This window comes from Cygnus atratus, chromosome 3 (genome assembly GCF_013377495.2).
Source record: "Cygnus atratus isolate AKBS03 ecotype Queensland, Australia chromosome 3, CAtr_DNAZoo_HiC_assembly, whole genome shotgun sequence".
NCBI classification, from domain to species: Eukaryota; Metazoa; Chordata; class Aves; order Anseriformes; family Anatidae; genus Cygnus; species Cygnus atratus.
Genome location: NC_066364.1, coordinates 35,091,761 through 35,155,297, shown reverse-complemented (window position 1 = coordinate 35,155,297; position 63,537 = coordinate 35,091,761). Strand labels below are relative to the sequence as shown.

At 41.3% G+C, this 63,537-nt stretch overlaps 1 protein-coding gene and 1 non-coding gene across 5 annotated transcripts; both read left to right on the top strand.

The window, feature by feature from the left end:
* Window positions 1-19,677: 19,677 nt before the first annotated feature.
* LCA5 (lebercilin LCA5) lies at window positions 19,678-40,056 on the top strand. 4 transcript variants are annotated; one of them, XR_007708130.1, is made up of 9 exons: window positions 19,678-19,806; window positions 24,956-25,362; window positions 27,811-28,340; window positions 29,824-29,961; window positions 30,770-30,866; window positions 31,975-32,120; window positions 33,922-34,060; window positions 35,967-37,589; window positions 38,553-40,030. XR_007708130.1 is itself a non-coding variant. In XM_050710040.1 (9 exons), exons 3-9 carry the CDS (start codon window positions 25,164-25,166, stop codon window positions 36,764-36,766), a joined length of 2,049 nt encoding a protein of 682 aa, XP_050565997.1. In that variant the 5' UTR covers window positions 19,702-19,806; window positions 20,996-21,053; window positions 24,956-25,163; the 3' UTR covers window positions 36,767-40,030. The 4 variants fall into 4 exon arrangements, 3 of the variants coding, with proteins under 3 accessions (XP_035415345.1, XP_050565997.1, XP_050565998.1); XM_050710040.1 differs by adding an exon at window positions 20,996-21,053 and having other exon boundaries at window positions 19,702-19,806; window positions 35,967-40,030; XM_050710041.1 differs by adding an exon at window positions 20,996-21,058 and having other exon boundaries at window positions 19,737-19,806; window positions 35,967-40,030.
* On the top strand, window positions 38,364-38,436 carry TRNAN-GUU (transfer RNA asparagine (anticodon GUU)). The gene has a single exon. It is a non-coding gene; the product is annotated as a tRNA-Asn (tRNA).
* Window positions 40,057-63,537: the final 23,481 nt, after the last annotated feature.

The window sequence follows — 63,537 nt, the reverse complement described above, 5'->3', positions numbered from 1 at the left end:
CCTAAGAAGAAAACTATTACTTTGTGGAGTGTAAAACGTATTAGACATCACCACATGATATTTTACACTTTCAGATGGTGAATGGGTTAAGGCTGGCTGTCAGGGTTCTGCAGCTGCTGTTGATAAATGTCCTGAGGCCATAGCTCTAACTCCATTTCTACTGTACAATTCTAATGACTTGAAGACCAAATGGTACAAACATTTAGTTAATATAAGGAATGTGATAGATAAAAGACATCATTAAAATGATTTATGAGCAGTTTTTCATGTTTACAGGAGGTGCAGAAACACTGCATTCTAAGACCGGAGTTGAAAATGTGAATTTATGAGGGGGTGCAGTTTCTAAAGCTTGTATGGTAAGAATGATTCATTGTTATGCCAGATTTTTATGGAAGATTAAACAGAACTTTACTGCTACTAAGGTAGCAAACAACACACAAAACCAAGGATTGTGGATATGTGAAAGATATGATAAAAGATTATTTGTATAACAAGATGTAACAAGCATAGGAGAGAAATACTGGAGATACTGAGCATTATATTCAGGCCTAAATAAGGGGATAAGAGGGCTTCATCTCTCACTTGGAAGAAACAGTCTGTCTGGGACATTTTAGAAGTTTTCTGGTTTGTGGATTGTTGGTACTCATCATTTATTTCTGTGGGATCTATGAAAGGTTGTTAAAAATTAGTTCACATATGCTCTGCAATAATCCACATATTTGAAATTTCTAAAGAGGTCTTCAGCAGCTCTTAAAAATTCTAAGTATCACAATATATTGAAAATCACTGCTTTAGAGTGTCATTAAAAGCTTTGAGAATCCTGAGCAATCATCCTTGGTAGAAATGTGACCATCATACTAGGAAGCAGCCAAAGGAGAAGAGAAAGCAAAGTACTCCAGCTGCAATAGGGCTACAGAGTATCATTAGCGGATCTCACACTGCAAACCCCAAGAGAATGTGGATAACTTAAAGGCTCTAAAACATACAAAATGGCCAAGGGAATATGATGTAAGTACAGGATTGTTTCACTTGTCAAGTAACGGCAGTTAATGTGGTGGCTGATGGCCTCTAAATGTCCTGGCTAGACACAGCTCCAAAGCATATAAAATGATGTAGCTTGGAGCCAGATTCTGCGCATACTTCCTGGAAGCCACGGAATTTTTAAGGTATCAATTTAATCATATAATAAGTCTCCAGGGTACATTTTCTAAGTGGTGCATTAATGCCTGTAGTAGTGGATTGTGCATGATATTATGACTCTGCGTCTACATGTACAACAGGTCAAGCAATGCATAGTCAAGATCACCCTGTCCTTTGCAAAAATGGCTTTGTAGGTTTTGTAAATCACACCAAAGTCTCCCAACAGCAAACTCACACAGGACTCTGTGCTTTCCAGATCCTTAATCATGACCAGATGTTTACATTTGGAGCATTTCACAGCTTTATCCACAGTCATATTTTAGAGATAATGTCAACAGGATTAAACAGTGTCCCAAGATAATTTTTGTCTTCTTTTGGCTTGAATTACTCTGAAGCTGTTTTTATCATCTAAAGCTACTACAAGGTGCAGGTATTAAAGCAGGCACTTGAGAAGGGAGATAGAGCTGGAACAATTTTGAGAAAGGTTTCGATTCTCACTTTCACAAACTTGCGGCACGTTGAGGAAAGCAGAAAGGTATTGCTGTTCTGTTCTTGATTGTTTTTGTACCATCTCTTTATAACCTATAGCAAATAACAAAAACAAATCACATAGCTTAGTAAGTCTTCCTTCATGCCATTTAAATCTAAATATACCTAGATAATTCCAAAGGTAAGAGTCCATTCTTTTCAGCTGCTGCCCTTTAGTTAAAGCATTACTAGTTGTTAGTATCTGTGGCTGCTTTGACACTCTATGAATTCCTAATACTAAGGACCTTTGAAAACAAAACCATTTTCCTGTAAAGTCCATCATCCAGTGTAACTCAGTCATCTGACTTGCAATAACTGAACCAGAAGGTAAAAACTTCTTCCATACTCTCAAGGCATTAAATCATTCATCATTCCTTAACCTTACAGCTGCATTGCCTGAAATGTAAGAAATGCCAGAGTTCGTTTTGCACTCATGCCTTTAAAGATCCCACTGTTTCTGGAGCTGTTGTCTCTGACAAAGGAGCAGGAATCCAAGCAGGTGTCACTCAGCGTCCAGCCTTCCACTCCATAAACTCTTCCAGCCCAAGATATTGCAAACAAGTCAACAATTTCAAGCCAAACAGATTTTCAGTTCCTGGTGAAACCAAACTTTCTGAGCAGCTTTCTTTTTTTTCACAATTTAGCGAAAGGCTTTGTCATGATCTCTGCTAACCTGAATAACCTTCAGTAATCAACATTACTGCAGAGTGGTGAGGAATGAAAGCCCATACAAGTCTCGTTTCTTCATTTGCATTTCCTATAAAACTCAGCAAACACTCCAGGTGCAAAGTGCACTCAGGAAGCAGTCAGAGAGCATTACATTTCTGTGAGCCCTTTTCTGGAGGACCTTCTGCCAAGCTCTTGGAAAAGCTTTCTACCCCTACAGTCATTTTGTCGTTTTCTTCAGCTGCTTTTCCACAACTGTCCAGTTCCATTCTGTCAGGGCACTCTAGAAAATTCACTTCTTTCAGCATGCAGGAGAAGTGGGTCAGCAATAATATTTGTGTACCCAAGGACAAAGATTGAGTAATCTTGTGAAGAATAAGAAGCAACTGAAGACATGAATACTGGCAACTGTCCTAAAGTGTGTGCATGAAAGAAACTAAGAATAGTTATTATTTTTATAGTACTCAGGAGTTCTTTAGATACTTCACAAAATAGAGGGAAAAAATCCCTAACTTCAAAAGGAGGGATAAATTAGAGGATAAAGATTATGTGTGCACTGCATTTCAAGCATGGGTTCAAGCCTACAAGCGGAGCCGTGTTTGCCATCATGTTCACATCATGTGGGCATGAAACTGTTCAGGCACAGGTTTGAGGTGACCTTTGGGAACCAGCAGGGAAGAGTCTTAGGCCCACACTAATCATTAGCTCAGAGCCAAAGGCATCCTCATTTGAAGTGGGTGCACCAGGTTCTGGTGCAGCTGGGCACGCTGCAGATGTGTCCCATCTCTCTGGAGGCAATGTCGTGTGACTGGCAGAGATGTCGGGCTTTGTAAAGGCTGTGAATTTGACCCTAAAAGCAGTGCAGATGGCTGCAGCCCACCTATTGGCATCCTTCTGGACCCGGGGTGTGCTGCCCAGTTGGCATCACACATTTGGTGGCCTGGGACCGAGGAGAATGGTGATAGAGGCTGGGGTGGGATAGATAAAACCTGTGCAACTGATGTGCTGAGGAAAGGAGCAGATAGGAGGCAATGAGCCACACTAAACAGCAGCTAAAGAAATGAGAAATCATACAGCTTCTCAAATGATGTATATACAAATCATTGCCCTTCTGTGTATCTTATTCATCTCAAACCAGGCTCTTCTGTGCTGTGGACCTGCCTGTCAAAGCAGATATACTTTTTACGTTATTTGGCAAAGTAACCCTGCAAAATTTGTTGCTTCTATTTATTTCTTTCAGAGTTGTAGGTCTTCACTGCATAAAGTTTTTTTGTGTTCTGCATTTCCACACTGCTGTATCCCTGTCCTGGTTTTGCACTGCTTTCTGTTTTCTGTTTTCTGAGATCAGAATGTCAGCACAGCTGTTGTTAAGTCTCAGAGCTGTATGAAACGTATTTTGTACTGCCATAAAGGTACTGGGGAGGTAGTGGATAGCAAGTAGTGTCTTCCGTAGAGGAATAATTAACCTATACCTGTTGTTCAGTTCTAAAACCTGAAGTGGTGAAAATGCTAAGTGGCTTTTTAGCACTTCCCAAAAGATGGCTACAAAACTCAGTACAGTTACCCCTCGTCACATTTGACCTTACCTGCTCTTCTTTGCAGAAAAATAGACATGCTTTGTGTCCATGCTTTTCCACTGGGAGAGCTGCTGGTTGACACAATAAGTATGTATTACTTTTGTCAGTGAAGGCACAGCTTAGGACAGGTTCCAGACTATTTAGAGCACGACTTGGATAGCAAGAACAAAGAACTAATTCAACACTTTTTTTTTCCTTAATTAATTGGAAAAGGATGATGAAAGGAGCACAACTGGTCTTCATCGGAAAACTGTAAAACAAACATGGCAAGCCAAATGAGAAGTTATGAGAGGTTAGGTGAATTAATCTCACTGCAAGAAATATTATCCCTTGATTCATCATCATGCACAGGCCAGACTTCTCAGGATACATGCTTTTTCTGTTTCACTAAGCAACAGACACATCATGCAGCCAGCAGGGTTGAGTCTGCTCTTGTAATAATGACATGGCAAGAGTAAGCATGTCAAAGCTGGTATTGATTTTTTTTTTCTAAATGCAGCTGGACTGAACTAAAATTACTTTCAGAACAGCAGGTATAAAATAAGTCATAAAGTATGGACAAGCAAATATGTTACTAAACCCAGTAGCAAACTTTTGCTCTCAGATGCTTTCAGTGATGAGTTTGAGAGAAAAATCTGACCCTGGACTATATAAAAAATGCTAAAGATTGGATTAAAATTTAAGAGAGAAAATGATTAAGGAGGTTGGGTAGCAAATAGAAAGACATCTCAAATCTTGAAGTTTACAAGATGAATGCATGAAAACTAGCCTGTTTTAGAGAGCATACCTATCTGAATCATAACCTATTTTAGCCTATAAAGTAGCTATTAGCTATTAGCTATTTTAGCCCATAACCTATTCATCAGCATAGGCTGCTTCTAGATAACTCCTGAAAGAGAAGCTACCATTTTTAAAAGACCCATTAATAGTTTTTCTTAGTTGTATAAAGCTCTCTTTTAACCACAAATGGACAAATATGATACCACAGGTATTTCAGATCCTAAGTGGGTAAATATCTGTCATGCCCAATCTACTTTCTACACCTGAAAAACAAACAAACAAACAAACAAACAAAACACAACAACAACAACAACATGAGATAACTTTGACTCAATATTAACTTCTAACATCGATGACTGCAGTCTGGGAAAGTCTGAGGTATGTTGGTCTCACCACAGTGGTTATGTTGGTACCATAATCAGATGCAGCATTTCTTAAAGAAATCTAAATAAACTGCTGTAAAGTAGACCCTTTCTCAGAGATTTTGGAATTCAAAATCAGCTGCACTGGAGGCAAGTGTCAGGGGTCTGTGAGGTCACTAGTGGGTCAAAGACCAGCAAGGTCTGGCAAAGGCTTCACAGAAAGGAAGAATACTGTTTCATATGCCCACAGAGCCAGTTCAGCTTCTTCATTTCAGTTCACTTGCCAGCCTCCTCATATAATCGTTAAAGCCTGTATGTGCAGTCCTTACTCCCACTGAGTAGACCTGACTCGGGCACGTAGCATCCAGTGAAAAAAAATGGGACTGTCAATGTGAACATGTGATGCCCAGAAAGCTTGCAGATTCAGGCTGTGACATAGCAACTGTGAATGATATGAACTCAAACAGCAGACTTCTCTTTAGCATATGACTGGTGAGTGCCTTACAAACCTACGAACCAAGAAGCCTGTGGTGGTTCTGAGTTCTGCAGCTAACCTAGTGCGTAGCATCTTTCTAAAAGCATTTTCTAACAGTGTCTCTTTCAGTCATTCTTTTGGGATCTTTCCATTTTGCCACTCACTGGGATGCACTCATTAATCCTGACAAGCAGTAGGTAATTGTTAATCATGGTTTTCACACCTACATACATCTCTACCTTGCTCAGATTCTGCTTAACCTGAGGCATCTTCACAGTATCTCCACGTTGCTGTCACTTCCAAGCCTGCGTCGTCTCACCTGCTTATCTGAAAGCTGCTTCTAGATGTTGAACCAATGAGAATGATTTCTATGGGACTTGAATTTAATGAAGATCGTGGCTGAAGATTTAGTTTCTCTTGGAGGCTGGAATTTGTGTATTAAGAATAAACCCCTTTGGGATACAGAGCAAATTTCTTGCGAGGCTGATCAAAAACAGTGCCATGAACTTCCCCAGGAACTAGGGGCTATTTATACCTCTTGGTAAAACTTGCATTAGCAAATAAATAAAACCAAGTGAACTGGGTTGTATTTCTTCTATGTTTAGACTTCACAGAATTCCAACAGAGATAGGAACCTTTGTCAGTGAAGCAAATCTTTTTTGTCTTTCACATGGAAATTAATGTCTTGTGCTAATATGAGAAATTAAAGACTTCTCCCAAATGTTTTTAGTGCAACAGAGCTGGTCCTTGCACAAAAGCAACTCTCCTATATAAAAAAAATATTACTATGGACTTATTAAATTGGAATCACATCTGCCTACATAATACATTTTATGATATTTACATTCTCTAGGAATTTAGGAGACTAGAGGGGAGAACAAAAAGAACTTCATGCAGTCTTAATCTCAGCTCCCTACTTTTTGGTTCTTTCTCTGACCTTGTAGGTTTTTTTTTGTAGTATTGATTTATACCATTTCCTTACATACTATTTTTGGGGATTTGCTTTTGGTTTTGTTTTCCAAAAGGATTTGCTGTCCTGATTTTTGGAAACTATTTCATATTTGTTTATTTTAATGGGGAAAATAAAAAGATTTTTTTTTTTTTAGTTATAATAAATGATTCATAGCTTCTGGGGATCATCCAGGGATTCCATTCATAGTTAATTATTAAAATGCAGTAATAAAACATGCAATGTTTGAAAGCTAAAAGTGATGCCTCTGAAGGTAGATCTTTGACAGAAATTGCTGACAGCATCAGAAACCCTTCCTCTATAAATATACATTCAAACATTCTAATTTCTCTACTTATTTTTTCCCTTTTGCTTTCTCTCTCTTGCAGGTGTCTTCTATTTGTGCAATTTCGGGTCAATATTCCAGCAAGATGACAGTTTCTCTATAATTTAACATTTTTCTTAATTTACATTTTTACTCATTTTTAGCCTGCAGTGATTATTTGCATGGAAAGAAATTGTCTTCAAAGGATATATTTAGTCTGATATACTGGATTAGAAAATGTAAGCCAATCACGCAATGAGGTTAATTTTAAAACCTGTGGAAATTGTATAACTCTATTCAGTTCCTTCACACTGGCACCGATCTTGTTTGAAGTCATATAACCTTTAACTCCAATGTCAAATGTAATTTGCCATCAAAAGGAGTACAAGAACTCCCCTTAAAATAGACTTCTGTGACATTTTAGCATTTTTACAGAGAAGCCTGAGCAGATCTTTTTTAAAGCGGATGAGCTGAGAATTGTGGTTGTGTTTAAAAATATGCAAAAAATGAATAGAAAGTCAAGCCAGAAACGGAGAAACTTGTGCTTGTTCTCCTTTTCCTGCCACAAGCAGTATACACTAATTCTTACTTCAGGGTAAAACACCAATATTAGTAGAAGACCTGCATTTTAGCTGATGCTGTATTTATTTTATTTAGACAATGTTGATATATAATACTGTGTTTGAGTTTGTGTGTGCCTTAGCTGCTTCTTTCCACCTTAGTTTGTCCCCACTTCCCAAAGAAATTGGATTTTTTTTTTAAAAGAAATTTGTTGTTTTCTTGGCAGTGGCTGTCTAGGGATGACTATCACGTTCATTATCCACATCAAATCTATTTATATCTATTGGTTAAAATTCAGCTTGTGATTACTGAGCTGCAGATGGAGCTCCCTGAACAGCAAAAGGAGTCCACACATCCATGCCAGTAACAGTGGGAGCCATGGTGGAGAGGTAGCTTAGAGGATCTGTCATTACAGAGTCTTTATCCCTTCAACCTCAGAGAGGAGTCAGAAAGAGGCAGTGACTGCTACCTCACCTGTATATTAGCTGAGGCTTTGGGACTTTCAGCAGACTGAAGAGAAATCAAATTATTCAAGGTGCCATTAATTTTACTAGTCATTAAAGAGGGAGTATAGGGAGTAGATGCAATTGTCAAAATTCCAATGAACTATCAACAAAATACTAAAAGGATATATTTTTAAAGTATTGAAAATGACAAGGGTAGGAGTTCTTTTTAAAATATATTTTCCATCTGAACTCATTAAACAAGACATCAAGGCAGTTCTGTTATAACCTACAAACTTCTGGATGATTTGCTACAGGGATATTTTTGTTTTCTAGGGCATGGCCTCACCTGAATGTTTCATTTCTTATGTGCATGAACAGGAGCTGAAGAAAGTATTTTAGGCTAGAGTGAAGGACCAGGCAATTGGACAGTATATTCTCCTCCAAGGCCATGAGCCACATGGCAGTGTCCCCAAATCTGTACAGAGCTGTGCAGATTTCTAAAGGGTTCCAGATGGACAGCAGGGTGTCTCCTCATGGTGCCCCGCAGAATTAGGCTAAACTAAACATATTTAATATGTTTGTGAGCAGCTAAGCTGATTATCTCTGTGTGTCAGATAATACATCATACAGCTGAGTGGCTAATAGATTAAACAGAGAAAGGCTGATTGCAGGACATTTTCAGATGCTTTGGATTATATTCCCCCTGCAGGAATGATACTATGAACCTGGAAGGCACAGGAAAAAATGTGGTTTCTCTGGGTCTCCAATAAACCTGTATGTATGTAGTAAATACTGTCTTCCGTGCACAGAAAATCTTTATAGTCATCTTCTTCTATAAATCTTAATATGAAGGAACCTTAACACAGATGAGGGAATAAATAATTAGGTATATGTGTTATTACAGAAAATCTGTCAAACATTATAGGAACTGTTTACCATGGTTCTGAAATACAAGTCTTCAGTTTCATAAAGGGTTTTGAATCTCAAGTGTAAATGAAATACCACTACTAATAAAAAGTTATTTGCATAAAGGCGTAACAGTGTGCAAAAGCCTTCAGTGATACCTGTCCAATAAGTATCCTGAGAAGATTTCAGATTTGTAACTATTGCCGCAAATGAAATGAATGGAATGAACAAGGTAGCATTATTTGCATGAAAATAAAGCCGAGATTTTATTTTCCATATTTATATTTTATTTCTCTATTTTTGAAAACCGTGTTTATTCACTTAAACCAATCCAGAGTCCAGGAACTCAGTCTCCTTCACTCCTTCAATTTTAGCCATAGCCGGTGGCATGGCTTTCACCCTGGTCAGCTTGAACTCTCCCGAGCAATCCTTGCAGATAGTTTGGGAAGTAGCACAGGCTAGTACACTAGCAGTTTGGAAACAGCCACACAATTTTAGAACCACAGACTGACAGAGAATACAGTTTGGAGGGGATTTCTACAGGTCATTAGTCAAACTGGGTTTCAAGCAAGAACAACTGGACTGGGTTGCCCAGGACTGCATGAAGGCAAGTTTTGACCATCTCTGAGGACAAAGGTTCCACAATCTCTGGGGGCAGCCTTTTCCTGGATTTGACCACTGTTGGAAAGGAGCCACAAGGATCATAAGGTTCAACCCCTGGCTGTGCACAGAACCACCTGAAAATCAGACCATATGTCTGAGAGCATTTTGGGTGTACTCGTTGGGGCATACTTGTAAGATACATGGTTGAGATAGTCAAAATAGTTTAGAGAACTCATACACGTACATCTTCTGTTAAGAAGCAGCGCCATGAAAACATCCTCCTTGCTTACTGGCTGGTTGCTGTAAGTATACGAATTTTAGAAGATAAACAGCACCAGGCAAAAATTTTTCCTCATTAATCAAGACGAAATGGAAACAGCCCAGCAATAAATCCAGGTGGGAAAAAAAAAAAAAAAAAAAAAAAGGAATTGGATGAAAAGTACAAAGAAGAACTTAAAGATGGGGCAGAACTGGTTTAGATCCCTCCCCGTTGCCTTCAATGGCTGGTTTTCCTGCTGCAGTCCCGAGGAGGAGGAGGAAGAGAAGGAAAAGGAGGAAGATAAGAAAGAGGAGGAGGAGGCCATGCAAGTCTCCTGCTGGCTCCTGGCGTGCGGTGCCTCCGCCAGTGTTGAAGCTCCACCTAGAGCATCGGCGCGCTACTGCTGCTCGCCTGCTGTCCCTGCGTCTGTCCCTAGCACCCTGGTGTCCTCGGGAGGAAAATCGAGGTGTACAGGCCCGAAGGACACTGGCCCCAACGCTGGGCAGGTGCCCACGCAGGACAAGTGGGGAAGAGAGGCTTCATCTCACGCCAGCATTTGGGTTGGGCAGACCTGCGGCACCCCAGGGTGGGCAGCACCTCCATCGCCAAGCATTTCGGCAAAGATGTTTCGATGGCCTCCAAAGGAATGGAAAAGCAGCTGAGAAACCGCAAATGAAATATTCTGGGTGGGAATTCTGTGGTTCTGTTGTCGGGTCACTTGGCGGTTGTACATCAATAACTTAAACATCAGACTTTTCATAGAAAAAGTTAATGCTGAACCCGTATTTTAATACAATAAATGTAATTGTTTGGGTAGCTACAGGCAGCTTTAGCTAGCAAGTGATGTCAAGCAAACTAATAAAACTGCTGATATGGGATACTAATGAAAGAATTAACGGCTTATGGATTTATTAGTATCAGTTGACATGGTTTCCCAGGAACTCAGACTGTCAAAAAAATTTGATACTGTTTCAATGAGATTAAGCATTAAACTGATAATAATGAAGATTGTTGTTGAAATAGTGCTTTTACCAAACATATGATACAATCTTTAGTTAAAAAAAAAATCTAAACAAAAATGATGTTAACATATTTCATTATTGTTTAAAATTGATCAAATACCAGGTCATAATAATATTCTATAACTGAAGTGTTTTAATTCCAAGGGCTGCATATTTTGTGAGCTCCTAGAGGGATCTGTTTTAGCATGAATCTTCTCAGTATTTTTACCAGTGACCTTGATGAAAATATAGTATTACTGCACACAAGATTTGCATTATGACACATATTGATAATGTGAAAAATAACAAAGGCAATGTTTTTATTACCCAAACTGATCAGTCATTAGTTGAGATTTAAAAAAAATGTCCAGTTTTGTTAAAACAAATGTTAACCCAAATACAAGCTTATGCATCTAAGAAAAAAAAAATAAATCAAATTTCTAGATATGGGGCTGAGTGCTTAAATGCAGTAAGACATGGAGAAAGAATACCATCAGAAGAAATCCCAACAGGTTAATCAACAGCACTTGGGTGCTGATGCCACAGGGAAATGTCCTGATCAAAACATTGCATACATAAGATTCTTCATAGCTGAAATTCTTATTAGATCCACTGTCTTCAAAGATTGCTTCTCTCCTATGCAAGCACCTCACCCTATCACCCACAAACAAGGCTAACTATGACCCCCAGATTTCTTTTACAAAATATTGTCAGTTGCTGACTAACCTGTATCACTGGAAGGAATCATCATCCAGCAATGTAAATTGTCAGCCCCAGCACCCCTCGCATGTCATATACGTCCTGGTGTCACAGAATACACAGCATGGCTGAGGTAGGAAGGCACCTCAGGACATCAACCCCTCTGCCCAAGCAGGCTCAGCCAGAGCAAGGACCACGTTCAGTTAGGTTTTGAGTATCTTCAGGAATGGAGACTCCACAGCTTCCCCAGGCAAACTTCCTGTGTTTGACCGCCTGCGCAGTAAAATGCATTTTCTTAGTTTTAAATGGAACTTCCTGTATTTCAGAGTGCCCATTGCTTCTTGTCCTGTCACTGGGTGCTACTGAGAAGAGCCTGGTTCCATTTCTTTTATTTCCTCCATCAGCAAGCTACAGACATGGATGAGATCCCCCTGAGCCTCCTCTTCTCCAGGCTGAGCAGTCCCAGCCCTCAGCCTCTCCTCACAGCAGAGGTGCTCCAGTCCCTTCATTACCTTGGTGGCCCTTCGCTGGATTCTATCCAGCCTGTTCGTGTCTCTCTCATACTGGGGGTCCCAGACCTGGCCCCAGCACTCCAGGTGTGTCTCAGCAGTACTGAGCAGAGAGGGGAGGATCACCTCCCTCAGCCTGCATCCATCATTCCCCCTCCCACAGCACTGGATGCCATGGCTGCCTTTGCCAAAGTGGTGCACTGCTGGCTCATATTAATGCTTGTATATCATGCATGGTATACCCTACCATGAATTTTGTTATACGTTATGTTCAGCCAGTAAGTACCTAATTATCATCCTGGTATAGGTATATGACTATCTTTGCCACACAGAGGCTAGTCAGGCCTGGAAATGACCTTTGAGCTAGCATCCAGTTAAAATCTCAAGGTTATCTAGTTTCAGCATCCTGTTTTTGAGATCTACTCTAGCTTGTTTCATCATTGTTATCACCAAGTAACACTTAGTATCACCAAGTCAACTAGGACTTAGAGCTTGCCCTTACAGTGTTCTGACAACACAACCTCCCATTTCTGGCAAATAGTACTGTAGTGATTTAGCATGTTACCTTTCCCACTTCCTCAGAACACCAGCTTCCATCAGCAGTGCACGTGAGCCTGACTTGCTCTGAAGTACCTCAGATACAGCCCCACACCTCCTTCTGTAGGCTCCCTGGAGAGCAGTAACCAGCAGCAGCTGGGCAGAGCAGACAGCTGGGGGCAGTCACGACTTACAGCTCCGCACCTCTTCTGCTCACTTCGTCTGGGTAAAAGCACTTCCCAGTTAAAAATGTGCACTTTCTTACTTTGAATTAGCTCCAGCTTCTAACCACTAAGTTCCATTACGCCTTTTTACTGCTAGACTGAAAGCCATCTGCCATCAGAAACACCGTAACTCACTATCCAGTGACCTCTCAACCTTTCTTTTGTATTGAATCCTCTCTAAGGTGCTGTTCCATGTAGTGTGGAGTTTTATAGACCCCCAGTGGTTCTTGAAATGTGTTTGTGAAGCCTTTTTAGTTTTTCAACACCTTTCTTCAAGTGCAGACACCTGAAATGTATACATGGCATTTGAGTTCATGGGTACCACCTGTGGCACAGAAAGATGTGATGCCACTTTCCTCTCCAGATGGATATTTCCTGGTAGTAGCCAGGGAATAAACTAAACCAAATCCCCAATGAGCAATACTTTCTTATTCTTATTATTACTTTAACTAAAATGGACTTAAGGCCCTGGTTACAAATTCGCCCTTTCCCCAGCCCTAAAGCTGCTGTAATATCATGACCCTGGAAGGTGCAGGAGAGAAGGAAAGGAAGAGAAACTGCTCTGTGGGACAGGGGAATCCTGCAGCCCTTTTCTTTAGCATCTTTTCTTCAGGAAGCATTCCCCACCACCCCCTCACCATCCTATGATAGCCAGCTCATCACATTTAAGATGGTGCCTCCAGCAGGCAGACAGTTCATGTCGCTGTGTTGGGCTGCTGAAAGGTTCCTTAAGCAGTCAACAGAAAGAGCGAAAGCAAATGAGCCAAAACCTACTTCACATGCTCTGTCTGGACTGGTCTCTCCCCCTTTTTGTTGGTATGGGTTCTCTAGAGGACTAGCCCCCTGAGCCTAACATTAGCCTTCGTAAGCATCCTGCACACAGTTCTAAAATGTGTCTGAGCAGGCCCCAGATTTTGCTTTAACTATATGAGATATCCCTTCCCTGTTTGCTCAGCTGCATTCCAGTGTCAGCTCAGCCACTGTCCTTGCTTTTACTTCAACTCCACACTGATTGATCTCATTATTTACTAGGTCTTAAGAGAGGACTGACAATTTCAATTAGAAAAATGGAAAGGGAAAATACATCCACAAAGCTGTCTTCATCAATCAAAGCATCCTTGAAACACAATATGGAGGCACAATATGAATAACAGAATATTCCTGCTCTTATTACTTCCCCCCAAAAAAACTAAGTTACTCCAAATCCTGAAGAGACAAAAATAATGTTGGTTTAATGGTATTTAATCCCACTAAAGAGAATTCAACTAAGCTGATGCCTACATTGCAAGATACTATTTATTTCAAGCTGCAAAAGCTCAGATTTACCCTAAATAGGATTTTAACAAATGCAGGTAATTAAGTTAAGGGTGATGCCCCCAAATTGCTGTCCTAATCCAGTGCTGCCCGGAGTTCCCAAGGCACGTGTTTGCTCAGAAGCAGCTCAGTCTTCGCAGCGATGGGCAGCTTGGGAAGCATCTCACGGATAACTCGCTTCTGTCTGTCTGCACCCCCGTAACAAGCTTGATGTGGGAGGTGCATCCAGAAATCTGAATTTCAACTCCCTTCTCTAACAGTGGGTACAAATCCCTGCCTTTTACTTCCCCAAAGACTGTGGTAGATAATGCCATGGGCTGAGATGTTGGTGCTCCTCCTCCCTCACTGGAAGCATTCCATTTTGCATTAAGAAAATAATACTACTATGATGATATGGTCAGGTGCCTACAAGTGGTGTGAGCTGACAAAAATAATCAGGATGTCTATGTCTTTATATTTGGAGGAAAAAAAAAAAAAGATGATGATTCTTAGTCCCAGTAGTATGCCTGTGTAACTGTGACAATACAAATGTTTTCAAAGCAGTCACTTTCAACACTGAGGCCAAATTTATTTTGATACAGCAGCCATTCTCTTTACTGGTATCAAAGATACATTTGACCTTATTTTTCTGCAACATAATTTATATCACTAAACTCTACAGAGACAGAACAAAATTAATTTGCTATCCTAGCAATAGAAATGAAGTTAAAAGTCAAAAGAGATGGATGTTCAGAAGCAACACACATTGCTTTTGATTAAAGAATGTGTCAAAGTTATTTGGCCACTGAATATTTTTTTTTTTGTCAACAATTAATATGCATATTATGAATACGAAATTTTACGTTGTGCAAAAGCAGCAGAAACAAGTCCACAAATACCACATTTGTCCTTCAGAAAGAGACTTTCTGCAAAAGCATTACTAAAGCTTACTAAGAACAAATGCAGTGTTTAATACAAAACTACCTGATCCTGAACAACCTGCATGAAATCTTCCTGCCAGTAGCATATGCCTTCTGAAGAAAGATGTCCTTAACTGGAATGTCTCCTTCAAATAATTTTTTCTAATCAAGCATTCAATACTTGTTTCTTCTCCACCTCTCCACAACTTAATGGTGTTTGTTGTTGTTGGTGTTTTTTTTTTGTTTGTTTGCTTGTTTTGTTACTTAAATTGCTTGTCAAATACTTGCTGCTATCCCATAAGCAAAAATTATTTTGTTTTAATTTGTGACCTATAGCTACAGCACAAACAGTTAACACTTCATACTGTAGAAATGGAGTATCTTATTTTATTATGTGGAAGTGTTCATTCATCAGATTGTAAATTACATTCTCATAATTCACAAACAACCACTTTTGTCTTTCACCTAATATTTCTCAACAAGGCAGTCATGAGGTGAAAATCAAAGCAGGTATACCAAAACAATAATTTGGACAAATCAGTGAAATCTTTGAAATTAACTAGTGCTGTGAAGTATACAGAGATGTTTCCTTAATTGCACCATATTTTCCCCTTAATATTTCAGTATTTCACGGCCTTGGAAAATTGTATTGTTATAAATAATTCACCATGAACATTGCCAATTGTGCTTCTTTCATACATCCTCAAGTTCAGCTCAGTTCACGGAAGCCCATTCTCGGCTGCCTGTCAGAGCCACAAAAGGGCTGTCAGGAACACAGCGGCAGCTCCAATGCCATCGCGGGCAGAGAATGCTCAAGAAAACCCCGTCGAAGAGGGTTGCAACCAGTCATAGCAAGAGAACTGACACCAACAGAAACGCTTTAAAAGAATTGTGAAACTAAAGTGTAAAAGGTGAGCGGTCACTTTTCAGCAGATGACTCGGGACCACTTGAGAAAAGAAAGAGTGGAAAGATTTCACATCACTTCAGAGTCCAGGGCATGGGAGACAAGCTTTGAAAGTGATCTCGAGCTTTTCATTTCTCAGGATAGGTGAGCGCACAGTAAGAAAAGCATTTTGACAAGTGCATTAAGAAGTACAAGGAGACCACGATTATTTACAGCACTGAAAGAGACTGCCACTTTAATTTTGAAATATTTTGATGATAGGATTCCAGATAATTGCGAGCAGAGGGAAGTGTGTAGTGACACACAATGTACCTTGCATGCAGGAAAATATTTCAACATATGTTAAAGAACTTCAGCTGGACCCTAACTACATCCATACGCATGCTCTAATAAAGAGATCTTAGTCGAAGTCGACCACCTTCATAGCAGCAGAGAAAGGGAGCAACAGCAGCCTGAACTGGTGCTCTTGGCTACCCAAACTTGAAGAACTGATTTGAGCCAAAATCTCTTCAGTATATGTTCCTGGATTTTGAACAAAGCTCTTCTGTAACAGCGTGGATGCGAGCTAATACGTCTGGTGCATATATGTGAGAGAGATGTGTGTAAACGTTTACACATCTGTTTCCAGTGTGCAAGGCAGTATATCATAGCCAATACTGAGGGAAGGAGTCAGAAACTCTGAAGGCTGCAGGAGCCAAAAGGGACCTTCTCTGGCATTTCGTACTCAATCCAATGGTTTTCATTAGCCTTGGATCTTTTGTAGAAATTGAGTGTTTAAGTTTGAATCTCACAGCAAAGATTGACATCGTGCCTAACTCCCAGTTAAGGCAAGCAGCACGTCACTTCAGCTCCCTCATTTATATCATCATGCATTTATTAAGTCCCCACCTCATCACCATGTTACGGTATTCAAAGCACCACCATGAAGATTTTCCCTTTCCAAATTCAAGCACCATCTTTGTTCTCCCTTTTATCTGTCACATCAGATACAGTCATTATGATAGTTCCCACCCAGTATGCCACAGCCATTTCTACGGTGCAGTGGAAATCAATAGCATTTTTCCATGCATCAGGGATTTCCCATCGATATGTACATGTAATGATTAAATGAGCAAGAGTTCTGCTGATCTGAATAAGCCTGGGGGCTTTACCCCTGTTGGTACCTCTGGGAATATCAAACTGTGTGACACTGTGACCTGATTTAGTTTTTGAAGGTTTCCACCCTTCTGTCAAGAGCAGCCCTCCTCTCACTTAGGCTGTGAGGTGATGCCCGTTGCTTTCAAGCATACGAAAACAGCTTTCTACTTCCCCCTCCAACTCTTGAACGAAATACCCTGGTCCAACAACCTTCCCATCCAAGCAAGCAGTTACAGCATCAGTCTTGCTTTACGGAGACAGAAGAAAACTGCAAAACATTATTTCTTGCTCAGGTGATTCACATAGTTGTCCTGTCCAAGGGAATCTGAAATGTCACACCATTTATCTGTACTGCATCAACTGCTACGTGGAGGACAGTGCCTTAAACACATTATTTGACGGTTTTAGATTAACAGGTTCAAAACTTCCATCGATTAGTCCCTCTGCTGATATTGCACAATATCTGAGTTTATCCAGTTCAGCAGCTGATTTAAGCACGTTAACCTTATCCTGGCTGGAGCAGCTGATGGAGAAGTCTGATTAGATTGTTCTGAACAAGAACCCGTACTGAATATATACAATGCCTAAATTCAATTCCTTTATTACTTACATTCAATAACTAATGATTAGTTAGCTGCTAACCAAATGGTTAGTCATGATAATTGGCCTATGAATTAACAACACAACAACAACAGTCTCTTCCTTATTTCTTAATGTTTCCTATTGTTTTTCAGTTGCTTTCTCTGCTTATAATTTTCTTATTATAATTTTCTTAGCTGGAGTAGGCATGGAGATGGATTATGAATCTCTTTCATCCCATTTGCAGCAGCAACAGCATTTCAGATTCTGGCCTGGCCTGCTGCCAGATACAAGCAATACATTTCCTCCAGTTGCAAGCAATAAAATTATTCTGTCTTTGTTATTCCACATTTCTCTGGATCTTTTTGAAGGACAGCAATGATTCTCCGCCAGCGCTGCTGTGATGAATTATATGCTTTAGCTGTTTAGCACAAGGGTGAGCTATACAAAGCCACAGGAGGCTGAATTTAAAAAATGATCCATGTGAGATTTTATTGTTTTTCAAATCATTTTCATAATAGTAATGCAAATACAGCAAAAATACTAAGAGCAATTAGGGAAACAATAAAAATTAGGAAATTCACAGACTGGTTGTTGTTTTTTGGCATGCCTGTTTTCTGTGATTTTAGAGTCAAAAAATTAAAAGCTCCGTTCAGCTTGGGAGACTCCGTGTCAGCTCTATGCCTCCCGAGTGCTTTGGTGCTTTTGAAAATATGTTTCCATTTCCTCCTCTTTTATGGAGTTTATGCCAACATGTTTACAATTGCATCCTAGCCTATTCATTAAGTTACATTTTCAAGAAACCTAATTATGCATATTCAGAGTTCTTGTACACAATCAGTATGAATAAGACAGTTTGGAGGATCTTCTCAATTCTGACTTTCAGAATCATGCTTTTTTTTCTTTTTCTTTTTCTATTGAAATGGGTAAAAATTTCTTCTCCTAAAACTTGTATTATGGAGGGATGGTAGTCATTTAATTCCAAGTGCATTGAAGCTGTACTTTGTCACAAATATGATTATATTTTAGTGAATATGTTTGTATGGTTTTGGGGTGGTTTTTGTTTTTTTTTTTGTTTTCGTTTGGATAGTTGTGGGTTTGTTTTCTTAAAAGGATTATACTTGTTAATAAATCTTATCCCATTTCCTTTTTTTTTATTTTTAATTTTCATGTAGTGGTTAACGAGTGCTAATTTTTGAATGTTTTGAACTCTGGAGACAGTGCTGTTTAGTGCAAATATTCAGTCTCCCTCTCCAGAGTATTCCACTTGTGCCTTTCTATGCAAATAGGTTGTAACAACTTTTCTATGAAATGCTCTGTTTTAATTTATTCTACCTGAATTCCTATGCCATTCCACCACCGTCCTATGAGGACATATTCCACTAGGAAGTTAAATGACATGGTAAGATATTGGTAAGTAATCCTATTAGGTTCTTTTTCCCCTTTCTCTGCCCAGAAAGTAGTCTGCTTGACTACATTCATTATCAAAGATTACCATTAGGAAAAAAAAAAAAAAAACAACAAAAAAACAAAACCCAAAAAAACAGCAGTATTGTAAAATAGTTACAGTTGACGGTCAGAAGCCTTCTTTGTGCAGTAAAATCCAACAGGGTAAATAAATTAAGTCTGCCCTTGAATTCAAACTTACTTGCTAGGCTTACAGAGCACTTTCACTCTTCTGCCAATATACATGCTTGCTGTGAGCTCCGGGGGTTACATGGTCTGATGCCACTTCTTTTTCTTCCTCCTGCTTTAAGGGAGCTTTGCTTTCAAGCTGCATCACACCCATACACCGCACACACGTATAAATAACCATAACCACATAAAACCTGCCAGACAACCCACTCCAACACTGAAGTGAAAAAAACGTTTTATTTCCATTTTTCCTCTTCCCTGACGAGCTGCCCCTTCCCGGCGCAGCCCCGAGTCCCCCTTTCAAACCCCGGACGAGGCAAGCGGAGGCGGCCCGAGGCCTCCCTCGCCCCCTCTCCCCCGAAGCCGGGCGGCGGCAGGGCAGGGCAGGGCAGGGCAGGGCAGCGCAGGGCAGGGCAGCGCAGGGCACAGAGGAGGGGCGTCGCCACCCACCGGCCGCCATCTCCGGCCCCGCTCCCCGCGCCCCGTCCCTCACAGGGGCTGCGCCCCGAAGCCAAAATGGCGGCGCCCCCATCCCGCGGCCGCCCTACGCCCGCCGCCTTCAGCGGCGCCCTTCCGTCCCGCCCCCCGTACCGCTTCTAAACCAATCAGCACCCGAAGCTTTACCCCCCCTCCAATCGATCTCCAGGAACCTCTAAAATGTCAGCGCGGGCAGCCAATGGCCGAGGGGAAGAGCCCGCCTCCTCCCGCTCCCGGTTGCTGGGGCAGCGGCTGTCAATAGCCCCCGAGCGGCCCCTTTAAGCGTAGCGTGGCAACGGCGCCGCGTCCGCAGGTACCGGCGGCGGGGCCGGGCCCGGGCCCGGGCCTGGGGCCGCGGGTGGGCGGTGGGGCCGGGGACAGGGACCGGGGACCAGGGACTGGGGGCCGGGTAGGGTGTCCGGGGCCGGGTAGGGTGTCCGGGGCCGCTCTCCTCGGCGGCCGGGTGCGCGGTTCTCCCCGGGAGCGGGGCCGCCATGATCTGGTCTTGGTGCGTTGGGCTTCTAAAAGCATGTGTGGAGCTCCTGGTTGTGTTGGTGGGCTTGTCCTGTTCTGTGGTTGTTTTCTATCTATTTATTTATTTACCTATTTATCTATTTATTTATGTATTTATTTTTGGTTTTGTGTAACAGACTAACAATTAACCTATATTTTTTCCCTCCCCCCCCCCCCCCCAAATTATTAAATGTAGTATGGCAAAACAGGTACCTCGGTGGATTTTCCTCAAGCAAGTTAAACTTCTTTTCTAATCAATCCAGGCTACTTGGTAACGGCTGAAAAGTCAATGAGCCAAAGCATTTCGTAGTTAGACAGTCCTCAGGCTAACTGAAGTAAAGCTCGAATATCCCAGTGATTCATCCGCTCTAAAGACAAACTGTGTTTTTTTATTTTAATAAAATTACATCATAAACCGGTGGAAAACTGAATCTTGCAAGACCCGACAGACTATGGTTTCCTGTTTTGTAGGTAAAAAATGTGATAATATTACCAATTTACAAAACTGAAAACCATTTGGAGATTTAGGAAATGGTTTTAGAGGTTCCTCAAGGGAGCTTTTATTGGTTCACCTTTCTCAATTTGTTTTCAGTCCCTTGATTTTTCAAAATACTTCCAGAACGCATCAGAAATTGCTGTTCTTTGCTATCTGTCAAAATGATGCTTAATAAAATATTCTCAAAAGTGGGTAATATCCAGCGCAGAAGTGGATAACTCTAATTCTCCAGTTTTTACATTTTACTTTACAAAATACAATTTGTCTATTTTAAATACTGTTATGAAAAGCAGTCTTCCAAAAGATTATTGCCTTTTCAGTGAGTACTTCTGGGACTATAAAATGACTGATCAGCTTTAAGTTAGTAAGTGAAAACGAGTGTTCTTGTTTTATGTATATAATTAGACATCTTGATAATTGAATTGTAGACACTTACATTTTTGCCTGAATGCAGTCCCACTTGTTTTCATTCACATATGCTTTTTTTCTCCAGAAAAAATCTGTGCATGAAGATTCCTTTCCGTCTTTCAGTATCCTACAGGCAGACAAAAGTAAGGTATATCTTGGCTACATCCACACCGTTGGAGTTATTTGCCCCACACAGAAATCACTGCTGCCACACGGGTTAGCCCCACTTAGTTTAACACCTTTAGATGTGGTGCCTCTGCTGCTGGTGTGCCCACCCCAGGAGTCCGGGGCTCCTCTGGATGCCACATGTGCCCCAGTGGCCCAGAGACAGACCAGACTGCTTGAATACCACCAGGTTGTTTTATTCAGCACATTGCTCTCAGCAAAGAGGGGAACACAGATGCAGAGCCAGGAATTGATTGTTAATCTAATTAAAATCTTAATGGTTTAATCAAAGACTTAGTACTAGTCCAGATAATAAATACAGTTCAAGTTATGCACAGTTACAGTGATGCAGTCACAGCCTCCAGTACCAAGCGTGTTTTCTGATGTTAACTTCAGCCACATCTTGGACCTGAATGGATCTGACTGGCAGGGGGGAGTCTTTACAGCAAGTCACCTCTTCCCATGCCTCCCAGGCTTTGGGATGGTGGCTGCTAACGGTTTCTTCTTCCTCACCTTGGGTCCATGTGGGATCATTTTTTATGCTTGTTAACGCACTGTACACATTGCTCTTTCTTCGCTGACTCACGGCTCCATCCGACTTTACTACATGTGGTGGGTGTGTTCTTTGTTCTGTGTGTTACCTGTAAAACTGGTTTTGCCTTTTTCCCAAGATCGCATCCTTCTGATGAGCAGTTACTGACCTCTGGTGAGCTATTACAGCGTGGGGCCCCAGTGTCATCCCGCATTTGTGCTTTCAGGCCCCTGCAATCCTCTCATGGCTGTGCTCCTCTCTGCTCCATTTTTCAAGGGAAATAGATAGTTCACTCCCAGAGCGAGCTACTTGTTGCTATCTGTTAGTTATACATGTAACTATAGGTGCTTGAGCATACGGTTGTACAAAGCTAAGCAAAAAGCAAAAACAAATTAGATATGCTACCTGGCTGTTAGCTAATTTTGCTGCAACTAAATAAACTGTAGCAAAGCTCCAGGCATCCAAAATGAGTCCAGACAAAGTCTGACAAGTTGCGTGGCCCATTTTTGTTAGCTGAAAATACAACCTGTGGCTTCTTACAAGCAATGACATCGCCTATATATAGCTTTTGTGGCTATAGCCTACAAACACAATTACAGTTTTCAATGTTTTTTCATTCCAGATGACTGAAATAATGTGAGGTTTGTTACAGCCCTCCAGAGTATTATCTTTATATTTTCAGAAAGATAAAAGATAGAATTAGTTTTTATATTAGCTTATATTTTAATGTTAGTTTAAATTTTATTTGATATCTTCTGCATTCCCTGAGATTCTATCTTGTGGAGTCAGAACCGATGCAGCTTTACCTGTGCACCATGTAGAGAGCAGATTGTTCCCAAAACTGCATCTGTGTTTCAGCTTGGGAGCAAGGAGCAAGGTAGCAGAAATTCTGTGCAGATGATTGTGAGACCAGTTAGGCATGAGTATTGATCTGCTCGAGGGTAGGAGGGCTCTGCAGAGGGATCTGGATAGGCAGGACTGATGGGACAAGGCCAGCTGTATGAGGTTGAACAAGGCCAAGTGATGGGTCCTGCACTTGGGGCACAACAGCTCCATGCAAAGCTAGGGGAAAAGTGGCTGGAGAGCTGCCCAGTGGAAAGGGGCCCTTGGGGGGGCTGGTCAATAGCTGGCTGACTGTGAGCCAGCAGTGTGCTCAAGTGGCTAAGATGGCCAACAGCATCCTGGTTTGTGTCAGGAACAGTGTGGCCAGCAGGACTAGGGAGGTGATCGTCCCCCTGTACTCAGTTCTGGTGAGGCCGCACCTTGAGTGCTGTGTTCAGTTTTGGGCCCCTCACTACAAGAAGGACATGGAGGCGCTGGCACGTGTCCAGAGAAGGGCTACGAAGCTGGTGAGTCCTGTGAGGAGCGGCTGAGGGAACTGGGGTTGTTTAGTCTGCAGAAGAGGAGCTCAGGGGAGACCTTATTGCTCTCTACAGCTACCTGAAAGGAAGGTGTGGGGAGCTGGGGGTCAGCCTCTTCTCACAGGTAACTAGTGATAGCACTAGAGGGAATGGCCTCAAGTTGTGCCAGGGGAGGTTCAGGTTGGAAATGAGGAGAAATTTCTTCAGTGAAGGGGTTGTGTGGCACTGTAACAGGCTGCCCAGGGAAGTGGTTGAGTCACTATCCTTGGAGGTCTTCAAAAAACATGAAGATATGGTGCTTAGTGACATGGTTTAGTGGTGGACTTGCCAGTACTAGGTTAGTGGTTGGACTTGATGATCTTAGAGGTCTTTTCCAACCTGAATGATTCTATGATTCGATGACTTAGGAGTAGAGCTGTTTGGGAGGATGGTTGCACCTTGATAAATTCTAATATTCTTACTTGATCTTAGTCTTGCCCTCATTAATGCATGTGAGGGTCTTTATTGTATTTGGAGACAAACAAGATAATACGTTTATGGTTAGGTGTATACTTTCGAAATATAGCTCCATTAATTCAGAAGGAAAAAGAATACTCATTGTTGATCATTTGAATGTTCACAATCGCTGAACTCTCCGGCATGTGTTTAGCAATCTCTAGGACAAGTGATCTCAAGCGTAGCTTGTCTTCTTTCTCAGCTTTGTGGTGTAATTTCAGTTCTCATCTTTGATGTAAGTTTTAGGTATCTAATTTATTTGGACTTCATTGAAAATATTTAGGTACTTAACATGATTTTGGAGAGGTACTCCCCAAGTAAAGAAAAACACTCTCTTCCAAATAATTCAGTAACATTTTCCTAGGAGCTTCTTTGTTCAGAAATCTATGGGGATATTTATTCGTCTAATTCCTGCTGTATAGATTATGAGGGCAAATCCATCCTAGTCACTGGAGACAGAGTTGTGTGTGCTAACCATGAACTGGGCCAGAAAGCTTGAATTTGTAATGAAAACTTTCTTGGCAGCTGACATTTCTGTTCTGCTTGGCTATGCAATTCTGCATGTATAGGCAGTGGAACAGAAGGCTAAAAAAGCATGCTAAGTTTATTTTATTGGGAAAGCAAAGTGACCTAGTATAGTGAAATATCTACATCTTGTTTACAGGTATGTCATATGCCCTGTAGTGTAGAAGAGTTTTGATTGAAAGCAGCTCAGTTTTTGTGTGTATGTAGTTTACTTAACCATTTAGAAATGGGTTAGGAGTTCATGTCATTCAGCAGGCAGAACTGACGGGCTCTGGTGTGAGTCCTTTTTATTCACCCATTAGAGGCTTCATGTCTCGAAGTTGGAAAGAAGGGACATGACACATGACACATGACACAAATATGCACTCCTTCCACCTCTTGAGGGCATGAAGCACTAGATACAAGAGTACTTCCCAAGGCAAAGACCACACTAACACAGGTAGGGTCTCAGTAGTGGTTAGGGTTGGAACATGCTCCAGGCAAATGGGATAACTGATTTTTCAAGCACATTATTTAGCATCATTGGACTGTCAGAAATTGAGATATGGAAAACTTAGTCAAATTCTACAAATACTGTCTCAATTCTAGTCATAGGAATAAATCGTTAATTTATTGGGTAAAAAGTTTTTCAGTATGTTTAAATTAATTTCCTGAGTAGCTTCAGACTTTTACTTGTCTTCTGTCTTGTTTTCCAAATTCTTCTTCTCCTCTCTCTAACCTGGCAGTAATTCCTTGTTCTAGATTTCGCTGTGGTACTTTTCTCATTCCTCTTCTGATGATGAAGTGCCTCAAACTACTGAGTATAGTACTAGCTCCGTTCCTAGAGTGGTGTCTGTCCCATTTAATATAAGTAATAAAGCTAATGTAGCAAGGCATGTGGCATAAAGTTATAGGAATTCTGAATAATTTTACAGTTCTTCTACCTTTCTTAAGAGCAAAATCACTCTCACTTTTCTCTCTCTCTCAGTTGTTACAGAAAAATGCATTCTGAATGCATTCTGAATGGTAACTACTGCTTGCTGAACTGAACTACAAAGATCTCATGCTTTGGAGATGAAGATGATAAATACAAAGAAATAATCCAGCTGCTGCCATTGTAATTACTAAAAGGTCTTTTGTGTCAAAATGAACAGTCTTTGAGAAAAATCTGGAGAGCAGCTAATTTAAAAAAAAAAATGGGAGAAAGAGTAAGAAGCCCAGATTCTGAACAAGACAGAAAATCAGATGGGGATAGAAATAGTGACTCCTATTATTCGGATGAAAATAATGTATCTCACTCATCTGGCCAGTCACCCACACTAAGCTATCCGTCTACAAGCCAAGAAAAGAGAGATCACAAAACACAAACTTCAGACAGTCTTGTGCACTACCAAGGTAGGTAGATAGCAGAAATTGTTCCTTTGTAACTGCTTCAAAGAGTTAATTATGTTTGAAAGTTGAAATAAAAGTGGGAAATTAAGCGTTGTAAGAATCTAGAAATAAGGTTCATGTGAATTATACTACAGATGGCAAGTAGACTGTGACTGTTCTGTGAAAAATGAAACTAAGCTGTTCCTGCAAAAGGAAGATTTTAATGGTTTTCAGAATTACTCGTATTTTTTTAACAAGCAAGCACAGCTCCTAAACTAGCCTTTTGTTGAATCGTGCTGATGTTCTCTTTCAGTCTTTGACAAAAAGACTCAAGGCAAGCCTGTACTATGCAGTCTGTAAGAGACAATTGTTATAATGTCTCTGACAATATACCCTAAAGATCTCCCTGTTGGGGAAGTCTACTTGACTAAGCTTTACACTGCTATAATTGTGTACTTTCAAAACAAGCCAGAAAACAAGTGGCAATATGGCAAGAGAGAGAAGACGTGTTTGGTGAATATTAGGTACATATGGAGTGGAAATTCAAAAGAAAGGGTTTTTTATAGGCCTTCCTTGAGAATAAAATATTTCCAATTTGAGATTGGATAGCTCCACTGAGCTCCCTCACACACACACCTCACATACATAAGCTGCTTTGTTGGTTGTAGGCAAAGTGAACATCCCTACAAAAAGGGAGAGAATGGTTCTACAGGTCCTGGTCTGGGATGCCTCTCTGCCATGTTTTGACAGCTCGTTCTAAATAGTTGTGCACATCTTCTGATGAAACAAGAACATCTTGTCTTTCTCAAGCAAATGCTGTTTCTTTTATAAGTGCTTGATACTGTAGGAACCATGTGGCTAACGGTATGATCTAGTGTGCCAAAAGATCTGACCTGAGGTTGCCCAGGGAAAATATCCTTGGTCCTGGTGCAACTGGTGTTTTGCTGAACATCTCTTTGTTCACAAGTGGCATCTCCTCCATAGCAGTCATGGATTAGGTGTCTGGGACACAAAAACCTCAGTTCCATTGTGCTACTTCATTTGGAGGGGGCAAAGAAATGACTAGTTCTTTGATGTTGCTAAAGCCAAGTATAATTATTACGTGGAGGCATGGTGAAAGCAGTGCTTTTCTGGGAAGACACTATTCCCCAATTTAACTATATGGTCAAAAGTGCAAACTTGGTAATGGAATTTTCTGTTCTGCCCTAAATGTGGGAGAAATTCTTGAAGGGGTTGGAAGTCTAGGCTGTGAGGTTCATGGGAATTTACGTAATTGGTGATAGGAGTGACATCACTCCTGCACTACCTGTGTTAGTTAATCTTCTCACACCTGAGTGTTATAAAAGTGTTCTTCATGTGGAGGGAAAAAAGGTTTTTTCCCTGTTTGTCCAAGCTGTGGAAAAAGTGAGCATAGAACAGAAAATGAATGAGTATATGTGCAAAACGTTCAGAGGAAACTGTAAGATAATATTTTAAAGCTGTTATTTTTGCTGTCAAATACTCTCTGTAGATTAGAAGAAGTACGGTGAGCACCAAAGAGAAGGAAGAATTTGCAGTTGCTCACATCCAGTGTATGGGTTACTGCATTATTGCTGAATACAAGCTTTCAAACCTGTATGATATATAAACTGGTGCTCAGCTTATTTATTCCAAACACTGGTGTCCCTTAATGAATATATACTCGCTGTATATTCAGTTGTTTTAAGATATATTTTAGTGTATTATGTCCTTTATTCACTGAGTGTAGCTTGAGAGGCAAATAAGATAGAAACCTAATGTTTAGCTTTCATCTGTGGGGATGATAATAAAATAGTATCAAATAGAAATGTATGAGTGCTGTGCACTAGTAATCAAATAAGGATACTTTGTGGAAAATAACGTGATACGGAAATAAATTATTCAAGGGACAACTGAATTTTCATGGATTTATAATTTTTCTTTGGAGGCTTTTTGCACTGAGCCTTTAAAATTTCTGTTTTGTCTGTAAGCATGGCAGCTGGATTTGAAAACACTGTTTCATTTGTCTGAGAGAATGACATCTTGCATAATACATAACTAGCTAACACTCAGCTAATTGTTGCTGTTGTAAAAGCATTTGATAATATAGTATGCATAAGAGTACAGTATTTCTATCTTTAATAAACATCATCAAATATTAATGAAACGTCTGTTATTTCTGATACAATTTGCAGATGATTACAATGCTTCTATATTGATGGCTGAAAATATTACCTCTTGCAGGACATAAATCTCCATTTTTTCCATTTTTGCAAACATAAATCTCCATTTTTTATCTATGAAAAGAAGCATAAGCCTCTCACATATATGCTTTCTTTTTTCTGGTTTGAAAGCTGCAGTCTCTGCTAAGTATTGTAAAATTGTTTCAGGCACAGCTTTATTCCAAAAAGGATGTCTGAATCGACAAATTGCATTGTCTTACAATAAATATGCTTTTTATTTTTCCTCTCTTAGCCACAAAGAAATTGGGTTCCAAATATGCACCAAGCAAAAGAGGGACACGGTGGGGTTTCCGTTCTCAGAGCCTCACTAGGGATTCTCCTGCGAAGGATATAGATCTCGTTACAAAAAGAGTTCTTTCTGCTAGGCTGCTGAAAATCAATGAGCTCCGAAATGAACTGACTGAACTCCACATCAAACTAGATGAGCTGCAGAAGGAAAACAGGGCGCTGAAGAGGCTTCAGCACAGGCAGGAGAAGGCCTTGAATAAGTTCGAAGATACAGAAAACGAAATCTCTCAGCTCCTTGCTCGACACAACAATGAGATTAGAATACTGAGGGAGCGCCTACGAAAATCTCAAGAGAGAGAACGTGCCACTGAGAGAAGGCTGAAAGATTCAGAAGACGAACTGTACAGAACAAAAACTGTCTTGCAGAAACTGAAAAAGCTGTCTGCAGATAAGCACCTTGCCGAAAGAGATGACCTGGCAAAGAAACTAGCCTATGCAGAGAGCAGACTTGAGGACAGTGAAAAAAGAATTAAGGTGAGATGACCTTTTTTTTCTTTTGTAAGAAATTTTGGTTCAGGTATTTCTTACCAGAAAGAGCTTCATGTTGTTTTTATTTTTTCCACTGTGCTAGAGCAAATAGAAAATTATTCTTTTTTACATGTAAATAACATCAAGTAAATTATTTCCAAGGTAATTATATAGTTATATACCCAGTAGTCAAGCATTGAAATTGCTATTTACAAATTAAGTGTTACTTGTCAGTGCATACACAGTGAGCTTGTGCTTTTAAGTGCTTTTATAGCTAGTAATAATGTTTCAGAAATGCATGCAGCTATAATGTAACTTTACGCAGTCTAATTTATTCTCCTGAAAGTGAAGCATTTAGTAAAAATTTACTGGGTTTTCAGGGAATCATGTACTAAAATTCTTCTTTAAAAAAAAAAATAATCTTAAATCTTGTGAACTACATTCATATAGTGTTTGATTGTCCCCTATTCTGCACATCTGAGAGCTGAGCTGGAGGAAAGTACAGCAATCTTTTTCATACCAAAATGAGCTTTAGTACACTTTGTAGGTATCCATTTTAAGAATCTTGTGCAATATACTTTAATATTATTCAGCAAAAATATTTACAAATATGTCTTAAAATCTCATCTTATTTAAAAATAATTGTGTTTGCAGTTTTAAACTGCTGGAAGTTGTATGCAATACTATTTTGACATTATATTGGTCATTAAAATGATGTTAAAGTTTGGTGACTATATTAGTACTTAAAGCTAAATTACATCACAGAGATAATAGATACTCGAAATCCAAAGGATTTTGGTGGGAACTAAGCTCCCATGAAATAAACCCAAAAATATCAAGATAGAAAATGCTGCTACTCAAATCACCTCACCCTGTAGCGTCACCATCTGGCACCTGTAGTTTTATGATCAGGTATTTCAGCATTTGTGGTAGTGGATAATGTTAAAATGAACCATGCCCTAGAAGTACAATTTTTTTCGTCTATTTTTTTCCTTCTCTCATCATCACAGGCTCACTTAAAACAGGTGAGAGTATCTAAATGCAACAACAGTCACAAATCTATTTTTCGTAGAAAAAGGTTAAAATTATTTCTTGTCTTCTTCCTTCTAATCCTGTACTTTTAGGGAGGTGTCCTGTTTTGAAACCATCAGGTCAAGATTATCTTAGCGTTTCAGAGGTGCAGTCTTTGCCTGTGCCAAGAGCCTTGGAGAATTGATTAGCGTATCCCATGATGTCCTCAAATTGCCCCTCTGTATTCCAGAAAGATGAGCTGCAGCAGCTCTGCAGGTGCTCTGTTTGCCCCCTCAAAACTAGGGCTAGGGTTTATGCGTGTTTAGTGTTACAGTAATGGTGTAGCTGATCTCTGAATCCAAGATGCTGGTTTTCTGTAATATTTTTAAGTACCTCGACCATAAAAAGAAAAAAAAAAAAGAAGAAAAAAAGTATCTCTGCTGATAAAAAAAATATTATTTTGTTGTTTTTATTAAAGGATCTGGAAAAAAATCTTGAATTAAGTGGTAGCAGTTTTCAACGAGAGTTACAGTCAAAGAAAAAAAAGGTGCATGAAGCTCAAGAAGAAAACAGAGTTCTCCAAGAAGAGCTTCAACAACTTAGTCAGAAGCTGAAGGTAAAGTGTGAAGCAATGCAAGCTGGTATCCGTGTTGTGGCATTTTATCTCTGGAAGTATCTGTAATTGAGTTTGAATAGTTTACCAGTGATTGCACTTTCAGACATGTACTTGATTATATCACATGTGAGCTCTTTTCCTGCTTCAAATGAGAAAGTTCTGTGCTCTGACCCCACAGCCTGTTTATGAGCAGGAATGTCTCCATGTTAATTATTGTTAACACTAGTTCAGAAAAGCAAGATCAAGCACGTAGCCAAGAATTGCCATTAAACCACAAGATCAATTGGAAAACTAGGTATTGAAGACTTGATTTTTAAAATCAGATCTGCGGGCATATGCAGCAATTTATGTTAGTAATGTACTTGCATTACAGTAGGTTTGTGTAAAGATTAATTGGATGTACTTGTGACACCCACATGTGTACCCTGTGACAAGTAATACTGCTATCATTGAAATGTTTAACACGTTACAATACTGAAAATTTATTTGTGTGATCCATAAATACATCACAAGTCTTATTCAAGGTTATGGAAGTACTGGCATTTAGCTGTATTTTTGCTGCAGGGTTGCAACATTTTTTCAGAGTATTTTGCTAATGATTTGGCGGGAGGGGAGGAGCTCTATCTGCTTTTTTTTACAGCATAAGAAAGTTAAGAATTTGGTTGTTCTCCTCAAAACATTGAACAAGAACTAGTGATGCCCTTACTTTATAATTACAACAAGTATTTTCAATTTAATTTACAGCTTTGGTAATGACTAGTGAATGAAACATTAGTAACTCATTCTGCTACATCTCTTTGACTCACAGGAAAAAGAAAGAGAACTTGAAGCAAAAAATATATATGCTAATCGTATGTTGAAGCTATCACCAAGAAAGGACATGGATATTCTACAAAGAAAGAAAGGTAACATGTAAAGCAACAAAGGCAAAAAGATTAGTACCGTCGCTTTTAAGTTAGACTCTGCTAGGTTATCTCATGCATGCCATTCAGTGTTTGACCCCACTGCTGCTTGTCCAGGAAGGCTTACTTTTTTTGCACTGTTTTTAACACAGCAGTCATTACAAAGAAGGGCACAGTATGATGTTTTTGTAACTGCAGCAGAACTAGATCCTAGAACTTCATCAAAGTGTTCTTAATTAATTTTCATATTAGAAGTTCCTGGGTGAAGGAGGAGAGGGAGATTGTTTAGTGAATTTTCTAGATTTCATAGATAATGTCTATGTGACAATAAATTACAGAGGCTTTAAAAAAATAAAACCTCACTGATATATTTTGTGGATGTTTTTTATTTATTTTTTCATCAATTCATATTTATTTTCTGTCAGATCAGCTGCAGTACTTTTTTCGTCAGAGTGCATATGTCGCAGAACATAATCTTCTAAAAGCATCAATGCAGTCATTTCTTCTGGTGTGACAAGGCAGCCTGAAGCCTTATGTTACCAGCATAAATATGTGTTTATATATCTGTCTGTACGTGTACTCAGACAATCTTCAATGGATCAGTAGAATCTACTCGTCAGAAGAAGCAGGAATTTCTGGGACTGTTTTAAATATTTATTGTGAGCATTTCAGTTTATCTGTTGCTCATTTTAGGATAGGTATTGTACTATCACTCCATTTTAGGTTCAAGCTTTGATAATGTCATTTAACAGAGGTAGGTTTGTGTTTTAAAGATACAAGTTAAAATTAACTTAATGAATTTGTTTCTCTAAATGTACCCTCTGAGACAAGATGATGATTGGGATATTGTATGGAAAATTAAAAAATATATATATTCAGTATACTATAATGATTTTATAAATAGCCTTTTTTTTCCTATTTTCCATTGGTTTCAATGTAAGTTTTTACATGCAATTTTTTTAGTTAGCATTTACAGATACTGAAAACAGTTACGTGAAACTTATCAACACTTTCCATTTCCATGGTTGCAGATACTTAAAAATGAGGGATAGATGTATAGTGTGATATTTTCAAGTGAAAATGTGACTTGATTTGTTTGTATTTTCTACAGCCAACAACCAAAATATTAAAAAAGGAGCACAGCTCACAAAAGGAGTACAGACCAGTGGATACTTCTCACCAGTAGAATTTCCTCCAGAATCAGAACTTGTTTGTGGTGACACAATAAATAAGAAAGAAGGGATTCTTCCCAGAATAGTGAGTTCCATAAAAAAAACTCAAGACTTTCTCCAAATAATTCACCTATCAGACTGCATATTTAATGCACAACTTGTATGTTAGAAAAAAATATATATTTAAATATACAGGAAATATAATTTAGAAAACATTCTGATCTTTAAGAGAAGTGTTGCCTTTCCAGAAATACCATGTGCCATTTTTGTGACAGTTCACCATGTTCAATGTCTTACTGATAACCATTAGTTCAGTCTGTTTCTTTTTTTCTACCACTGCCATTTCTTTGAAATTTTTAGGACTTTTTTTTTTTTAAATTTATTTCTAATGCTAATTTGAGCAATCTGTTGTAATGGCGCTGGCTGCCTTCGTCTCTCTTTTTGTTTTGATCTTAGTTATGGTTTCTTTTACTTTCCAAATTTATTTCACAATCCATAAATCTAATGCTTCCTCTTATTGTCAGAGTAATGGCATTTCTTCAGTTGTGTCTCCAGCTTTGTGAATGTGGTTGCGTTTTTTGATGTTACTTTTTTCTGTTTCCTTTTTTTATTATAAAATAGCACCATTAGAAGCATTTCTGATACTTCTGTGACCTCAGACTAAAATCAAAGAGATTTATAAGGTAGAATTAGACTGATTTTAGTACAAATTTTATGATTTTTCCTTATGTAAGTCTAGGGCTATTTGTAAGGAATTATGCTCTGATGATTGTCTTGACTGGCTTCCTGATAGGACTGAAGTTTTTTCATGGCTGAAAGCTTGGTTTGTATGTTGTCTCTTCCAGAATCCTTTCTGTAAATATGGATTTAGTTTAATATATGCATTCTTCCAGCACTTCAGTGTGTAAGTTATGTAACGGCACAGTTGGTGTAAGTGGAGCTGGTGGAATGTAAATTAAATTTGGGTAGTCTGTGCCTTCATCAGTTTTCTAAGTCAAGCATTTTAAATATTTGTTTGCCATCTCTTTGTAAAATTTATTTTTATAAAATCATAATGATAGTCGTGTATATGAAGGGAAAATACTTGAAATTGTTTGGACAGCAAGTTCTATTTTCTTTGTTCATTAGGTAGTAACTGTTTCAATTATTTTAGAGCAAAAGAAACTTCTATATACAGTAAAATACACTTTTTAGGGAAATAAGCACAAGCTACAAAGTCAGTATCCACATGTTGGATCAGGCTGGCTTTCACTTTACTTCATTGCCACTGATTTTCTGTTAGTGATTTTTATGCTGACATTAATATATTTTCTGCAGCTTCTTTCCCTTTAAATGTATATTTACTTACTAGCTGATTTTTCACCCACGAATGAGCCTTTCTCTTTCTCTGTTTACTTGATACTCCATGACATTAATTCCCACTGTGAAACTGTCTGAATCTGCAACCCACTCACTTCAGTAAAAAGATCAGATTGTGGTAACTAATTGCTTGCTTGTTAAAACAAAAAGGGGATGGGGTCTGGCTTCTATTAAAGTCCTGGAAAAGGCAATTACTGACCTCTAAAGAGAACCACCCTTAACACAGGGACAATTTTGGTTTGTGACATAGGAGCTGCAGTCTTCCTGACATGTAATAAGGAATAGAATTGATTATCTGTTCATTTTGTTTCAGATACATAAAACTATGTTAAAGATGATGAGATTTTAGGACCAAAATCCCTAGGTTGTCAGAGTTGCTTAGGTTTAGATGACTTGCTCATTTTTGTGTTTAGCAGTGAGAATATAATTTCAGATTGAAATAGAAGTTCATATCATATTTTTCTTGTTGTTGTTCATTGCTTTGATTATTTTACCCTATTAGTTTGTTTTGTATCAATTTATTTCAGGAAAAAGAGCCTCAAGACCTTGAATGGAAAGAACAAGGAGACCTCCTAAGACAAGACCAAGACAGGGAAAGGGAAGAGAAACTGAAACGTGCTCAGGAAATACAGTCTTTAGAGGAGAGATTTCAGAAACTACATGACGGTAAGAAAATGGGCAGCTGAAAGCTGGAAAATGCAATGTAGAATACTAATCAAGTTGGCTGCTAGTTTTTTCTTTGTGTGTGTGTGTGTGTGAGAGAGAGAGGGAGAGAGAGAGGGAGAGAGAGAGAGAGAGAGAGAGAGAGAGGGAGAGAGAGGGAGAGAATGAGAGAGGAGTGAAATGATTTTGCAGAGATCACTACCGTGGAAAATTATTTTCAGTTATATTATGCAAAGAGAATCAGAAAGAAATAAAGAATATAGAAGAATATAGAGTAATTTGTGTCCTGTATGCAGATGTGATTAAGTATGCAGCAGCAAAAACTGCTGTCCACTAAGAAATATTAAAATCTGAGAGATTTGGCTTTACAAAACAAGGATGGCATAGAGATAAATCAGCATTTACCCACTGACTTGCTAGATGTTATTAAGGTAGGCAGTAGATTTTTACTATTGTAGAACAAATCTGCTTTCCTTAATTTGACCTGTTTTTTCAGCACAGATCTGCTTCACTTGTATCATTTGAAGTTGTAGTTTCTCTTTTCCGTTGTGGTTATCTGAATCATTTGGTGTGGCTATTTGAGAAATGTTAATTTCTCTTGTTACATTTCAATATTGCTTTTTTATTCATTTGGTTTTCAAAGCATGCTAGCGACTTACATGAATAAATCTCTTAATATTTTGAGGTATTTTAGATGGACTGCGTGCTGTCATGTTAAAATATTCTTTCAGTGATTATAGTTAAATAATGGAAGCAGTTACTGTAGATTACAAGGAAGAATTCTAAAAAGGTATAGCTGCTTTCAGAAGTAAATTCTGTGTAAAATCCCCTACCTCCATTAACATTAGTGCATGATTTATAAAAGCAAAGAATTTGCTCCGTTATGTCTGTAAGAAAGATGATTCTGACCATGCTTCCCATCTTAATGTATAAGCTGGTAGTTTCCCCATCTTATGTACAGAAAGATAGCTACTGTACTTGGTATAATGATATGCTACTAAAAAAAAGATATATAAATTGATCCGTTGCAGTTATTTCTGTAAGTTTGATCAGTACAGTAGATACAGTACAGTAGATAACGTGGAACTTTGTGAGAACAAAAATCAGCAGTTTGAATGAAGAGTTCAAAGGGAAATGTCAATGTGTTGAATGAGGCAAGTAGTCATTCAACTTTTGACCTAACGTGTCTATGGCATCTTGACAGAAAAATATTTTGAAGACAGAAATACTAGAAGCTTCCTTTTTCTTTTATTTGCACTTGTTAGTAGCTAATTATTGTTTTGCACTTTTCACATCCCTTCATAACTATGCAAATTGACATTTGGTATTAGCACAGGCATTATCATTGAGTTCATGTGGTGACACACAAGGCACTTGTGTGAAGCTGTCTATATGCAGCAGAAGTAGTATGTTTTAAATCATTCACAACTTGAAGCAAATAATGACTTGCTATGACTATGTTGCCTGATAGCTTCACAGCAATAGTTCCCTTTATGGGGAAAAAAAAAAAAGCATATGTCCCAGTGTCAGTGATGCTGACAAAGAAAAATAAAGTACTGTGCAAGTCAGAACTATTAAAATCAGTGATGCTATATGCTATATTCATTTTCATTCAAACACAGGAAATAAGGCAATTGGCAGAAATGAGATTCCTCTGAAGTTCTAAAACATGACTAATGTCCTAATCCCTTTATAAAAATGACAACATGCCTTTATATCTTAGCAGAGAACCTAGTATGAATTTAATTGTAATTTTTGAAGAATTTATTTTTACAGTAGGAAAACCACACTATGCATAGAAGAGCATATTAAAAACTGAATGGCTTTCACTTAGATAATTTTCAAAATATTCTTATGAAGGCACTGTAAGACTAAATAATTCTAAATAATGTTTAAACATTTCCTGCAGAGTGGGAAGAATATGGTAAAATGAAAAAAGAAAGCAGCTTTTTATTGGATAAAGAAGATAAAATGAAGATGGAGACGGAAACACACAAACCTGAAATAGAGAGAGAAAGTACTGAAATGCTGGAAGAGCAACGAAAAAAAGAGTTTCTGCTTGCTAGAATGTATGAAATTGATAGAGAAACCCAAAATGTAACGAACATGAGACTTGCTTATCAGACACCACTCCTAAATACAACAAGAAGATCCGATTCCCTGGAAATAAAAGAGAAAAATGATCAATATGTTGAAATTCCAGGGAAGGTTAGTAATGGCTTTGCCCGAGGAGACAGCCAGGATGATGCCACAAAAGTACAAGGGCAGAAGCAGAAAAATCTAAGGACTGTAGATTTAAGTAAAGAGTTAACATTTGGCAGTTATGTACCTTCCTTTGGAAAAGGATCAGGGCGACCAAGTTGGCTTAATCAAAAAAGTGATTACTTAGATGAAAATATCAAGGAAAACGCAGATTTTACTAGCAAGAAAGAGAAGAAGTCCAATTTAATGGAACAGCTCTTTGGAAGTAGTGCCAGTACTGCCTTCCATTCTAAAAGTAAGGACATAACACATTTTGACGTAGACTGGGAGTCTAGTAATACTCTTCTTGTCGATAAAAACAGTAAAGTCAAAGTGAAAGAAGATAGTGATCTTTTCAATGAAGGAAGAAGCCTAAACAGACACCGTCTGCAACAAACTGCACTCAAGCCAGGAGTTAAAACCCTTGGTTCTTTAGAAGATGACATTGAAGAAGTAATCTTACAATGAATCTATTTTATATATTTCATACGTAAATACTGAAAAAATATTTTCACTGTGATATTTATTAGATACAGAATTAACACATTTGAGCTGGAGTGTAAATCCTTCTGAAGGAATCAGTTGCTCAAAAGGGTATTTGTATGAAGGAAAGATGCACTCTGATAGTACAGCCTCACCTATAGGCAGGAAAGTTCTTGTCAAAGGCTAAGATCCAAATACAGCGGTGACTGTTTTGTCAGGAAGGCAGTGAAGTTGTCCTGAGGGACTTTGCTGATAGCTGAGTTAGCTGCTGGCTGGCCGCTTCAGCCAGAGAAGATGCTCATGCCCCTTCTTGGGCTCCAGGCCTACGAAGCCTGTTGCCCCGGGGCACCACCACACTTGTGCGGCTGTGGCTCAGGGTCCCAGAGGCTCCTTAGCACCGTGCCGGTAGGGATGCTGTGGGAAAGGAAGGACTGGCATAGGCTTACAGCTGTCCTGGTCCTTCTGAACCAAAACTCCTATACACTGTGGGAGGAGCTAAAGTCCCCATAGCACATGTAGGGAAGTGGATGCGGAAGGCGGTGTGGGTTGCTCCTGTCATGGGAAAAGGCAAACCCACTTGTGGGGTTGTCTTCACCCAAGGACCATGGTACAGCTGGATATGTTTCCAGCCACCCAGTAGTTGCACAGCTAGCTCAGTCGGTAGAGCATGAGACTCTTAATCTCAGGATCATGGGCTTGAGCCCCACATTGGGTGCCAAAAAGGACTGTAATGGTTTTACTTGGGTGGGCAGCCATGTTCCACCTCAGCCGCTTTCTCACTCCCAAAATATGACACAAAGAGCTCAAGGTTTTGAGCTCCCTTTTCCCTTTAATTAAATAATCCTTATCTCAAACCTTGAGCTCTTTGATGTCATATTTTCTCCCCTTCCCTCTTTGAGGCTGTCAGACCTTCTGGTGTTAACTAGCCAAGTGGCTTCTGGTACATTTATGTCCCATTGTTTCCTCATCCCAGCACCCAATGCTCATAACATAGTCTTTAACAGTTCATTGTACCTCTCAACCTTCCCAGAGGCTTGTGGGTGACAAGGGATGTGATACACCCACTCAATGCCATGCCTCTTGGCCCAGGAGGTGACAAGGTTGTTTCAGAAGTGACTCCCCTCGTCAGACTCATGAAGGGATGAAAGACACGGACTCCTGATGGCTCTTGAACAGGAGATGTTTATCGCCCTTTTTCATATACTACACATACTACATATACTTTCTCCGTAGCCCCTTGCGCTGTCCACGCACCTGAATCTGTCATACAATTGGTTAGAGACCCTCAGACACACGCCTCAAGCCTGCCAGCAATTGGCCACTGCCCAAAGCTCATCTCTAACATTGTAGCCAATTTACTTTACCTCGACCTTGCTCAAGTTTTTGTTTCTACCGCTTGTTTCCTCATTATCTCTAATTCAGGGACATGTGAAACAGTGCAAAGCCACCTGCGAATTCCTTTCCCACAGACTCAATTCTCTCTGGTGTACCATGTCGCCACAGTACTTGCCTTTCCAGGCCCAAGATAGTGTTTCGGTTGGTGGCATGGTGTACTGGGTATGTTTCCAGCCACCCAGTAGGTGTCTGGCTAGCTCAGTTGGTAGAGTATGAGACTGTTGATTTCAGGGTCGTGGGTTTGAGCCCCACATTGGGTGCCAAAAAGGACTGTGGTGGTTTTACTCGGGTGGGCAGCCGAGTTCCACCTCAGACACTCTCTCAGTCCCCCTCCTTAAAGAGGAAGGGGGAGAAAATATGACATCAAGAGCTCAAGGTTTGAGATAAGGATGATTTAATTAAGGGGAAAAGGGAGAGGAAAAAGAAAAAAAAAAAAGGAAAGGCCATGCGGAAGCACAGAGAGAGAAATGCAGTTACTCTCTACTTGCTGTCGATGAGCGATGTTCGGCCATGTCCGGGGAAGCAGGGCCTCACCACGTGTACCCGTTGTTCGGGAGGACGGGAGGACAGACGCTTCCACAACGAGAGCCCTCGGACCGTTCCAGTGCCATCTGGATCAGTCCACGGCAAACGGTAGGGCTGTGTTTCCACCCCTGGGGCAGTCGATTCCAAGGGTACTGGATGCCCCCTCCAACTGTGGCCTGCATGCTGCTGCCAGAGGGATGGAGAAAAATGCATTAGCAATATCAATTGTGGCGTACCACTAGAGCCTTTGACTCTAGTTCGTATTGAAGTTCTAGCGTGTCTGGCACTGCAGCACTTCATTCAGGCTCTGAGAGTCCACCGTTAGCCTCCACTTGCCATTTGACTTTCGCACTGGCCATATAGGACTATTAAAGGGTGAGTGAGAGTGGTCCGATGTAGTCAATCTGCCAGGCCTCACTGTGTTGAAATCCAAGCCACCTCCCCCTCCTTCTTCACTGACCTTGGTGCCTGCAAGGCTTTTTCTCACTCCACTCTCTCTCCCAGCTGCTTTTTTGCAGCAGTTTTTTTTTCCCCGTCTTAAATCTGCTCTCACAGAGACGCAAACAATATCACTTATTGGCCCGGCTCTGGCCAGCAGCGGGGCCCTTATCTAACATGGGGCAGCTTCTGTATTCTTCTCACAGAAGCCACCCCTATGGCTCCCTGCTACCAAAATCTTGCCACGTAAACCCAGTACACCATCACTCTCTTTTGATTTTTGAGAATTACTTGACATACCATTATATATCAGTAAATTATACTTCTGACATTGGAGCATTATTATTTATTGCAGAATGAGTTGGCTAAGAAGACAGCAAGATTTTACGTGGCAGCACTGGCATTGGGGAAAGCTACTAGATGTGCATCTCTGGCTAGCCAGTGTGGGAAAGATTTTATTACCTGTAGGCTGTTCACAGTACGCTGCTTTTAGTTTGGAATACTTCTTTTAAGCTTCAGTTATTTTCTTTCTCAGACATCCAAAGAGCCTCTTAGCTGTGTCAGGAAAATGCATATGTAACATCAGTGTCATGAAATGGATAGAAGGGACTTAGCTAGCACAAAGCCACAGGTAGAAGAGAAACACTCTACCCTACAACCATGTTATCTCAGAACAACCTCAACAGAGACACAACTAACTCAGGAGAAGCTGCTCTCTTTTCTGCATAGGTTTTTTCTAGATGTTACTACCAAACTTATCCAACACTTCTCATATATTCAGGTTATATTTATTATATAATGCAATTTTTTGTAATTTCTGAATTTTCTATGTAAAACTCCAATCATTACTAAGTTGTGTTTTGTTTGACAAAATGGTTTTATTAAAAGAGTTAAGTAAAGCTTGTGCATTTAGATCATCTTTTACACAAAGTTCTGACTTTGTATATGATGGTTTTGTTACTGGAGATGGGGGGAGGGTTGGTAGCGACATTGCTAATCATGTAACTTGCTGCTTGGCGCATGTACGTAAATTGAAAATGTAGTCAATGAAGTATAAAGCAGAGGCATTCCAGAAAATAAGCTGAAGGTCATCATTCTTTGTTAGAGTGACAGATTTTTAAATGCCTCTCTGATGTGCTCCGTATGAGCCTGACTCAAAACATACTGAAATACAGAGGATTCTCATGATTTCAAGACTTTTTGAATCAAGATTTCTGTGAAAACAATAGCTTTTCTGAAAAGAAAGGCTGATGTTTACATCATGCAACTTTCTTTGCTCTCCCATTCAGAAAGAAAATTAGTCACAGATCCAGACCCACTGTGTGGGACCATTCTCACTGATTGTCCTGCAGTGAAAAGCAATCCACGTTCACCTGCTTGCTTACAGTCCAAACCTGCTTATGTTGATTATAATATTACAGAATTTAGCTCATTCATTTTACTTACAGAGGGTCAGAATATAAGTGAAATTCTGAGCAGAAGCAGAAAATTTAATTGTCTGTGTTACTTTTCCACAATGACTTGCTTTGGAGAATACAATGTTCCGAGAGGCAGGAGAAGTCTGCAGGTAAGCAGTGTAGGTGTATGTGAGTGGGTGGTTGTTTGTCTTAACTCTCTTGTCCTAATTGTGGATGAGTACTACCTTCCTAGACGAATGGGCTGTGTTCACGAAGATGTTGCTTGGGCTGTTTGTTTTTCTTTCCTGTGGCTGAGGATCATAAGACAGAAAACAACGATGTAGCCGTTGTGGTTATTAAGGATCATGTGGATCATATGGAGGGTTGATTTTCTTGTTGTTGTTTCATTGCATGACAACCCATTAACATCTGGCAAATTCTAATTATCGTGCTGAACTGATGTGCCCTGCTGTTTCAATTATAAATGTATAGTTTCTACACTGTTTTGTATTATCAGCTTCTTCTTAATTTCACAAATGTTCACATTGTGCTACCAGAATTTTCCTGAAGCAAATGTTGTGCTGCCTTGCACAAAAGGTATATCTGCTTTAGGAAGGTGAAAATAAATTTATCTGCTAGGAAGAGTACCTCAGGTATATTTTCAAATTTTCCCTGGCTGCTTTCTGTCTCTACAGGTTATTCTTTTTTCTTGTTATACTTTACAGTTTTAGAATTAATTGTATGAAATACAATTGCAGTTACAAGCATAAAGTAAGATCATAGAGCTTTGGAGATGGACTCTTGTACGGGCAGAGGCCAGAAGGCTGCATTTGTTGGTTCCTTCTAACATCTGCAAGCAGAGTTTCTGATGTTGAGGAGGAACAGGTAGTTTTCTACTGACTGGAAGCAACTTGTGCAAGGGTCTATGGACCTTACGATTGGCCTCATTGATCTGCAGTGGTCCCCTTTACCCCTGGTCTCAGCCACATACCCATGGAGTCTGCGTGTTGCTCTGGTGGTGTGAGTGTTTAAGAGCCCGTGACTGATGGCAGGAGACTCCCCCTTTTGGGATGAAAAGCCAGTCACAAATGTAAGCTGTTTTGATGATGAGTTGGGATGATTTGATGTTTCTGTCGTGCTGTGGACTGTGTTTGTTAGGTGTTCCGAATGTAGGACTGTCACACGTGGTGTGTTTTTCTTTCCTCTGAAACCACAAAAGATGATGGGAGAACTTCCTGCCTTCTAGCATGGAAAGATTACGAAAGTTGGATGAATTGTTTTAATGCGATACGCAGGGAGATGGTTCCTGTTGCAGGCAAACTGGTCTTGCACTTCTGGTCCCCAGGAGAGTGGTCATCAAACAAAATTCTCTGAGGAGCACCTGACAAAGATGGTCAGATGTCAGGACACACCTGACCGAGGAAACAGGAAATTTTAAGAGAAAAGATTTTTTTTCTCTTTGCAAAAGTAGAGATGAGAAGTTTTTTGGGGGGTGGATCATAGTAGATAATCGGTAATGCAAGAGAAGAGATGTAAGTTGGAGGAGGAGAACTTGGGATGTCCTTCACAACTCTGAAGTGAAGCCTGAAGAAGGCTACAGTAGTAAGAATAACGAACTGGGAAATGCTAGAAAGGATTTGACCGTTTTTCTCATAGCTGTGGAGTCGTTGCCCTAGCTAAGGAGTAAAAAAAGTGTTTTTTCAGAACCCTCATAAATGCTGTGCTTCTAATGATGCTTTGCTTGTTGCACTATATACCTAAGGAGGGGAACTGCAAATCTATAATGCTTCCAAAATGGGGATGCTTGGAGAGGATGTGCTTCGGCTACCTGGTAGCCTCAGGCTCATTGCTGGTCCTGAGGGCAGAAGGTCTAATGCAGCCAGCCCAGAGCCCATTAGCTTTGCCAGGGGGTACGAAAGAATATCTGGTCTGGCATGGTAGGAGTAGGAATTTGATTAGCAAACTGTCTTGAGGCAAGTGGCTACAAGAGCCCCAGCAGGGCTTTCCTGGATACTTGTGCACCAGGGAGTGCTCAGGGTGAGCCTTCCCGATTCAAGAAGATTCTAATAAACTCCGCATAGTGCTCTAAAGCCAAGACTAGAAAGAATCAAGCCGCCGATCGCAGGAAGGGACGTTTTGTTCCCAGAACTACACGGCTTCACTAAGTGTGAGCTGTTCTTCTTCTGACATGACAAATTTCAGCCTGAGAGATGCCCTGGGTGACCTAATCCACTATACCCTCATTTTAATGAGTGGTAATCACAAAACCTGGCAATCATTGTCCTGATTCTCTGAGGAACATAGTATTGCAGTGCCCACTGATTTCAAAGTAAGATTAATCTTCCAGGGCAGCACATTGTTGTTATCCTGACATAATGGCAGCCTGTATATAAGACCGGCAGGTTGGTACTTTGGAGATCCAGAGCTCTTCTCCTGACTGTGAGTTTTACGGTTTTTCTTCCCAGACATGCCTTTGCCAAAGAAAGATGGTAGAAGACTGCTGAGATGCCTACGAATCACAGAATCACTGAATCACTGAATGTTAGGGATTTGGAAGGGACCTTGAAAGATCATCTGGTCCAATCCCCCTGCCGGAGCAGGAACAGCTAGATCAGGTCACACAGGAACGCGTCCAGGCAGGTTTGGAATGTCTCTGGAGAAGGAAACTCCACAGCCCCCCTGGGCAGCCTGTTCCAGTGTTCTGTCACCATCACCATAAAGAAGTTTTGTCTCACGTTTAAGTGGAACCTCCTATGTTCCAGCATGCACCCAGTGCCCCCTGTCCTAGCGTTCGATGTCACTGACAAGAGCCTGGCTCCGTCCTCCTGACACTCTCCCTTTACATATTTATGAACATTAAGAAGGTCAGCCCTCAGTCTCCTCTTCTCTAACTAAAGAGACCCAGCTCCCTCAGCCTTTCCTCGAAAGGGAGACGCTCCACTCCCTTAATCATCCTCGTGGCTCTGTGCTGGACTCTCTCAAGCAGTTCCCTGTCCTTCTGGAACTGGGGGGCCCAGAACTGGATGCAATATTGCAGATGTGGTCTCACTAGGGCAGAGTAGGGGGGGAGGAGAACCTCTCTCGACCTACTAACCACAGCCCTGCTAATACACCCCAGGATGCCATTGGCCTTCTTGGCCACAAGGGCACAGTGCTGGCTCATGGTCAGCCGGCTCTCCACCAGGACAGCCAGGTCCCTTTCCCCTTTGCTGCTCTCCAGCAGGGCAGTCCCCAACTGATCCTGGTGTCTGGGGTTGTTCTTGCCCCGATGCACGGCTCTACGCTTGCCCTCGTTATATTTCCTTAAGTTTCTCCCCACCCGATTCTCCAACCTGTCGAGGTCCGAGACACAGGCAGCAAAAGTTCAGACAAGTCTCTTAGTTTTGAGTCACTTCATCTCTTTATTGTCAACTTGTTGTGCATTACTGCACAACACATAGACTGTGACGCTTGCGTCTCTGTTCTTTAGGTTGGATTCTGTTGTTTTGAATCCTTGCACATCCTCCACCAGAGAAGCAGCTCCTTCCTGGTTTGGACACCTTTGAGAACAGTTTAGGTTCCTGTGGATGTCGTTGATGGCCTTAATTCTGGAAGCCGCACGAGTGCTTTTGCTTTTGGGCGCTCTCAGTGGCTCCCTCATCTGCGGCTCCCTAGGCTTAGGGAGCTTCTCCTCTGAACAGATGTCGCCTTTTTGAACCTTTGCGTTTTCTTGCTCACAGACGCTTTGAACTGGCAGCCCAGCAGCTCCTAGGTGACGCGGCCGTCTTACAGAATGTGCATGGCTCTGGAGGATTGCATTCATGGCTCTGATTCTGGCAAGAGCAGACGGCATGGTGCTTTTGGGCTGGCGCAGTGCTTCCCTCGGCAGTGCCAGTGGAATTGTCTGGTCCGGATAGCCCTCAACTTTTTGACCCTTGTCTTCAGTTTTCCTCAGGTTGAGAGCTTCTGTGCATCTGAGAAACTGGTGACAGAAAACATAGCCTTTTAGAGACTGAAAGCAGGGAAAGAAGAGGCTGCCTTCATCAGAGAAGAAAAGGAAAAGCAGAAGCGTTTGAGTTCTGCTTTCAGTTGTCTTTGTCACATAGTAGAAGTAGTCGCTGAATTACAGGCTGTACTAAATACTACTTTGTGTGCCCCTGATTGCTAAGCTGCATATATTCCTACTACTTTCACAGGTTGCCTTTTTAATTGCAACTACATTGTAAAAATAGAAATTCAAACTATATTTGACTGACCGATGTCTAATCTTACACACTTCTATAAAGGCACAGACCTTGCCATCTTGTACAGATGTTGCAGTCTCTGTGTCTATGGGAACAGCAGTGTCCTCTGCTGTCCTTTCCATGTGATGGTCACAAACCTCTGTGGAAGTCTTTGGGACCTCCTCGTCCATAGCTGCATTGATTACTGCAATGGAAAAAAAAGTTGAATGACCAATGAACAACATGAAGAGAAGAAATACATAGGAAGCGGACGGAAGAAGTGTTGAGGGACATGTTATCTATCGCCTGCTGTTTTGCCGTACCTGAATTGCCTGAATGTCAGGGCTCGCAGAGGACTGAGGTCTTTGTGTTAACCGAACGCGTGAATTCTAATACCAGGACTAGACCGCAGAAGCAGCGCCTCTACACCGTGCTCATGGTCTCCCGGCCTGCTCTGCTTGGCTATAAATTGAGCCTTTTATCATCCGCAATTTTGGCTATACAGGGGCAAGGGTTTGCACGTGTCTTCGGACAACTCTTAAAATGCCCCGCTCTTTCCAGAGCTCAGCCCAAATTTGAAGCTACCTCCTTCTGCCAAACTCCTCTGTGTGTACCAACAGGTAAACCTGTTTCTTAGGTCCCCCTGAGACCAATGAACGTGCTTAGCTGAGGAAGGAGGCACTGAACAACTTGGAGCAATGGCCTGTATCTGTATCCTAAGAGCAGTCCCACGTTTGTGCAAAGAAAGACAGTTGCCAAGAACTTGGTCCGCCCTGTTCCTTTGGGAGCCTTTACTCCCAAGCCACTTCTTACCTATTTCATCGATATGCTGGGTCAGCGTAGAAGCCCCATTTGTCTCTGGAGTCACTTGCTCCCCGAGAGAAACCTGTGCACAAAACCTTCACGTTACTGCGGGATTTAGTGCAACATGGAAGAACACTCCATATTTCGGCGGCTGTCTTCGAAACATCACAGAGAAGTACGAATGGGAAGCCCCATTCATTACCACATCCAAACAACCCTGTCTAGGACACTGTTCTAAAACCATTGTTATGCACTGCCAAAGGAGGGCGGCTATGGGCACAACATCGAGATCTTGCTGTACCAAGTAGTGCTGGAGGAAGAGGCAAAGCAAATAAGGATGGGTATCTCGGTATACCTGGCGAACGGTATAACTCTTAAATGGTAAAGTTACCTCTTGGGTTTGAAAGGCTTCCAGTGGGGCTTCTTTGGTGGCAGTTGCACTGCACTCAGCTTCCCTGGTGCTGCTTGATAGTGGGAGCTGAGTGGTAGCCGAGGTCTCCTGAAGACAAATACAAAGAATCGCATAATTAACAGCAATCTGGATTTGTGTTTCTGCCTGTGAAGGGCTGTCACAAATCAGTTCTACTTTAAGAGGTGTTAAGCCCAAAACGTTCCTCTATGGCAGTGTACCAATGTCACCCACTAAACCATGTCCCTAGGCACCATGTCCAAGCTTTCCTTGAACACCCCCAGGGACGGTGAAACCCGGAATAAAGCAAAGTATGGGGTTTTTCCCTAAAGCTTTTAGCAGGGCAGACCTCATTTGTTAGTATTCAAAATGCCATTGTTACCTCTGCAGCTTTGTGCTGGGGCTGGGAGTGAGCGAAGGTGGTCGTTGAAGGGGTCATCCGCCCGTTCTCAAAGTGGTTCCTCACTGTGGCCAGGCCCCCGGGCACAGTGCAGGACTTGATTTCCTCTGAGGTCTAGAATGATCAAATAAGGCCAGGTGTTTTCCATTTGCAGTAACAACGTACCGCCCATTTCAACAAGAAAGCATAAGCGGTTCTAGGGCGTAAACGAAGCCGTTCATCTGTTCTCAACACAGTTCGGTTGGGTCAGGCTTCCTCCAGCTCTTCCTTTTGGGGAGAGCGGAAGCATTGTTGGCAGTGTCAGGAGGAGGGAACTGGAACCTTCTCGGCCCAAAGAACAACTGGAATCTGCTCCGATTACGCAAGGGCAATTAGGAAATCAAGAAGGCAGTGGGCAGGAATTGCGTGGTTTGAAAACACCTGGACTCTGAAGGCGAGCGTGGCTGGTGGCTGCTTCCCCCAGGTGGCTTCTGGGCTACCTGAACACCCCTAGCTGAGCTATTTTATAATGCGGTAATTTCAAATTCTTCAGTTCGAGCAGCAAGAGCTCTAAAGTCACTGTGCTCCTGAATAGGATTTTAGTATTTGGCGATAGAGAATAGTTGTGAGAAAGATACTGCCTTGTTTTGTCATCCTGAGCAAATAGGATAAGCGTGTTGCCGATCTCTCGCATGCCTATAGTCCTCCTACGTGAAGTTCAGGCAAAGGTGGACTAAAAGCAAGAGCACGTCCATGAAGTAACGGGGATTGTCCAAAAGACCAGAGGCATCTAGCATGAAAAATCTCATTTGGTAGAGACAGAGACTGATGGGTGACTATGTTTGCTATGTAGGTTTCCTAATTTGGGATTTAAATTTTGATGCACCCTATGATCCACCTGATAGCTTGCTTGTAGAAATAAAGATGGTTACGATCTGTCCCTGGGCAAAGCAAACGTAGAATTAAGAAGATATTGAGACCTTGGTATCTTACATTGGCAAAGCGGTTGCTGTTCTCTGCCTTTGACACCGCAGCCTGATACAGAGCCATTCTGTCTTTCAAGGAGACATTCTCCTGGAATTCCATCAGTGTATTGCCGGTGTTGGGAGGGCTCTCTTCTGGAAGTCCTCCTACAGCTTTGCAGCCACCCCCTGCAACCACAAAGAGACGTCATAGTTGGGGAGAGGGAGATGGGTGCATGTGTTTCAAAGCTTGAAAGAAAAGCAGTAAGCAAAACAAACAGCATTGCCAACATTTTACCCACTGTGTCGTCGCACTTTTACTTTAGAGCACATCAACTACGGAGCATTTGATTTGTGGAAACCAGAATGCCACTAATAAAAGTTAACGCATTGTTACCAAAGCAACGCACTGCTAAATCCAAACTATCTTCACCAAACAAGAAAATTTAAAATACCACTTTTTCGTAATTGATGAATGCTGCCCATAGTTTTGATATCATCTTTGTAATTTGGGCTGTCTTCATCAAAAGTTATCTTCTCAAAACATAAGACACCATTCTGTTGTGGTTTGTTTAAAAAGTATTTAATGGGCATCAGGCACTGCTCCATAATGCAAAAGACAAAATGGAGGAGGCCGGAAAGCTTGTTTTGCACTGAGAAGAACACCACGTTCTCTCCCTGGGCGGCCTGGGGGCTGCCCTCATGAGGTGAGTGTGCTCGCCCCTTGTCACATCAGAGATGAAGTGCATTGAACTAAAGGGAGAAATCCCATCCAAGTGGTCAGGCTAACCTTCAGTGTTGGTGGTCTGTCCATTGCCTGAGGACATCTTCTCAAAGATTGCCCTCCCCCGTTTCACGCTGGCCACTTCCATCAGAGCAATGTTTGTCTGGCTCCCAGGCTGAGTGGCCAGTGCTGGTGGCAGTGAGCTTTTGCCGCTTTCTGCTTCCTGTTGGAAGACATGGAGGGGATGTGAGTTAGAAGCTACTGGGAGGACCAGGTAGTGCTTTCCGGGGGCAGAAAGGATATGAAGAGGCAGCAGATTGGAAGGGGGTGCTGTTCTGGCAGTAGTGTTCTGCAAGTCCTCAGGGAGAGTGCGGGAATCCTTTTCAGCTGCAGAACCTGCGTGCACTCACCTTCCTGCCACCCAGGGTCTCAAAGTGGCTCTGCAGCTCCTTGACAGAGATGGGGAAGGTCTCAGTCCGGCGAGGGCCACCCAGGGTCTCGTCCGCCCTCCCGCTGTCTGCCGCGGCTTCCTCCACGGTGCTGCCTGGGCTGGCTTTCTCTGGTGCCAGGGACCGTGGGGCTGGCAGGCGTTGGAAGGCCAGGCTGGCTGCCCGAGCACTGGCGGACTCCCATCTCTTCATGAGGAGCTTCACAGAGCTCTTCTGCACGGTCAAGTCGGGCAGCTCCATCGCGCCCTGCCAATGCAACGGGTACCTCATGACATAGCTTGTATTTGAGACTGAGCTTCCGTCTGCGTTGTTGGCTTGTGGGGACTTTTCTTTTGCTTTCTTTGTTTTGGGACAAATCTTTAACCAGGGCTTGAGTGGTCTGCAGTATTTCACGGGGCAAGAAGAAGCCCAGGAGAAGCGCTAGGTTTCTGCAACCCAAGGGTCCTCATGAAGGAAATTCCCCTGGCACATGTGCACTTGTCAGCAAAGAATTTGACTTTAGGCCTCAACTTGACTTTAGGCCACTTTTCCCACCTGCTCATGGCCGCTTAAATCCCTACAGAATGCTGAGGGCAATTCATTCTTAAGTCAAATACTTGGTGAGGACTGCACGTCTGACACTGTCAGGGACTTGAATTGTTTCCCAGGCTTCGCAGAACCTTCTGAGCCTTTATGAAAATGCAGGAAGAAAATTGGGGGAATACGAAAACCCAAAGAGGTATGGAGCTGGGCTTCAATGGCCTTTAGCATTTCATACCGCCTTTGCCGACTGTCCTTCCTAACTTTTGCTGGCCACTTCTACAGTTATCATGCTTAAAACATGCCAGAGGAAGGCACAAACTAAGGGCTTGGCTGCTTTTTGTTCGATGGCCATGCTGGGCAGGAAGGCAGAGGGATGTGAGAGAGAGAACCAGAAGCTGCTTCAGTTCTCCCTCTGTCTGGTGACTAATATTCACTGGGCACGGTACTAGAGGATCTCTTCTCCACTAAAGACTCCCTGAAAGTGCACGTGAGAGCTAGCTGCACGCTTCTGACACTGTCACTGGAAGAGCTTGCAGTTTTCCTTCTGCAGGTAAGCAGAGCCGCAAGTATCTGAAGCATTTCTTTTTTTTTTTTCTTTTGCCCCCTCTCGCCCATTTTATCACATGAACAGTATCAGGCTTTGCGCTAGACCACCTTTGTCCAAAAAATGCATGAACTTGTGTATTCGTAACGAGCTAATCTTACCGCTTGGCTCTTCTCAGTTGAATTTTCCTTTTGTGACTCTGCTGCACACATTGCGTGCCTGTTGAAAGGAAGGCAAATGTAAACATTCTCTTATTCCTGGTCTCATTTGACTAACGAATGTGCAGCTAGATCAACAGTTCACAGTATGCATTGGAGAAAAGCCTCATCCTACCTCGTCCGTCACAATCTCACTTCCAAGAAGTGATGGCCGCAGGAAGAGGCGCCGCCTTTTAAGCTGCGTGTCTTCATGGTGAGCACACAATCAGTCCACAGTGTCCAGGCTACCGTCTCCATGTGTGGGCATTCGGAAACCAAGGCAACCAAGCCGGCCTCCTGGCTTTCCTTACCCCAAAATTCCGAGCAGAGACTCCCCAGGACAGAATCTGTTGCTGGTGCACAACCTCTCCCAGAAAGAACTTGGTGTCCTTAGGGACAAGTTCTTGGGCAGACCGTTGTGGTACATAATAAAAGCCCTCAAACACAGAGAGCACTGGTTTTTCATTTTTATTCTCCGCTACGCAGCTAACTTCAAATTCTCTCTTAGAGCTAACTGGAAGGATTGTTTGACCAGCTCTAGCATGCCGTGCTTGGTTTTCTTTCATTTAGGCATGTCGGTGGTTTTGGTGTGTGTTTGTTTCTTTTCTGATAGCTAAGAGAAATACCACAATGTTGGGTAATTTACCCCTGGGGGCGTTCTCTCTTCCTGTAGTATGGAGCAGACTTCTGACTTTCAGGCTACAGCTCCTTGGCCAACCAAACTGTTGAAGGACTCTGTAGCAGGCCAACCCGTTCTTTCTGACTGGGGTGTCAAGGGAGAAATCCATCATGGACATTTGTGGGCCTACAGAGGAAATCAGGATGCGAACTCAGAAGTTTGTCGTTGCAATGCCACAGGGTCTAGCTTAAAGGTGATGCAGAAGATTGTACTGCCCATCTGTGTTAGTGTACCACCTGTAGTGCACTAGCGTTCAGCAGATAGTTAATGAATGTATTTGGGAATACACTGCAGAGGGAGAGTGCAGAAAGATTTCCCATGTTGTTTCAACAAAAGCCCGGTTGCTTTAGTTGAAATGACTCTTTCTGAGTTAGGCATTAGAGTGGTGTAGATGTGCTGAGTTAGACGTATTACATTAATAATTGTTCCTTATTTAGCTTTGGGTTTCGGAATGGATTTCTGAGCAAGTAAAACAGGGCCATGAGGATGATTAGGGGATTGGAGCATCTGTCTTATGCGGAAAGACTAGGCTTGCTCGGCCTGTTTTGCCTAGAAAACAGGAGACTGAGAGAGGATCTTATCAACCATTTCAAATACCTGAGGGAACAATGTAGTGAGGATGGGACCAAACTCATCTCAGTGGTAGCCAGTGATAGGACAAGGGTAATAGGTATAAAATTGAACCACAGAAGGTTTCATCACCTTATGAGGAAGAACTTCTTTACAGCTCAGGTGACAGAGCACTGGAAGAGGATGCCCAGAAAAGTTGTGGAGTCTCCTTCTTTGGATATTCGAAACCCGCCTGGATGCAATCCTGTGTAACATGCTCGAGGTGACCCTGCTTGAGCAGGGGGTTGAACTAGATGGTCTCTGGAGGTCCCTTCCAAACTCAGCCATTCTGAGATTCTGTGATTTGGCCCAATGACAGCCCTTGGCTATTGCAAGCAGCTGGAGCTCAACATGTCTGAAGATCTGAGTCTCATATCGATAGGCCCTTACAACGAAATGTCTCATTTTAAAATTTGCTGTTACTGAGAGTTCACATTTAGATACAATCCTAACTTGTAAATGTTGGAAGTTTGAAACGAAGTGTGTGGTATCTTTCATGGTACTTCATATTTCTGGAAAGAGAATATTTTGAAGTTTGTAAGTGCATCGCAGAGTAATTGCAAACTCCTGTAGGGCAAGGCTGACACAAGACACTGCTTACAGAGCAATAGTTCCTCTCTGGTGCTTGATTATTTACACACCTCATTCCTGGGTAGCTGTTGTAATCGACCTCTATGTACCAGCTGCTGTTTTGTGTTACGTAGCTCTGGATAAAGTTTTATGAAATATATTATGGCCCACTTTCACTTTTGCAAGCTGTCCTGCCAGTTTGATGTAGCTTTCTTTCCTGAGCTATGATCTGAGGTCATGCTCCCAACAACATTTACATATGTTTGGGGATGAAGATGCTTCCTTACCCTAAACAGCAAATGTTTGAGGAACAAAAAACACGCTGAACCTTACACAGGATGTCTTTCTCAAATTCAGAAGTTATGTTAAGGACACATTATTTTTTCATCTTATTGATTATTTAAGTTACCACTCAGGAATACTTTATGGATCACGTAGTGGCTGTATGGGCAGTGGGTGCAACAGCTGTCAACAGCTCCTGTATATCACATGAGTTTCCTTTAGAGGGCACCATTGGCTTCCCTGAAGTCTACTGAAATTTCTGTACTCTCTGGTAATGAGGCTCGTCCACACCTGGATGTTTTAGGTTCATTTGTTGAATATTTTTTGCTCCAAATATGTGGGATGCTGTGGGCTACTGCACATTACCTACCATCTGCAAATATTTGACATAAAATGCACCTCACAATCAACTTCTCAGGCCTTGGCTATGATGATTTTTTTTTTTAATTGCCAAGAGAAATGTTGGAAAGAGCTCACACTCCAGGATGCTGAGCTATGCCTTCTAATAAAAAGTTTAAGAGGACTGGAAGGCTCAGCTTCAATCACAGAGGCCAGCATACATGAGTCACCATTTCCACCATGTGGTCTCAGACACAGGATCTCCCACCCTATGCAACCAGTCACTGGATCTATAGAGGTATACTGGATTCTCCTTCCAGATGACTTTGTTTTACTGCAGAAGTGAAGTTTCTGCGGCCAGATCTACTGTTACATCCTTCTCTCACACGCACATTTTTTTTTTTTGTAAGTTTTACCATAGTTTGGCAGGATGTGTCTATGTGGTCATCTTGCTTGATAAAGTGAAGCCAAGAGGGTGCAGCTTTAGGAGGTGGATAGGTGAAATGAGTTATTTTCTAGAACGAAGAAAGTTGCTGTTAGATTTCTTAATCTGTTTTTCTGCTTCTTATTTTTTGTCTCCCAGATTGAGGCAATGCATGGTTCAAGGAAAGTCCACAATGATATAAGCTGGATAATTGTGTAAATAAATGTCTGCTCTAAAGGGAAAAAAAATAATAATAATAATAATTTTAGAATTAAACGTTCAAAGGATGCATCTCAATTGTCTAGATAACTGTTGTAATTTCATGGATATGAAGAAACATACAACAAAATGGTCATTCAGGTGCTTACCTTCTCTCTCACTCCTTGTTGTGATTGTTTATGCACTGTTCTGTGCAACTGCATCAACATGGTCCTGATAACGTGGGTTCATATTTTATACTTATGAGCATAACTGCAGAGCTGCAGTGAGCCTATCTCTAACATTGCAGATAACAGGGCACTGTTCAGTGAATTTGCAGAGCCAGAACCAAATCTTTAATCATGCTCATGACATCTTCTTTCACTGACTCGAAAGGTTCCTATTGCCTACAGTGGGAGCTGGCTGACTGGTACAGGCAGAGTATTAGGACAGCGCTGAGGGAAAAAGAAAAGCTCAGATGAGGATGGTAAAGCTGTCCTTTGACAGCTTGCAAAGGCTTTTTGCCTGCACCATGGAGCACTCAGAGAGTGAGAGCAATAGCTGGAAGAGGAGGGAGCCCAGCAGAGGTGCCTGGGTATGTAATCCTATGAATCTTGCCAACCCATTGCTTCTCTCTTCTTCCATCGCTGCCACAGAAGATTTTCATAACACCCAGCAGATTAAACCTCCAGAATGGGTCTGATATTCAGGAGACGCAACCCTGTTAGTGGGGTTCGCTTTTATGCCTCCATCCACAAAAGCTGGCCACCTCCCTATTGCGACACATTGAGAACATGAAATCTCTTCTAGAGTGTTATAAAATGTCTTTTTTTTTTCTAGTTATATCAGCAGGTCCAAGTTGGAAGAAAAATTAATTCTCCCGAACTTCTAGTTTATTTGGGTAGTCTTCTGTGGCAGGCATGCTTACATCTCTGTGATCCTAAACTTCAGGGAATTGTGTTTATTTTCAGGGCTGCTGAGTCTCTGCAAATCCCATGAGATCTTTAGCTATAATTTTAAAACCTGTTGCTGTGTAGGAAACCTTGAAAATCAGGAGCGAGAGGTCTCAAAGAAATAGAAAGTACATTTAAGAAACAAAAATACATGATAAAATAATGAAAGTTCCAAATATATTTTCCATCTCATATTTTTTCTTAAGTAATATCTTCATTTTCCTCACAGAAGGTGGCAATTCGTGACTTTGGAATTGCTCAGAAAAATAGTTCTTCAAATCCCCATTGCTATGGCCCTGAGTATTGGGCTGGGTAGCGCTGTTACTCTGAATGCTGCATTATGCCTAAATGAGATAGGCTGGGTATGAACTGGGTACAAGCATCCAGTGAAGTAAGTATTGTCAGCATCTCTCTCTTGCAGAAGTACAGAAAATCTGACCTTCCCAGGGCTGCTGAGAACTTCTGGCTCCCAGGTACCTTAAAGGAGGCTCAGCTGCTCTGGAAATGTACCCATTTGGCCCAGTTTCAGACCCGGGGTGCTTTGTTTCAATCTTACTTCACATGGAAGCCAGCATGGCAAGTGACATTGTCTCTGTAACCACGAGCTCTTGTACCTGTGTTTCTTCCTCTTTTAAATGGTGAGAACAGAGATGTGTCCCAGAGAGATACTAGTGAACTTGCAAATATTTGTAACCCTGTCTGCAATTTTCTTCTTCTCAAAGCTCAATGGACTGAGACACCTCAGAGTTAAGATCGGTCCAGTGAAGGACAACACAAATTTGAAGGAATTTATTTACCTATTGACCTAAGATGTTCTCACACGCTTTGCTTCAAAGCCATGTATAACATACCTCACTCTCAAACTCTTTAAGAGCACTCAGGCACCTGATCTGCAAGGCAAGCAGTGGATGGTAGGTCCCAAAATACACCTGTGCAGCCAGGCTGTATGGCAGAGCGCCTGCAGTGGGCCTGGCAGGCGGCAGTGATGTGTGCAGGGACAAGAGGTGCTGTATGTAGTATCTGACTGAGGTTTACCTCACTAGCTTACTGAACATAATGATTCTTCATGAGATGAGCAGGATCCCCGCCATCAAAAAGTGAGATTAGAGAAGAAGACGGACACAGACACAAAACTAGTGAAGGAGAAAGCAGACACAGCCACAGACTAAAGTTGGTTCCTGTGCTGACCTCACAGGATCCAAGTCCACCTTTCTATGGCAAAACAGCAAAGGCAATTCCAGCGCTGAAGAGAGGTCAAGTAATCCTCAAGGTGGTTGAGACAGAGGCTTTCAGCAGCAGAGGGAGCTGCTTTTCTTCCTGTAAACATGCTCTGCTCTCCTCTTTCTGGAGGATACCACAGCTCTTCATATGCTTCAGGCTCAGAGACTTCGCCTAAAGGTACATGCTCCTGTCTCTGGGTCCTCCACCATTTGCAAGCTCTTTGCAACTTGTGCTTTCTGTACAGAAAAGCAAACAGTGAAAGTTGGTGTATGTGTGTGAGAAGCATCTGATTTTCCTCTTTTGAAGGCCTGCTTCTGTCAGTGGAGCCTCTGCTGCTGGATGGTCTGTGGTCATTGATGCAAAATTATGAGGTTGTTCCTCTGTCACTGTGTCCACAGTGGGTTCTGCCTGAATTTTAAACTAGAATTACCTTTCCAAAGCACAGTCAGCTTCCTTCCTGGAAAGTTAGAATTTGACTATATTTTCTTTCTTTAGGGGGAGATAGGTAATATAGCAGTAGTGTTGTATCTTATATCAAACTTGCACCTAATATCTCATACTCTGAACGTTGTCCCACATATGCTCTGTTGGCAAGATGCTTTCAGTGAAAAGGGAGTATTCAGTGGAATAAGCTTTTCAACATGGGGAAAAATAAATCATCTGGGGTGGAGAGAGGGGACCATAGAAGTTATAAAAAGAAAATAAAATAAAAGAATGACACAATGAGTGGTGTGACAGTATTGTCAGAACCGAAGCAGTAATATTAAAGCAACATATTTAAAATAAATACAAGTACTTTTGTGTGTGTGTATGTGCCAAACCTAATAAATTCTAGAATTTATGCTAAAGTATATTGTGTAAACCAGAGGTGTGAATGTAGTTATAGCAGGACCAAATACATCCGAGGAGGATTTGGTCAAGTGAATTACCTGATGTAATTATCTCAGGGTCAGAAAGATCCTCAAATGCAGAAAGTTAGTAGAGTTAGTTACACTGTGGAGACAAAGCTTTGCCTGCTTCTTGTACCCTTTTCTGGCTGGATACAGTGTTGTGGCTTGTTGGTTTTGTGTGTGTTCATAGTTTGTGTGGAGCCACTTAGGTGTTTCTTTTTTTCTATAAAATCATTTTATTTGTGAAGAATATAGTTGACTTCTCACTTTCTCACAGCCCCTTTCCTCTACAAACTAGTAACATCCTGTGTACCTGATCTAGGGCTTCTTCCCTTTCCCTTGTTTCCAATGGCACATCATCAACCACTGTTTGCTCAAGCCATGAGTTTCCCATTAATTGTAGAAGCGATGTTCAAGAGATTTCTATGGCAACTACCCCCAGTACTGCTAAATACCCCCACTTCAGTAGTTAAGTCTTTAAGATCTGCAAGCTAATCTTTCAGATTTAGCTACTGCCTAAATGGAAACATTCAACAAAATTTTGTACAATGTTCTGATGGTTTAACTTCCTTCAGATGTGGTTATAGTGTTAGGGTGGCTTCTGACTCAGAAAATAAGCGGCTACTTGGTATAGCTGTACCTTCAGGAAGTCCATTGCCTTAAAGCAGCACCAATGTAGTATTTTTTTTACCTTTTCACATCTTCTGTTTCTCTCTCTCTCATTTTAGAGAATCTATTTCCATCAATCCTGACACTGTGCCCACTGCAGCCATGAAAGACCCCATAGCACTCCAGTCTCCTAAGCCTCTTTCACTTCTTTTTCCAGAGATTTTTTTATTATTGTTATTCCATCTTATGACCTTTGAATAAATCCCTTATAACTTCCAGATGCACTTGCTCCTAACCTTCTTTTTCAGTGCAACAGCATAGCAGCAGAAGGGAACATCTGGATCACAAAAACCAGTCCTGCACTCAGACAAGAAACCACATCATATGATCATCAACTGAATCTGATTTAGCTCAGTCATAATGTAAGTTGGCTTTTGTGCCCCATGCTTCCTTCTGAACAGCTGTTCTCACTGCTTTAGTGATGAGAAAGCCTCTGACTTCCATAATTATCCAATTAGTTCTTGTTTGGTTCTCCAAGATATTTCTGCAAAGAACTGCTACTTTGCTTCAGGAGGCTAAGATCCTTTTATCTCCTCTGGAAGTACAGGTTCTCCAGTCCCTCATTGTCCTTATACCCTCCAAGTCTCTATAGTGCTTTCTCCTTAGGAGGTGGTCAGGCAGATGTAAATCGGTGCAGGTATCTGCTAGAGTCATTATTAGGGATTATTTTGAGTTACAGTTGATACTTGGATGTGAGTAGCTTCAAAACTAAGGGAGCTAGGACCCAGTCATATGTTCTGTACCTCGTTTCTTAATAACTAATTAATATTATTTATTATTGATTATAATAGTTTGCTCAAAACACTAATGAAAATGTGGCTGCAACTCTGAAAAGCTGATAATTTGATTAGGAGCTATATTAAAATTCTATGACAATTATTCAAATACATCGTAATGAAGTTTGTCATCTAATGTACTGCTGATAACTAATGGTACATATAGATCTAACATATAGCTGCTAGATCTGATATTTTCAGCTGGACAGGTTTACTGGGTTTTGCACCCAGCTAACGTGAGGACAAAAGACTGATGTGGTAAGGGGCAATTTCCCATTGCCTCAGCTGAAGCCAGAAATGTTATTTTTCATGTAACCAGTGTCAAATGCAGAGCTCATAGAAACCTCTGCTTTTTCTAAGTGTGCCATCCCTTATGCATTCAGAGATCATGTGAACCCTTTAAGCCATCACCTTGTGCTGCAGCTTCATGATTAGTTCACCATCTACTCTGACTCCTCAACTTCTTTTCTTTTCCCCAGGACATAATCCCTGCTCCCACGAGCACAGATTATGTTCTTTTTCCAAGTATGTAACTATTTGGCTTCCCGGTAAATGAATTCTGTTTGCTTGCTTGTGTTCAGTAATCACAACCGCTGGAGGGAAGACCAGACCTTTTTCTTATTTAACAGTCCTCCAATTTTTGCTTTATTGGCAGACTTTATCAGCAGTATTGTATTTCCTTCCAGCTCACTCGTAAAAGTTAAATAATATGAAGAGATGTGGCAACACACTGCAAATGCACTTCCTTGGTGACGATTCCCCAGGTGCATTTATACTTGAAAGCAGTCAGTTAGCTGGTTCAATCATCTACAGTTTTGGTGGTGGTTCTGCAGGAGTATAATTCGTAATTACTAAAATTCCTTATATATACATATATTTCATAACTTGAATGCTTAAACTAGCGTTTAAGCATTTATCATCCAAATCTGTGACATGGTATGACTAAAGAGGTACTGAGTTGTTTGAAAAATTTTGTTTTTCTTCTTTTCTTATTGATATTGATTGTATGTCTCTCTTTCCATTTGTTTAATAATGAAAACCCATATCTGCTCTCTTGTTGTATTTACTAGAACTAATATTAGGCTGACAGAGGAATGGTTAATTCTGTAATCCTTTTAATGCCTTTTGCATTCTTGTACATAGCTACATATTTTATCCTCTTCTTGTTCTTATTAGATTATTTAATTAAAAAAAGTCAGAAGATAGTTTCCATTGCCATAAACCATTATGTTGCCTTCTTTTATGTTTGTGACGAGATGAGACTACCAAAGGTTTTTTTTTTTTTTTTTTTTTTTTTGTGTAATCAGAAACAAAAACATGAGCACTACCAGCTACTAGGAGGAAAATTAACTCTGTCCTAACTGAAACCAGGACAGTAATCAGAAACAAAAACATGAGGGACACCTCCAGAACAAACAGAGCTATAAGTATATGTAAATCAAGTCCATCTATTTCCAGAGAGCACTCATGAGTGATGAGGGAATTCCCTTGGCTTCTCTTCATCTCATGGTTATGGTGTTTGCTGCTGTGCTTTTATGCTGATGCTTCTCCACCTCATCATACTCTTCTTTCTTCATTAATTTCAGGTGACTGCTGTTCTTGTCTATGTTCTCTGCATCCTTTGTTCCTATTTATGGAGAAGGAAAGTTAGTTTGCTCTCTTGAGACTTACTCTGTTAATCCTGGCAGGACCCCGTTTGTTTACCTGAGAAAATGGTTGAGATCTCATTGCTTTTCTCACCAACCCACAGTGAGGATTTCCTTTCACACAGAAATGTCTCCGACACCTGATAGAAGTGGAACTGGGTCAGAAACAGTTTTTCCCTTGCTGCAAAAATTATTTCATATTTCAAAAGGACAAACATAAGGCTTTTCCAGGTATTTTATGTTCACATGCAGAGTGAGGGAGCTGGAGGTGGTTCCGCATGTGGGACATGCATTCGGACCACTGGCTGCCTCTGCAGTCCTCACCTAGGGTGGGAAATCGGTTGGTCTGCACTGAGGAGTGCAGAAGGACCACAAGGAAGAATAGAGAAGGACCACAAGGTACAGATGGAGAAGGAGCACGAGGCAGGGATGGAGAAGGAGCACGAGGCAGGTACAGATGGAGAAGCCCAAAGTGAGGTATCCGGCTGTGGGCTGCAGAAGCACATCAGATGTCTGAGCTTCTTTAGCTGATGGATACCAGCGGAGCCAATTCTGCTCACGCTGAAGAAGGCACCTCATGCTGGGCCGGCTGAACTGTGCTGGCTGGGGACTCGGTGCAATCACCCACACACTTTGATTCTCTTTTAAGTCAGCAGTGATTTCTGTATGATTGCTCAAGTTCAGCATGATTCCTCATCCCCTGTTGAAACTACTCTGCTTTTGAGGTTGCTGAGCCCAAAACGGCCTTGCTTCTGGGCCATACTTGTTTGGTTGTGGGTTTTTTGTTTGTTTGTTTTTCCCCTTCCTTTTTGTTTGAAATGATAAGCTTTGGATAAAAATGTCTAGGAATTTGCTAGCCCAAATTAACAGCTATTATATATCCACCTACCCTAGTGAAAGTGTAAGTCCCTTCAGTATTACCACTTGCCTACGTTTCTGTTAGCCATCAAGACAGTTTCATTTTTCTGCTTTTGAGGGTTGAATAGAACTATTATCTTCCTACATCCATACCCCAGCAAATCTGGAGTTTTCACTTTCAGAAATGCTGTTGAGATGTCTTAACTCAGAAAACTACTGAATTCTCAATTCTATTAACAGGGAATGTTCACAAAATTCCATATCTTTTCTTAGGTCCTTCATTCAGGCTCCTCTTTAATATCAGGTCTCAGAAATCTGTGTGCACTCCAAGTCACCCAGTGACAGCCTTTCAAAATTAGAAATTTAGGAGCTCTTGGTGAGTGTTTCTGACAGAAGAATGAACATCTTCTCATGTACATACAGTGCTTGTTAAAATGGCTTCATTGAGGCATTCTCTTTTGGCATGCAGGTGGCTGACAGCAAGGTACTATGGTTTTGTCAACTGTTTTCTGCACACCTTTCTTTCCCTCTCATTTAAAAGGTATGCTGTCTATACATAGCCTAAGGGCAGAGCCTTTGTACTGAAAGGAGTTGATTTTTTCCCCACTGTTTTGTTCTTCCCTGACCCCATTCCATATATGCTATGTCCTAAGGGCAATTACCATCTGGAATGTGGTCTGTTGGTGAGCCAGCCTGCAATGGCAAGGACAAAACAGTATCCCTCCAGATCCACTAACAAGGCACTCCTCACCCACTCCTCTCTCTGGGATGCTCCAGCAGATCTTCACTCTCTTCTTTTCTCTCTGTGTATTGCTAATGGCCAATACCGTACACAGCAAATATCTCTATGTGGGTGATTGACACAGCTGTTTTAACTTTCTTCTGGACCTCTCTCCTCCATTCCACCCAGGGCTGTTTTGCTGATGTGCATTGGATAATTATGAGCTCCCAGAATGACTAACGCGGGTCCCAGCCAAGCCGTCTCCTGGCCTCTTTTCTTCATGAGGGATGTTTGTGTTGGCCGCTCCAGTCAGGGCCCTGGAACTGGGGATTTCAGTTCACACCCCTCATCTTCAGGCTGTTCTCATAACCTGCATGAATGTCGGTGCAGACATGTCAAACAATATGTACCAAATGTATTTATTTGTGACTTAGCACTTCCAGGAGACGCAGTTTCATCATCCAAAGCCTACCTAGAGCTCCTGCCAAGGCTCCTGCTGACCCCTGCAGCATCCTTTTCTCTGGAATCAAGTTAGCAGTGCCCCAGCAATGCTACTTGGCCCGTGGCTTTTGTATTAATCTTGCCTCCCTCCCTTGAATCTTCCACATCAGCTTTGGACCATGGAGAGACAGTGGCACCCTTTTGCCTCTGGAAAGCCATCTGATGTGAGTGGAAGGGCTTTCAGACCCTCCACAGCAAAGCCAGGAGGGAAGTCACAAACTGAGGGCCAAATATGACAGCCTTTTCCCTTGGGGCCATTCCATGCAACAAGATATCTCAGCGTTTTCTTACAGCTTACGAAAATTCTTACTGCCAGCTCTGTGCGGGGATGTTTCTCAGGGGCAATGGCATGGACTGGACAGGGCTGGGAGGTGCTCCTGGGGGAGGTCATTGCTCCTCAGGACCAAAGAGGCTGTGGGAGGCTGGGCAGAAACCAGCAGACTGAGGGTGCTGTGAATAGTGGGAGTGCCTCAGCCTGAGCATTTCCTCAGCGGCTAGCTGAGTGAGGATGGGTGCTCTGACAGCACTGATTAGTAACAGATGTTGTATGGGCAGTCTGAACACCTACCGGGCAATCTGAATGGCTCATCAGATAGCATTGCCCAGTTTTCAGAAAGGTGAACATCCAAATTCAGGCTCCTAAACTGAGCTATACTACTAAGGACCTTAGATCTGTAACAATTAAGGAAGTAATGGCCTTTTTGTTCTGGTTTGTTGCATCATGCAATGAGGTCTTGATCCATGGCTACAACTCCTAAGCAATAAAGTAACACAAATAATTAATAATAATAATGAGCTGGGTTTCATTATGTGCCTTGCACTGAGTAAAATCCCCTGTGAGCTGTTACTGCCTGTGAGAATATTTAATGCCTTACTGCAATTTGAAAATGCAGTGCAAATGACAGTGTAATAAACCAAAGAACTTCATCAACTTCTAATTGAAATTAATGAGGACTGAACTACTGCCTTGTACATGAAAGAAGGGACTTCCTCCCCATCCTTAAAAGTGGTTGGCTGCAGGGGTGGTGCGGCTTGGCTTGAATTATTATCTTTTCCCACCTCAAACAATGCTTTCACTGCAGAAAACAAGTCTTACTTCAGACAGACAGTAAATATCCAATACAGTACAAAGTTATATTTTTCTCACAATCCTTTCAGAATTAGTACATGGTCCCCAGAACCTGTGCATGTATCAGATCCTAAGAAATTACAGACTTCTGTATTTTGGGAGACTAGGAGATGAAAATAGATTCCTTACCTACAAGAATATTTACTACAACATTACTTCAGAAATTTAGGCATGGACCAAATCTTACCCCCAAAAAAAGACTGTTATTTCAAGGTCGTTTTATACCTCTATGACAGAAGTATGAAGGTCAGAGATGGCATCAGCCAGAAGCGTAGTGAAAAAGGTTGTGAAAGCCCTTTCCCTGTCCCCTGGCAGCAGAAGTGAGTAACAGAGACGGCTGATACTGGTCATTGGATTTTATTAGCGTGCCATAACATAGGCAAATATGATTCTCCATGCTAACATTTGGCACCGATATGAGTTTATGGACACCTAATGATTGCAGCGGGGCATGGCTCAAACCACTCAGTTCCAGGTAACAATGAACAATGTCTTCAAAGGTGCATGCAATATTTACTGTTCTAATAACTTTCTGCTATAACAACTACTTAAAACAGGAGCTTTTTTTTTTCCCTTCACTAGATTGCACAACTTTGCAAAACTTTAAGAACATCTAACTTGCTGAAAGCTTTATCATGGTCATTTCGGTCACTCCTCCTCACTATACTGCAGCTGTTTGCATTAGAAGTCTGGGTCATTTGAGAAGAGAAGAGTTATGGTGATGTATTGTACTTCCCTACAGCAGACACAAATCAGGAAGATTGTATTTGGAGGCATATCATTAAATTTCAACAAGCAGGTTTAGTGGAGAAGTCATTCTTCCTATGAGATCACTAAAGCTGCCATTGTCCATAAACCATTTAAAAGACCTGAACAAAGGGCTACTTAAGGTCTTCGGTTGATAATGGTTAATGCTGCATTTTGTTGTTCCTTTGTTTTCTATTCTCCTACTTAATAGTTGTTGTTTTTTTTTCCTTAGTGCCAGAAAAAAACGTCTAGTCTTGAAAACCTATTTTCAGGACTGTTGGAGAAATAGGGTATTTTAATGCTAACTCTGATACCTACAGAGAGACCTAAAGGACTCTAAGCTTTGTGGTGTCTGCAGCATATGTGGATGTTTGGCTTGTGACAAAAGCATGCCACAGAAGCCTCTACGAAGCTGAGTTTGAGTATCAGTCTTTACCTCAGATTCTGTTGTTTTATTTCTTGCCATAGCACTTATCTACAGTACTTTAAAAAATAATTCTTTTTCATATACCATCAGCCTGCACTTTGGGTCTAATTCAAAGACCTCAAAAGTCAGTGGAGACTATTCTAAGCAAGGATAAAACAGATCCTCTAGAA

What these genes read in the sequence shown, in the direction of transcription:
- LCA5 (XM_035559452.2), top strand. Translation starts at nt 25,164, where the DNA reads ATGGGAGAAAGAGTAAGAAGCCCAGATTCTGAACAAGACAGAAAATCA. An exon ending in CAGTCTTGTGCACTACCAAG is followed by an intron (nt 25,363 to 27,810) that starts GTAGGTAGATAG and finishes TTCCTCTCTTAG; the next exon opens with CCACAAAGAAATTGGGTTCC. An exon ending in ACAGTGAAAAAAGAATTAAG is followed by an intron (nt 28,341 to 29,823) that starts GTGAGATGACCT and finishes TTTTTATTAAAG; the next exon opens with GATCTGGAAAAAAATCTTGA.